This window comes from Serinus canaria, chromosome 5 (genome assembly GCF_022539315.1).
Source record: "Serinus canaria isolate serCan28SL12 chromosome 5, serCan2020, whole genome shotgun sequence".
Taxonomy (NCBI): Eukaryota; Metazoa; Chordata; class Aves; order Passeriformes; family Fringillidae; genus Serinus; species Serinus canaria.
Window position 1 is genome coordinate 52,113,448 of NC_066319.1, and position 71,338 is coordinate 52,184,785.

General features: G+C 46.0%; 2 protein-coding genes across 6 annotated transcripts in view; one reads left to right on the forward strand and one right to left on the reverse strand.

Moving 5' to 3' along the window:
* Positions 1-18,844: 18,844 nt before the first annotated feature.
* LOC103826869 (exocyst complex component 3-like protein 2) lies at positions 18,845-45,643 on the reverse strand. Of its 4 annotated transcripts, none has more exons than XM_050974968.1 (13): positions 45,142-45,643; positions 43,221-43,443; positions 41,499-41,604; positions 39,197-39,259; positions 37,881-37,955; positions 35,653-35,753; positions 34,558-34,650; positions 33,118-33,250; positions 32,063-32,173; positions 30,131-30,286; positions 27,012-27,133; positions 25,357-25,542; positions 18,845-23,455 (listed from the first exon to the last, which is right to left on the reverse strand). In XM_050974968.1, the coding sequence occupies exons 1-12, from the start codon at positions 45,425-45,427 to the stop codon at positions 25,362-25,364; spliced, it is 1,650 nt and encodes a 549-aa protein (XP_050830925.1). In that variant the 5' UTR covers positions 45,428-45,643; the 3' UTR covers positions 18,845-23,455; positions 25,357-25,361. The 4 variants fall into 4 exon arrangements, with proteins under 4 accessions (XP_050830925.1, XP_018762743.3, XP_018762744.3 ...); XM_018907198.3 differs by having other exon boundaries at positions 43,221-43,815; positions 45,142-45,638; XM_018907199.3 differs by lacking the exon at positions 39,197-39,259 and having other exon boundaries at positions 43,221-43,815; positions 45,142-45,637.
* Positions 45,644-68,637: 22,994 nt separating this feature from the next.
* EIF5 (eukaryotic translation initiation factor 5) overlaps positions 68,638-71,338 on the forward strand; it is a 7,618-nt gene continuing 4,917 nt past the window's right edge. Inside the window, exons 1-4 of one of the 2 annotated variants that reach the window (XM_009101726.4) lie at positions 68,638-68,781; positions 68,949-69,141; positions 70,454-70,649; positions 71,175-71,338. The exon at positions 71,175-71,338 is cut by the window's right edge and continues 116 nt beyond it. The gene's annotated coding sequence lies outside the window, so the exon portion shown is untranslated. The remainder of the gene's footprint in view (positions 68,782-68,948; positions 69,142-70,453; positions 70,650-71,174) is intronic. The other variant, XM_009101724.4, reaches the window with a different exon arrangement.

A 71,338-nucleotide genomic window follows, 5' to 3' on the forward strand; every position in this document is an offset into this window, starting at 1 on the left:
TGACTTCTGACTGTGCAGAGCACTCATGACAACTGTCACCTATTGGGTAACATTTTGTTTCCCAATTAGTGAAAGGTCACTTTATTGCTATAAAAATGTGTATTTTGATTTAGAGATCTGTTAAAGGCCTACAGAAATGCATCATATAAGTGATTGCACTGATCTTTAAAAAAAAAAATCCAGCTAAGTAAGTGCCCAAAGGGAAACAGTATCTATTTATATATCATAATTAGCATGGGTAGGAGAAAATGGTTTTCATACACATTTCATAAGCCATATGGAAGTGCATTGTGCAATCTCTTCATCCTGCTATAAAACCCCAGCTTTCATCTCTAATGAGCCCAGGAAACTAATTTATTTATCTTCCTGCATGACTCGACATTTAAAATGGCATTTATTTATAGGTGGCATATTACACATAACCAGGTAGTTTCAGGAGGTTGCACAAATGTCTTCTGATAACAGTGTTAGTTCAATATGATAAACTGCACTTCTAAAAACTAAGTAAATAAAATTTTCTGAGGTCAGTGTCGCTCGACTTTCTTTATCATGCAACCTCTGCTGATGCTGTTGCCTGCCCCTCCTTGGAGGCAGAGCAGATAGCCAAGATTTAAAAAATAAGATCATTTTTACAGAACAGTTAGGGAAGCTGGTTCCTGAGCACAGCTGCTGTGGCATTACTGTCATCAGTGTGCCCAGCACATCAGTGCACAACAGCCACCACACTGGGCACAGGCTGAGCTCAGACATACACTCACAACACTCCAGGCTCCCTACCCATCCATCCCACCTGGCATATCCATCATTTGACAGAAGACTTGCAATTTGAAGTGCAAAAGATGAAAGGACACAAACCACAGCATAGCAGGGGGGGGTGGTCTGAGGCATTACTCCCTCCTCTGCTCCTGCAGGAGCCACCTGTGATGTGCCAAGTCCCCAGGGACACCTGGGGAACCTCTGGGAAAGTCAAAACCTCCAGAGAGATCACAGACTAAAGTGTGAGTGTGATGGGGAGAAAACAAACAGTTTTGATAGGGCCTGATGAGAAATTTTGGGAACTGCTGACCTGGAAATAAAAGGGCTAAGAAGACAGAATGCCAGCAATTCCTTCCCTTTGAGCCTGGATTCTCTTTCTAAAATCCACTAAGAAATGACAGCACTGAACTAAAGGCCACAGGATTTACTGATGTGCTGATTTTAAGAGAGAGACACACTAGAGCAAAGTGGTTTGGTAGGTGGACTTTTCCAGGTGGACAGTGCTGGCTCCAGTGACGTCCTGGGTGACACATTCCTCACCTGCTAATTGCTGTAAAGCACAAAATGTATGTGCAATTATATCTTCACCAAGGATGTGGCAACAATTTGCCAACATCCATTTTCAAGTTCTGCCTTTAGCATAGCTAATATGAACTTTAATAGAATCAAAACTGGAAGCCCCAATCCAGTGGGAAGAGACCTGAAGCCTGGCAATGCATGGAGCATCCCAGAGGAAAGGCACAGCTGCAGTGAGGAGTGGAATGGCAGAGCTTCCTTCCCAACAAGAATTAGGGCACACGGGCTGCAAGTCCAGCATCTCCCAGGAAGGTTTCACTTGCTGCTCCATCATCTGCCTCCTGCTTGGGTCAAAAGCCAATACTGGGGACCAAACAGGCAGGAGCACCTGGAAGGATGGATGTTTTGGGAATAGGCTAGAGGTAAGTGAGCTTGAGTGTGGCTCTAGCAAAATCATCCTTTCCCATGCTGTAGATTGAAACCCACAAGAGTAATTGCTGCCTTCCTGCATGACTTACAAGAGGATGTGGCCACACCACCACGCTGATATGCTTGAAACACAAAATAGCTTTCCTGTACCCGCCATAATAAAGGGCAGCTAATGTCAGGGGATTTCAAGAATTACTCATCAATGCAGGAAACATGGATTTCCACCCTAGCAAAGAAACAAATCCTCAGTAATGGGAAGAGAGGTGAATCCCAATTCCTAGGAGGAAAGAGAGGAAATGCAATGGAGCAGACACACCCATTAGGCTGCTCAGGGGCTTGTTACAGGGGAAAAGTTAACCGTGTTTTTTTAAAGCAGTATGAAGTTTTTAAGGTTACTGTGAAGTGAATGTTCATACCTGCTGGGCACCATTTCTCCTTGCTACCAGGGGCTTCATCCTCCTGAAATCAGGTTTTAAAAACCCCTCTTGAACTGACCAGCTTGGGGGCTCCCCTACGGAGACGTTTTTCATGTCTTCTCTGGGTCTTCTCCTCAGGTATTCAGCTCCTTCTTTCACCTCTCCACAAGTCTCCTGATGTCTCCCAGCATTACCCAATGAGGCCCTGGGACCACATTCTCCCAGTTCTCTCAACCTTCCAGCAGATGGGACACACCAGGGCAAATTATGTACCAGCGCCCAGAAAAACCATCATTTGAGGTCAAGGAATTCAGTGCTATTTATCCAAGTAGTTTTTATCCAAATAGGACAGAGCACTTGAGCTGTAATAACTCTCATAATGGACTAATAAAAGAGGAAAACTTATTATTTAGCAGAAAAGCTGAGCTCTCAAAAGTACTCCCCTCAAATGGGAGGAGGTTATAACAAGTCCTTAGGTAGAACAATATTGGTCCTGGAGTCTTCAAGAGATTTTGAGCCCTATCCCAAAGGCGTGAGGCCAACCCCCAAGTCCCACTGGCAAGAGCACTGCAGCTGAGAGCTCAACCAAGTGCACGGTTTAGGATAAAGTTAACAGTGCTATGTCCTAGTTAACAGAGGGCTATTTCTGCTCTTTGGTTTCATTGCAGCCCCCTTTACTCTATACCAAGGCTGTAAGAAGTGGTGAAAACCATCTGACCTGTGGAACAGGGACTGTCAATCTTCATGCTGCCACACAGTAGATCCCTTGTCTCAGCCCAGGTCCCATCCCCAACTTCACTCATTTTGACACAGCCCCTTCACAATCTGCAAGGGACTACACAGAACCAAAAACCTTGGCAGAAGCTATCCCCTCCCCCTGCCAGAGGTATTTCCAATGCCCCAAGAGAAGCATTCAGCCCAGCAGGATCCTGGCAGCCACCTGCTTGTGACAAGCTTGTACTAGACCACAATCGTGGACCACACCAGCTCTGAGGCTAGTGGGTATGAAGGGAATGTTACCTGAAGAGGTCACACTGCATTCAAAGGTGTCATTGCTGCCTTGCCTGGACACAGGTGGTTTGCAGAAAGCAGCTCTGAGCAGCATTGTGTCCCTCCACCGGGATGCAAAAAGACCCCTCCTAAGATTTACTGGAAAAGAGTTACTGAAAAAGGGGAGAAAACTCTTGCACACGCTGCGTGAGCTAGACTTGCTGCTTGAGCAGCCTTGGCAGCTTGAGAAGATATCACAGGTGAGATCCTCAGGTTAGTCCTAGAACTGGCAAAAAAACCCAGCATGAGGAGTAATCCAGATAACCTTAGCTGTATGTCAGTAAGGGAAACACAGGAGGCTGCAGAAGCAGAGACTGAGGTGGGAGTGCAGCCTTCAAGTGTCTGCCATGCCTCTGGCCATGTTCAAAAATCTTCTGTAAGTCTTTGTTTAACTGTCCAGCTCAGCATCCCATTCAGATCCATCAAAAATATCACTAAGACTAAAGTATTACTGTGGAATGCATGAACTGCCCAAGCTCCCATTTTTGTTTGATTTGATTTCTCTATGAAGCTTCTCTCAAAGGGCTCAGATTGCGTTTACTTGGGGAACATTTTGTCAGATCAGCATGTACAGCATGAAATCAATAGCAGCTTTTGAAGAAAGACCAGATTCATGCATTTTCCAGAACAACCTCTTCAGCCAACTTTTCTTGGGTGGAAACCACACTTAAGAAAAGGACAAGTTCTACCTTCCACCTACCTCAAAACCCTTCCCTCAATGTTCCCTGTAGACCACAGGCAGAACCCCATCTCTTCATGTAACATTATCTTTGTATAAAAGCCTATTTCTGTACAAAATAACACTGTGTCTATCCAGATATGATGTTATTCTTTCCACTGTAATTTTCTACTATCTCATATTAACAACTCTATACTGCAAACTTCAGCTTATTATTCAAAATTATGAACTGCCCATTTTCATACATTTCAATATAGCTTGAATTGAAAAGCAAATTCTTGCTTTCAGTAGTACATGAGCCATGCTTCCACGTTAACGTGCAAATTATCATGAAGAGAATCAACACACAGCAGATTTCTGCTATCTGTTTACCCCTCTATACACAGAAATATCCCTGTAGGGGTGCTTTCCTGGCAGAAATGGAGGCAATACAATCTATAGATTTTTGAGAGCGGAAAACTGGAGTTGTGAAATACATAGATAATTTATTAGTCAAAGGCTCGTGCATCACACATGCAGACAGCGCCCCCACACATGCCATGCCATACAATTGTTTTTCTTACAGACACTCTATCAGCCTTTTGCCCAGTTTCAGCCGTTCAAATAACATTTTTCTGGAAATTTGACTTTTCCTCCACAGAAAGTGGGCTAATCAGGATATTTTGTTTGGCAACTCAAACTGTGAAGTCTGGGACCCAAGAGCTGGTTGTGCTGATGTGTGAAATTCCCTTTCTGTTCCCATGCTCTGCCACAGCATGGCCTTAGATATCTGAGTCCCAGCATGGGTTTTGGTAGTATTCCTTCTGCTAACTTTCTCTGCAAGGAAAATATCAGAAAATTCAGGCCATAAGAGCTCACAGTGTTATAGGAGCTTTAACATAATATGACAGAAATGCAAACAACATGCAGAAGACTTCTGTCCTGTCCAGGTCCATGAGTCATCAAGAACCTCAGTGGTCCTGATGTGCAGCTCCTGCCTAATGTAAAAAATTACTCAAAACCCAGAAAACATGCTATCATCTTACAATCTCTACTATCACTACTTCCATTATTCATGACTGTCAAATGGGCAGTCCTGAAATTCTGAATTCTCTGCATTCTGAAGCTTTTGCTGAACAAATGCATGCAGGGTATGCCCAAAAGGACAAGGTGAATGTCAGTCACTCAGAAGCTCAGGTGGCTGCTCTCTTGAGCCAGTGGTGAACTACATGGTTGGTTTTTTAGGTGTTTCACCTGTGTGCCATTGGAGCAGCCTGTGAGGTCTGGTGCAAGAGGTGTTCTTCTTTAGGACAGGCTGAGAAGTCACCAGGGCCAGGGGCAATGTCACCTCTCCTATCAGCAGAGCTGTTTGTCAGACAGCTGCTGCAGGAGGGAAGCCTCTGCCTATCTGTGTAAGATGGGAAACAACCAGCTCTGCAAACAAGTGGTTGTCCATCTCCTTGCTAAGGAGGGAACTGGAGGAGTTTCCAGGAGAAAGGTGATACATGTCTGGACATCCTGGGAGGATTTCAGAGGAGGATAGCTGTGCTGTGGAAGGAAAGAGTGACCTTGCATCAGCACCAGGAAGGGAACCCAGAGCTAGTCTCTGAGCAAAGCTCTTTAAATACTGCCTCTGTCAGAGGTTCCTGATGGGTACAAACTACAGCATAGCAGCAGGAAGAGGCAGGAAGCCTCTCTGGTGGAACATTCATGGAGGTTGTGACACAGGCAAGCCTTTTGTACCTTCATTTCCATCTCTCAGGAGTACAAGCCATGGAACTCTCAGGTGCAACAACAGATTATGAACACCTGGCTGTGCTTGTGTTGACTTTCACCTTGCTTGGGTCACTGCAGCATGAGGTGACTGGGTAGCAATGGGTTATCCCAAACAGACCATGGCATTCCATCTCCAAAGGCACAACAAAACCACACTCAGGGGCTGAAGCACTGTAACACAGTGACCCAACTCCCCCAGGTACTCCTAGCCAAGGGCATGACACATGATGTCAGCAAAGGTATCTCCTGGGGGCCTGGGTATGGGTCTTCAGGACATGAGCTGGGGAAAGTGTCTGGGAGAGCACAGGCAGAGCCACAGGAGGGACATCAGATCTATGAGTGAAAGCCAGGGAGACACAGCCTGCAAGGTCAGATGATGACCAGCCAGAACGCGTGGGTCTATATTTGGCAGCGATGCAATCAGCTGGAAGCGTTCAGTCTTTGCCTTGAACCGAAGGCAAGGCAATGGCTGCCAGAGCTCACATGAGCACCATCAGTGACAGATGACATGTTGTCAATGCTCAGACCATCTGACTCTCCTGTGTTTCTGTTCTCTTTAATGCATTTTCGTTTCTCTTGGAAAAACACAAGTGGAGAATTCTATTGAGGGTGAAGATTTAGGTAACAGTGTGTGACAAGCCAAAAATGAACTACACAGCAGGAGAATATGGAGCAAGGAGTGCCCTACCCAGCCCTCCACTGCCTCTCTGCCACAGGAACCACAGCCCTGCAGACACACCACCAATCTGTAAGAGATCAGTCCCACAAACAGCAACTTGTCCTAAACTCAGCCCTGCCTTCAGTCACAGCATTCAGAAAACAGAGGCCCTTCTTGAGCTGCTTGGCCAGAGATCTTTCCTAGCCCTGATTTTAGCTGCCATCTACCCAGATTAGAGCATTTTCTTTAAAGCGGAGGCATGTCTCTCTCAGCCTCTGCTCTCCCATCTGTCCTTCATGCAGTTGAATTAATATAATGCCACCAATGAAGGTCATCAAGCATCACTTATCACCTCCTATAGCCAGACCAAACTGTCTAAGTGCTGCACATTATGAAGATCAGTTGAAGGGGCAGCAGGAAGGAGATGACCACAGAACCAGAGAGTGTTCACATGCACTGCACAATGCTGGGGCAGAAATGTCCCTGACTTACACCAAGCCAGAAATATGCTGAGCTGTGTCTGCTGGGGTCCCAAAGAACCCCTCCCAGTGGGCATTGATCCTGCTGGCACAGGATCAGCTGATGGACTGGAGATCATGGGGATCAGCAGCCTCCATCCCCAAGGGGTCCTGATGGATGTTTCTACCTTGCTTACTTCTGACAACAACCCACCTAAGCCAAGAAGGAAAGGAAACAGAAGAATGAACTGTGTTTGTGCAGCATGGAGGGTTGACCATGGGGAGCTTGGAGAGTGCCCTGTTTTGGTCTGGGGCTCACTGCACGAGGAAGTGACCACCAAGTTGCCTCTTGAAGCCAGTGTCAGGGACACACAGTGTTGGTCCCAGAGGGGACCTGATAGCTCTGGAAAGCAGACTGAACTTTCTAATTTATCACATGGAGGAAACAGATAATTCATCAGTAGTGTGACCTTTTGAAATCTCCAATATGACTGCTCATCTGTGAAGAAGATGAAACCTCTGCAGTCAGAGTACAGGTAGCAACTGCACATTTGGCTAAAAAACTCATCCTAAGAGCTACCTGGAGATATCCTGATGGACAAACAAAGCACAGTGAACCCATGTGACCAGCAGCTGCACAGTTGCTGTCCTCAGCCTCCTTGGCATTGTGGGCACTGTGTTTACCCTGCAGAGAACCAAAACAGATGGCAATTTCATCAGCCCAGGAATGCACATGCCCTCTCAGCCCTTGGTCTCATGTTTCCTCTGCTCTCTCACTTTCCTTTCCTGCCCAACATGTTCTCTAGCCTGTATCTCTGTGGGGAAGAGTCCATTTTGGTCCCCAGCCAAGCCACCTTTCTTAGCACAGAGCTGTCCAGTGTCTCTGAGCAGTACACACATATATCATCATGTCCCGATCCAGCTGATATCACAATGTGTGTCCAATAGGTCAGCCCACCTCAAGCCAAAAATAAGGACATAAGCATTATTTTTATTGGCTTTTCTCCACACAGTTGAATTGTGTTTGCCTCACTTTGAGTTTGTTTGCTTTAACTTATGCCTCATTACAAGAAAACACTGGCAAGAGAACTTCGAGCAGTCTCAAATCTCCTTAACAATGGCTGGGAGAAACCAGATGCAAACAGCCTGTATAGTTCAGTCTAAAACTTGCAAGTTGGCTCAATATAATACAATCCATATTTTTATATCTATACTTGGTTTTAGCTACACAAGTGATTTTGAGTCTTTTTTTTCTGCACAGATTTAGCACATAGATAATCTGGACAGGACTAGCCTTAAAAATCTTTGCTACAAGATGCTCCCTTCTTTATATCTCCAGTGCAAAGCATTTGCCTGGCACCACTGAAACATGCTTCAACTGCGAATATAAATGGAATCAAGCCAAGCCAAAAAATTTTTCAAGAAGTGGACTACACTTTTTTCAGACCAGATGCACAGCAATAGCCCTGCAGAAATCACACTCTGTTCCCATCAACTCAAACCCCACTGCTGTTTCAGTGGGAGAAGAGGTTCTTGCCCTCATCCCTCCTTGGACCAACTGTCTATTTAGATGGTCCCTTGTGCTCAAGATCATAGCTCAGTGATGAGTGCTTTTTCTGTCTGTGCACTGGGAAAAGGGGCTGTTCTGCATTTCATAGAGCAGAAATGAAACACAGATGTGGCTGGTTCAAGGACCAGTCATGGTCCCGCAGCTGGTTTTTGAGCCCTGCCCAAAAGTCCCTGGGCACTCTTTGTCCACCAGACCAGCTTAGATTTTCAACCAGGCTAAGGCAACAAGTTTGGAAATGGAGCAAACTCTCCCACCACCCTCCCTTCTGATATTTACTGTGCAACACCTGGGGCATTGTGATGCAAAAGGCGCCAGCAAGGAGATGCAAGATGTGACTTGGAAAGTCCCAGCATTGCATGTTGCTGGGGCATGGACAGGGCAGAGAGCATCCCTGCAGGAATTCTGAGTCTCACATTCCTTCCCTGACCACTATGAATGGCTGGGGTTTGTTTGCCTTTTTCTTCAACCATTGCAAAACTGATGTGGCAGGGACAGCAGTGCAAATGAGGAACAGACAGCTCATGAATAGTGCCAACCACTGTAATCACACATCATGGATGGTTTCAGTTGTTCTGGACCATAGCCATTCCAGGACTCTCATCAGACAATGCTGTTACCATTCCTGTTACTCTCCTCTCCTCCAGCACCTCTATCATCGTCCCTGACCAGATGCATTATGGGATCTGTGTGAAAAATGAAGAGTCAACCTGGAAGAGCTGTTCCTGCTCCAGCATGATGAAACACACCTCACCACCCTTGCAGAAGGACCTAGAGATAATATTTGCCTTCTGCTCTTGTTGGCCCACATGCCTCTGGTGCCAGTATTCACCTTTCAAAACAGTCATATTTGGGGAATAACAGAAATTATGGACACAGGAATCAGAGAAGATATAAAGATCCTGCAATATCTTGTTGGTGCAGCAAGAGCACAGCTCTGCCACAACAGGTCACTTCCCCCATACTTTCCCTGTTGCTCAGTGGATAACTCTAATTTTTCTCTTGTTTCACGTGTTTCAGTTTCACTTTTCTATCTCAAAGTTTCCAGCCTTGAATAAAGTCAGTGAATTCTTACCACAGGATTTAACATAAGATTTTCCATTTTCCTTGACCATGTCTGTTCATGCTGCCAAGCTGAACCTGCATCTCAATCAACACAGGTTAATTGGCCAGAAAATACAGGGCAACTATTTGTGCTGGGAAAAGACCAGGATATGGAAGGCTATTAGATCTGGAAACACTGTCTTTTCCTCCAGGAAGTCAATGCTTTGCGGCAGAATTTTCTTCCTGGAACTCCCTGGTGTATTCCAGAAAGGTGTTGGTCTTGCTGAAGGCTGGATTCACAGCCCTAGAGGTTTTTACTTCATTTGTAAATTAGCTTTTGCAGACTGGAACAACCAAGTTTTAAACCACCTTACAGAAAGGAAGGGATGTAGAAAGGTCATTGTGTCCTTGGCCAAGGAGAACATTGCAGCCAAGCCAGCCTGGAGGAAATAATCCAAATTCTATCCCATGCCCCAGGGCAGCTGGCTACCTCCACTCCTGCTCAGGGCCTCAGGACCCACATAAAGAAACTCTGCAGCTTTGGAACAATTTTGTTTCTGGCAGCTCCTGGAAATCTGGCAATTGGAAACTGATTACTTTCCAATATTCAAAGTTGTCTGCTTCTCACTCTGGAAGGCCTCCCTGGAACCCATGGGCTTTGCACTGCTGTAAGCCAGCGCAGGGGCCAGCCCCACATAGGACACACCAAGAGAGGGTGACTGTCACATGAGCAGAAGCCCCAAACATGTGCACTCTCTCCCACTCACAAATGGGTCATTTCCCCACCACAACAAAAAATACTGGTTTTACCATTAAGTAAACCCAGAAAATAATCTGTTTTCCTCAGCTATCATCTGTGTGTCATTTCCAAAGACATGCTTACTCTCTGCCACATGTTCCCCTCACATATTGACCTCTAAATTTGAAAAAAAGCATCTAAAAGAGCTAAACCTGAGGACCCTCTCTGTACTCACAGCTTTAGCTTCAAAGCCTGTCTGCTTGAAACTGAGTGAACAACCTAAAGGATCATCAGAAGGAAGGAGAAATGCCATTGCCATGGATTCTGTGGGTTCTCCCCATGGGCTGTCCTCCAGACCACATCTGGGACATCCCTAGTGTAAGGCAGCAGCCTCACAGCAAGTCCCCATCTGCTGCTCCATGATTCTCATGAAACAAAATTCAAAACACTGGGCACGGCAAGGAGGGAACCATCTGCCCTGAGATGTAAAGCTCAAATGTAATATGTGGAAGGAGAAAGAGCAGGTCTGTGATATGCTCGGACAGACAGGTGTCAAAGACTTAGGAAACCTGGCAGATCTGTCTCCTTTTGGAGCAGATTCAAGTGGGAAGGACCTAAATCTGTTGGTGAGCCTTGGAGGAGCACAAAGCATCAGTATCCCCATTGCAGTGTGGCTCCAGGCCCAGCAAGTGTCCTTCACAGGAGCAGGGACCAGCAAGCTCCCTCCAGATCAGGGTCTGCAGGGTGGCAGGCACAGACCCTGCAGCAAGGGCAGCTCTTGGATGCCTTCAAATAACCTGGAAGACACCCACAGAGTCTGGGCCCCTGTGTCAGGTGTCACTAGCCTGTCTCATGGTGATTCACCAGGGAAGAACCAGCCCAGCTTGGCACCTCAGCAACCCCCAGGGGTTCTGTGGGGAGACCAAGGGAGCACAGGGGAGAGGCTGTAGCCTACTGAGGTTTCCAAAAGGCATTTGGAAAGTTCTTGCCATAGACTCAGAGAGAAACTGGGGAGCAATAGGTGAGTGAGAGGTTCTCAGAAGGACAACAGAGCAAAGATGGGAAATATGGTGCAATTTTCATATTGGAGGGTTGCTCTTCTATGCAGGGTTGTGCTGGGATGTCTGCAGAAACCTGGGAAAGGTAGACAGGCAGGTGACAGCTGTTGCAGATAATACCACATGGCTCATGGCAGTAAAGGTGACCTTAGGATGCTTAGCAAACAGGTGTTCAAGTGGCAGAGGAGATTATGTAAAGGGAAACAAATTCTTGTTTTACATACAAAACAGGGGAGCCAAATGAGACCCTGGGCATTAGGTAGCATTTCTAGCTCTGTAGAAATGTTACCTAATGGAAGGAAGAGAGAAGAAACGTCAAATTAAATGTGAGGAGTTACTTAGAGAGGGGGGAAAAGCGAACAAATATGGAGCAGAAAATTATGTCATAACAAAAACTCATGGCAGCACCAGCTCAGAAATTGTGCCATTTGGGTCCCTTTGCCTTGAAGATGTGATAGCAGAGTAGAAAGTCCAGAGACATGGCAGAGCTTCTGCATGAGCAGGACAGGACTCCTCAGGCTGGAAATGGGCCAGCTGAGGACAGGAGGCTGTGGAATAGTGGAAGACTAAATAAGATAAAAAGATGAAAACTGTCTCTTCCCACACAAAAGGTTTCAGATGAAGAGAGTAGGTGCATAATCCAAAAACAGAAAACTGAAGCCTTTTTTTTGTACAAGGTGTAATTAGGCTGCAGCACCTCCTGCTGCAGGATGCTGTGGTTACTAAAAGCTCAGATGAAAGCAGGAAACAGTCAGGGAGGGAGAAGGGACAGAAGAAACAAAACAACATCGAGGGCTCTCAAATACAGACACTGCTCTGGCTCAGGAAATGTGTAAGCTGAAAAGTGTTGGGGTATGGGAGAGTATAAGAGGGTGGATTATGCCTCTCCCACCACTCCAGCTATCTCTGGGCACCTATTCTTGACACTAGCATGAAGAGGATGCTGGGTTGCTTGGCTTGAGCCATGCTGTCATTCTGCACCCGCTCCCAGATATGCAAAATGTTTGAGATTTGCAGATTGGGTCATTTGGCTCCATACTATCTGAAATTTGTGTTCATTTTCATAATTTTGGTGCAGTGCCCAGAGATTCAAGAGAAGCAGGGAGTGACACTGTGAAAGGTCACTCTCAGACATTGCCAAACCTCATTTTCAATTCCAAAACAGTGTAAGAAGTCACATTGGTAAATCAGTCTTCCCATATTTCTTCACAAAAATTGTCTTCTGTTCTCTTTCTTCTTGTCACCCAGTAGAAAAACAAAACAGAGATGATGCTATGTTAAATACAGAAAATGTCTTTACAAGAGACGCTTTATAAATTCCATTTATTAATTCCAGTCAACTTTATCCTCATAAAAAAACTCCCAAATCTTTTGCTCTGGACTTAATGGGAGCCTGGAGCTCTGCCTCATGTCCTTGTGTGCAGCTGGGACATGTGTTTATTCTTCAGACATGTCAACAAGAACAAACATTCCAAGCAAGCACCACTTCTTGGTTCAATGACTTAGAAAGCAGGGTCTTGTGGGAAATTCCAGCCTTGCCATAGCCTCTTGGGAGGCCTTGCTTCCCAGGAAGCAATACAAAAATGCAGGTCCTTGGTGCCAGCATGCCTCAGACTGGGAAGGACCATTCAGTGACACAAGGAAATTCCTATCCTTCTATTCTGCTCTTATGTGGTCCCTGGTAGGGACTTTGTCTGTCCCACATGGTGTGGAGTGAAGAAAAAGACTCCTGTCTTTGAGGATATGCAAACCCCTCCAGTCTATTACGTTTTCCCTCTCTTTGTTTGCCCTTTCTCTTAGTACAACAGGTCAATGTTACAAAACTACAGATGTGTCCTTCACCCCAGCCCTCTGCTCCATCCACATCCCTGTTGCACCATGCTTGGGAAGAACCTTGCCAAAAAGCCCCCAGAGCCTTCACCTCCTGTTTATTTTCAGTCAGGTGAGAAGTGATGCTCCATTACACATAAATACTCACACAAGCTGTAAGTCAGTCTGGCCTAGCTGTGGGTCTCACAGGATGACACCACTGCTGGAAGGGGGCTCTGGAGGCTCCACTCCACCTTCCCATTCAAAACAGGATCACTGCCAACACTAGCTCAGGTCATCCTGTGTCTTTGCCTACAAAGACTTTGAACAACCTTAAGGCAGCAAGTCTGCCACCTCTCTGGGCAGAATCCTTTCCTAGGGAAGAAGTTTTTCCTTGATTTTTAACCTGAACTTTCTGAACTACAGCCTGTGCCCATTTTCCCTTGGTGTATCACCTGCTGATACTGAGAAAATTTTGACTGTCACCATCATAACCACCTTTCATATGGGTTGCTGTCAAATTTTCCTTTCTCTTTCTTTTTGCCAAGTTAAGTAAGCCCAGCTTCTGCAACCTCTCTTCATGGTCTAGACCCATCCTGCACCCTTTACTGACCACACATTCATGACTGGGACATGTCTCTTCTGCACACAGGCACGGAGTGGAGACTTCAGTGGAGATCCTTCTGGCCAACAACAGTGCCTTCCCCAAGCCAGTGGCTGTGAGAAGACAGGCTGCTGGCCTTGTGTCCAGGCCCCCTGACATCAGCTCCAAGCACAGCCCTGGGGGAGATGCTGGAGGTGTCAGCCCAGGCTGGGGAACAGCCTTTGCTCTTGGTATCAAAGCCTTAGCATGTCAGCGGGACAGCAGTGCTGCCCTGTCTGTGCTGGAAGAGCCTGGCAGTCCCAGGAGAACCTGGTCAGCACAGGAATTGTCCCCAGCCCTCACTTATGGCCAGGAGAGAGGCACCCATCTGCATCCTCTCTGAGGTGAAAGGGAAATTTCATCAGTGCTGAAAACATAGCAGCCCAGCTTTGTGCAAAACATTTGAGGCTAACATAAACATCTATGCTTTTATGAAAATAGAAATCAGATGGCATCTAAATGAACCCAGAGTGCTGTTCCTCCAGTGCAGTGTTCTGTCATTTGTCCACAAATGGAAGAACTGGGATCTGGATTTTCCAAGCAAATTACTCAGGCTGTGCTCTGCCTTTGTTGGTAGCTGCAGCCTTGCTTTTGACACAGTGCTTAAAGCAGGCTGAAATCTGAGCTTGTGTCATGTCTGGCAGCCTGGATAGTTTCAAAATCCTTGAGACACGTGATTTACCAGAATCGCTTCTTTTCCTGCATCCTTACAGCCCTTCAATAGAGCCCCAGCATTCTGCTGGTATTAGAGAGGGACAGCCCTAAACAAAGAGCTTAACCCCAGGGGCTGGCAGCTCAGTCTGCTGAAGACCAGGACACAAATGAGCCAGAAACCAGCTTAGGTTTGCCTGCAGGACCTTGCAGTGAGACAGGACAGACAAAACCCGGCACCTTCGCACAGCCGGGACACACCTGACAAAACACAGCAGGACATGCAGCACCAGCACTGCAGCTTTAGAATGGAAACTGAGGCACAGCATTGATGTGTGACAGCTATGCCCAGAGCCATGTGCCTTAGTGTCCCTAGGGATCCTGCTGACTTTTCATGCTGAAGCTCAGCTGCAGGAGTGGTTTATCTGGAGTTCAGCCATTCAGAATAGTTCCCATTCCCAAAACAGCCCTGTGCTGGGCCAGAGCCTGTCAGCATTGGAGGCACCCACGTGGGTGAGGAATGGCTGCCCTCAGCCTCTGTGCTATCCTCCTCCTCAGACCTCTAATATTCCCCAGTCTGATGTTTTGGAGAGACCACACTTTTCTTCCAGTGTCCCCTGCTCTGCTGTTGTCCCCCTCACTCCTTTCAGAGAAGCTCAATTTAGCTGTACATTGGGGCTGCCCTGCTTCAACTCTAAGAATGCCCCTTGTGAGCCTGAGCCTCCACAGATGCCCTGGAAGTGCTCCTCACCCCTGCACTGAGTACACAGGGCTCAGTACTGCTTTCTGATCCCCCTCTTCATGGCTGGGAGAAAGGATCCAGCTCTGGGTAGAGGAAAACAGGACTAGGTACAGGAAGACCAGAGAAATGTCAATTCTCAGGACAGAAGGAACAGGAAAAATGAAGTGAGGGCAGATTACAGACACAGATAAAACAGGGAAGACCCTGGGGCACATTGGTCTAGGAGGAAAGAGGAATTTATATGAGCAGGCAGCTCCTCAGAACATAATATTAAAGGCATGAAGAAACCTCCCAGTGCGGTAGGAGGATGTGCAGCATGTTGGGAATTCAGCTGAATCATAAATTCCTTAATCCCTTGAAGTTCAAGAAGGAATTACATGAAGAAAACAAGCTATTCAAATTCCAGGAGATGAATGTAAAACCGTGGCACAGGCATCTGGGGAGCAACTGGGAAGCTGAAGCACAGATGCTGATACTGAGGCATGAGAAACACCACGGGAACTCCATTTTAAGGGCTCAGAGGTACATCTGCTCCAGCAGCAGCCTTGGCTTAAGCAACCTCTGTCATCCCCCTCACCACCTGCCCAGCTCCCAAAAGCTGTGCATTTGCCCAGGGGAGGTCACACATGCAGAGGGGGCTGCTTATGCCAATGATGCTGCCAAAAAGTAAATTATATAAGATAATACTAACAAATTGTGTCCCCATTGCAGCCTAAATAAACCAGAGGCTTCCAGAGGTGGATTTCATCTACCCAACTTGTCCCAGCACAGTGTGTTTGGAAAAGCCCTCCTGCAGCCATCCACCTCAATGGCTAGAGGGAGGCAGCACCCCTAGGCAAGAGCAAGCAGTGCTGATCTTCAAACACATTTCTTAGAAAAATATCAGTACAATTAAAGAGTTTTCACCATGAGAATGATACCAAGACAATACACCAAGACTGTTTCAAATTAAATTTGTTCTGCCTAAATCTATTTGCTTTCCCTCCAGGGCAGGAGTTTCACTTCCCTGAAAGCAGAGCAGCTGTGGATTGTGGAATCATAGAATTCTGGAAGGCTCCATGAAGGTCATCCAGTCCAATCTGCCTGCTCAAGCAGGACCTGGACCATGGTTTTCAGGATTGGGTCCAGGCTCCTTTTGAAAATCAGTGCTTAGTCACCCTCACAGTGAGGAAGTTCTTGTTCATGGTCAGGTGGGATGGTTGGGACTGTTGACTTTAACAAGGTTTTTTACACTGTCACAAGTACCGTTCATGTAAATAAGTGAGGGCTGACTGTGGCTTGGCACAAGTCTGGGAAGCACCACACCTCTGGGCATGGAGACCTTGGGCTGGGGGTCTGCTCTTGCAAAGCTTCTGGGAAGCAGACACAAAACTGGATAGAGATCCATGATCAGAGCAAAACTGCAGGGGTATTGAGTGCGAGTCCACAGAAGCCTTGTCTGAGCCAGACTCATTAATGATTTGAATGTTGAACTGCAGAGAATGCTTATGAGAGATCCAGGAACTGCAAGCATGGTGACCAGGAATAGGAGACAGAATCTGATCTTAGAATTATCCAGGAAAATAAAAAACCCAAGAGGATGCAATTCAAACACAAGAACAGCATATGGCAATGCAAGAGAAGTAAACAACTGTACAAACACAGGGAGGATATTGCCCATTTAGTAACAACTCTGCAAAACTTCAAACACATTCTGCAATAATGACAGGTCATGAACAGGCTGTGTCAGCACACTGCTGTGAAAAAGGAAGCCTCCAACTGGGAAATGCAAAAAGGAGGGACACCAGGACAACATAGAAAGAAACTCCCCTGCTCCAGCTGTTATTGCCAGAGCTTGGCTACTGTGCAGTATCTACTCTTGCCAAAAGGCAAAAGGCTGAATGATTGACAGGCCAGAAATGTGATGTCTGAGAAAGCACTGAAGGAACCAACACAGAAAATGTAGAATCACACCAATTTAGAAAAGAAATTCATTCTAGATTACTTTGGCCTAGACTACTACTATGTTGACCCTCAAAGACCTAAAAATTGCTTCTAGAAAGAAATGGGAAGTGGGAAGGGAAGGAAAGGCAAAGCAGGGCAGGTAAAGCAGGGAAGGCAAAGCAGTCTTCAGGGAAATTCAGTTCCACAATGGCTTTGATACCAGGGCCTGTCCTGTGATTGCAGTTCTTCCCTGATCAGTCTCAGAAACCACTAACTCAACTCTTCCTCATATGTTAGGAATGCCCAAGGTTTGCTGGCAACTCCCCATTCCTCCAGGGTCCTGTTTTTTAGGTAAGCTGTAGGGAAGCTGATGCCAGAGCTCTGCTTCTTGTGCCTCAGTCTGCCTCAGAGGGCATGGGCACTTGGCAGTCACTGCCACTTCTCCTCCCTCCCTGCTACAAGCGTTGGGTATGCAGAGACATTTCCCACCGTGCCCACAGCAATCCCTGTCCATGTGGCTATTAGGCACTCTTGGGGAAAACATTTCAGGCATGACTATTTTTGATTACAATCTTGTAGCCTGAGCTCCACCAGCCTGGGCTTGTTTGGTTTAAGAAGGAGCCAAGAAAGGTCTGCTGACAGGGCAGTTACCAATGACTATGCAGGACATGAAAGAGCAGAAGGCTCATCCCCACTAGCCTGGGACAACCGCTATAAAGAAACCACCACAGCTATGACACAGTGCACCCTGTTCCTCGTGTCATTCTCCCCTTGCAGTACAAACTCCTGCCCCAGGACTCCCCGGGACACCTGTTGTGCTCCGGGCACAGGCCTGAGCCAGGACAGCCAGGACAGCTGCAGCAGCCCCGGTGTGACCAGAGCCCATGAGAGAGGGAACCTAGGCTGCAGGGTTTTCCCCACGGCAGGGACAGAGGCAAAGCAAGGATGGGCACAGCACTTTTGCCAGGGCTGATATCTCAGGGAGGAAAGACAAGTGAATTGGTGGGAATTTGTGGGAGACCTAAGTGCAAACACAACAGGAGAAGGAAGCTCCCCCAGGCTGAGGGACCAGGGAGCCACCCCAGGGCCCAGCTGGGTGTTAGGACAGAACTCACGATGGTCCGAAGAGGAGGCAAATTTCTCTCCACAAGCGAGTCCAGCTCCGCTGTCCTGAGTTTTTAAGCTGAAAGTCGGTGGGACAGGGCTAAGGAACATCAGCTACCAGTTGCCAAAGGGCACCAGTCGGCCCTGGCGCTGGGCCATGAGCGTAAGGAGAAACCCTCCCGTGCCAGCCCTGAGGGACATACCCCGCTCCGCGGCCCCACGCGTGGGCTCGGCCGTTCCCGCAGGTTTTACTCCCATCTAGCGGCGGATCCCGGCTCCACACGGCGCTCGGCAGCCCGGAGGAGGCACCCCGGGGTCCGCAGCTCTGCTCGGGCCGCGGCAGCCAGAGCCCCTCGGTGCCGAGGGGGCACAGGCAGGGCCTGGGCTGGAGCTGCCCTGAGCGGGGGCCCTCTGCCAGGGTATCCGCACGGCTAAGGGGTCATCCTTCAGCCTGCGCTCTGGAGGGTTCTCCCTCCTCTCCCACATAGCTCTCAGTGAAAAACTCATGTTTAACATCTACCCCAGGTACTGCCCGAGCTGTAACACCTCCGTTTGGGCTTATTCTCCCCCCCTCCCGGACCCTCCTCCTCCTCCAAAGTTTGGACTGTGCTGGATGAGACCCCAGCAGACATGGGCACAATGGGCATGGACCATGTGGCACCATGCAGCAGGAGCCGCAGCAAGTGTCTGGGAATGAAAATCTGAATCTTTCTCAGCACTGGGCAGCCTGGAAGGAAATAAAATTACATCATTCCTCATAGCACAAGCCCATTTTGTTAGGCACAAAAGACCAGTGTGGAGAAGTTCAGAGGGTAGAATCCAGTGAAGAAAAAAAACCTAATACTCATCTGTGAACCAAGATAGGCTTTATAATTTTTCCAAAACCCTACAAGGGTATATGATAGAACAAACAGCTCCAGACAGTCTGCTCTTGCAAGTACTTTGTGCCAGCCCTGAAGCACAGGGGTTTTCCCAGCAGCTGCTGGGAAACTCAGTCCATTTTTTTTAACTGCTGGCAGACTGGCACCGCTTTTAGAACAGCCCATTGGGGCAATAGGCAATGGTCCCACACAGGCTGTGTGAGCCAAGTTGGACAGCTCAGGCAACCACAGCCCCTGGAGCAAGGGGCAGCTCGGGGATAGCAGCTGGGACCAGGCTGAAAACCAGGATAGCAGTAGGAGACAGGAGAGTCAGAAGGTATGAAACTGGTAGCTGGAGCTCAGAGGGATGGAACCAGGGCCCCTGAAAAGCAAATAAGAAAGGCAAACCCATGCAAGATTATTTCTTTTGGCTGCTAATTTGCTGTCAGTGGACCCATATGATGAGGTGGTGAGGAGCCACCCCGGGGAGAGAGCAGAATCCCATCTTCAAGTGCCCATATGGCCTTAGGTCAGATTAAGCCAATTAAAACCTTATCCTAAAGCCCTTTACTGCAGCAGGAAGCCCAGCTGCTGTGGAGTGGGAAAAAATCAGGTCCTTGGGTCCTGGCTCTGCAGCACTGCCTCTCAACCTCTCCTCTCCACACTCACAAGCTCCAGCTCTTTCTGTAAAGCACAGGACACATCCCACTTATCCTGCTCATCACTGTCCTTCACAATCTTCCTATAAACTTCTGGTTATTTGGCAGGCAGACACATCTAAGCGCTCTGTGCCTCCTTCTTTGCAGCAGAGTTGAGTTCCCAGCGTTTTGTTGTCCTGCAAGTCTCACACTCTGGTAAGGGGCCACTCACAGCCTACACAATGTCCTATAATAATAACACAAATAAACATGAAAGAGCCACGGCCCTTTCCATGTCCCAGTGCCACTAGATGGCACCCGGAGTGTACCCTTCCCAGCCCGGGTGTTCCCAGGGCCACCGGGGGAAACGGCAGGAATCCAGCCCAGCCCTTCCTTGCTACAGAATCAGAGACCTCAGCACTGGCGTCCTCCTCGTCTTTCTTCACGGACCGTGGGGTGCTGCAGTAAAGGCAGGCATTTCAGCCTTCAGTCGTGTGCTGGGGGTACTAGCCTGTGGTGGCTTTTGCTATGCTGCCTGTCACACACACCCTCCCTTTCACCACCTGTGGACCAGGCATCACTCCCAGCTGGGTGCTGGAGAGGAAAGCCTCAAAGCTGGGTGGAAGTTATTTTGATTAATATTGGGATTAATGTATGAGTTTCCCATCATTGACAGGCTCCTCTTGGGAGGAACAGGAATAAAACACAATTTACTTTTAAATTTTTCAATCAGAAGGTTTGCCTTCTCTGAGGGCTCACAGTTTTAGGGATTGATTCTCCTCATGCACATTTGATATCCAACAGAGCTCAGCATGTCCCAGAGTACTACCTGTGTTTTTCACTATCAAGCCCTCCATTCCCTGTCACATCCTTGGCAAAGCCACTAAATAAACCAGGGAAGCACAGACAGCACCTCAGCAAATGTCAGGTCTTTCCTCAGACCTTACAGCATAATTAAGGAGCATCTGCTTTCCACTGCCCTCAGCATCAAGCCCTGAAGGTGACCCTCAGAAATGGCAGCTCAAATGAGGGGAATGCTGGCAAGGCCCTGTAGTAACACTTCAAAGCAGCAGCCAAACCCTGGCCCTGAGCAGTGTGTGGCACTCAGGTGACAAATCATTGCTCATGACACAACCCTTCTGCCCAGAGCAAAGCTGGAGAGGTGATGGAACACAGCTTTCAAAAGAGCCAGAGCAGCTTGTCACTCCTTCCTGCCCACATCCCAAGCTTGGTGTGTCTGGGTGATGGGTGAGCATGGCAGTGGCACAAACCTTGTGCCAAGGGGATCCCAGTGAAACCTTAAGTGAAAAGAGAGTGGGAGAGAGACTTTGTGCAGCCTCTGAGTGATGCTGTCCTGTTCACAGAGGTGGAGTCACTGGAAGAAAGGCCAAGTGGGAAATGCATAGCATAGCTCCATGGTGGCGCTGGCAAGCTGGTGGCAATGGCAGGGCTGTCCCTGCCCACATCCCTAGGCCACAAGATGATCCTACAGGAGGATCCTGAGTGTGACCCTGCTTCCCGGCCCTCTTCAGAGAGCAGCACAAATCCTGCACAAGCGCTTTAACCCCAGGTTAGGGTGAAAGCTAGAAAGGAGGAGGCTGGATCACTCGGGAAGTTCAGGTCACACAATCAAGTGGGTTAAAATTCCTCATCCATTCCATCAAACAAGGCAAATCCCTCATCCTCCTTCCCTGCAGCCTCTCCTTCCCTCCCTGATCACCTCGGACAATCCTAGGGAGTGACCCAGCATTGCCTTGCCACTGCATCCCCTCCAGGGAGCCTCCCCACACACCATCTGCTCTTCACAGGTGACTTGTGGGTACCCAAGGACATCCCTCCCACACCATCTTCCTCCACACCAGCCTGCCTCTCCCCATCACCCCCAGCCAATATCCCTGGGCTCTCTGGCTCTGCAAAACTTCATTAAACCTCATGAACAAACTCAGTCTTCATTTGGTCTCTCCGTGAGTGGATGTTTTCACACATGGTGCAAAAACTTGCTGCTACCAAACCTCATTGATCTGCACACAGCAATGGCAAGCCTGGTGCCCCTCAGGGCTCCCAACTGCTGATTCCAAGCTGAACACACCCTTGTCTGGCTGCAGATGTCAAACAGCACAGACACACATTGACATTGACATGTGCATGGCCAGAGCTGTCCACATGCTGAAGGATTATTTTTAGCCCAACAGTGATGGAAATGTCAGAGAGGGTTTTATTTAGTTTCTCTGGAAGGTTTGTTGCTTGAAATCCCCATTGGCAGAGGCTGACCCTGACCCTGCCATCACAATAGGGTCTGTCATCCAGGTCTGACATCCCTTCCCTGAAATTTTGTGCAATTCAGCAGGAGAGGAGGGTGATTGGCCCATAGAGCCCGGCAGAGCTGACAACCTTCAGAAGGCAGGTGGTCATCCAGCCCTGCAGCCCAACCCATGCCCACCCAGCCAGGCTGCAGCTCCCCCAGATTCCCCAGCCTTCCCACATCCCAGGGAAAGTCTCACTGAAACCACAATAGACAGCTATGAAATGTTAGGGATACCAGCACTGGCCTTTTGAGTAGCCAGGCAGTCAGGAAGGGCAGGCAGGCCATGGGATGCTCTCACTGCCCTACAGTGACAAGAGATGAAATGTAACAGAGCCAAGGTCTCCTGGTGCCCTGAAAGCACGCAGAGGACTCCCTGGAGATGGAGCAACCTGTTTCTTCCTTCTCTGACACTCACCTCATGCTCAGCACTGCACCAGGAACAAAGTTAATGACAATTTCAAACGTGCCCTGGCTCCTTTCTAGCTCACAGGACCCCATCTGCACTGAGGGCTCTGGGATGGGGCACCTGTGTCCCTGGGTGATGGCACAGCACTGCAGAATGTGGCAGCACCCAGCTGGGTCTGCACTTCTCAGGGTACCAGGGCATGACATGTCTTCTGCTACACACTTTGGCAGGTTATGCACAAATTTTCCTTCTTCTTGTTAGGGTAACAGACTCGAGGGGGAATGGCTGCTCAGAAAAGCACTGGCACATCCTGAGGTAGAGGTTTTTGCTTGGTTATGGTGTCAAAGAGGAGCAGTAATGGCCTATATTCACACAACAGCAAAGGAGGGCCTTGAAGCACATCCCGCTTGGGATGTATGTGACCAGTCCATACACAACCAGGAAGAAAAATCAGTGTTTTTCCTTCAGAACTGCCTATTTACATCTGAAAACTAACAAAGACCTTGGCCAGAGGCTGGGACAAACAGATCCTTTTACTGCCTGCTTCCCATGAGGTTTTCCCCTCTCTCCAAGAGGAAACTTCCAGTAACCGTGGTATAAAAATTAATGCAGGGCTATGTGCTTGAGCCAGCTCCAAAACTCATACAGGAAGAGCTCCCCATCTCACACCTCACCATGGCAGACTGCCCCCAAAGCAGGTCACAGCCTTCATGAGAGAGGGAAGAGGCAGCTCTTTCTGCACCCTCCTGGTGCAGGTCAGGCTTTGGGGGGTAAACTGAGGCACCCAGATCTGCAGGCATTGCCAGCACAAGCAGCCAGGCAATATTCCCTAACAGAGGTCTTGGATCTCTCGGGAGGTTGCAATGCTGGGACACCATGTTGTGCAGTAATCCCTGGTTTCATTGGAGATTTCATGGAACAAGGGGTGGAAACAGAGAGGAATTCAGTGAAAGGAAACCCTCCTCCACACTTGCCACATCCTGGGAATAACCACCAGGACTCAGCTGAATGGCAATCTCTAGGAAATCTTGAAGAAATGTCTTTCAACCGTATCCCATTCATCTTCCTCCTGGACTTTACATATAAGATTGGGATTTGAGCCTCATGGTTTTCCTGCAAAAGTGCAGAAATTTTGTCTTCCATGGCTGACAGGCTACTCCATGCTTTGACCTGCATGTGAAGCTTTCAAGGAGCTGTGGTTGCAGATGCTGGCACAGCAGAGCAAGGCCTCATGTTTCTCCCAGCAGGCCTGAGGGAAGGCAAGAAGAAAGGAAAGCTGGATAATTAAATAGCACTCGTCAGAACATGTGCAAGAGTCAATCAGCAGAAACATCCCTCCTGTGCACAATCTTGCATGAAGCTGTATCCACACTTAGCTGCTGAAATCCTCACTTCCTGGGCTAAGCAAACCATGGGCAGCACCCCCACTGCTGCCTGCCCTCCCCAGCCAAACCTTCTCACTTCTCTTCTGGAAGGACATTTCATGCTAACATGAAACAACCAAAACCAGTGTTCTTCCAAAGTCCTGCCACCTCCATATGCAGGAGGGAGAAATGTGTTTCTGGCTAGGAGGAAGCAGCTGATTCTCAGAGAGCCTACGGTCACACCCCAGAGCATGGCAGCAAAATCATAGGGCTGGGATGGAAGGAGGAAGGTGGCACTTCCCATAACTGATTTCACCTTTACTGACACCCCTGAACTCAGGTGAGGCCACCAAACTGTGCTAGGCGTGTGTGTCCACCACACTGCACGCTCAACTGGGTCTGCTGGGATTTGGGAGCCTATTTGCCCAGGGAATTTCAGCAAACAGGAGATTCAGGGACTTACGAGGCTTTAAAAACTTGTTCTTCGATATCTTTCCTAAAGCAAAGGCGACACTAAGGGTAATTTCTTCAAAGCAGGGTATAAACATGGGTGGCTGACAGCTAGTTTATTATATCAGAATCAGTTTTCATTAGGAGGGGAAGCTTTTGTGCTTATTAATTGTTTCTCTAATTGCTTTCCCTCCCTGCTACCAGGGCAGCCTGCTGTCTGCCTGTGCCTGGAGGGCAGAGTCGTGCATACCTCATCCCTGATCTGCTAACATGGGTAACTATAAATAAATAGTGACACCTGAGAGGGGAGGAGGAAAGGGACTGTGCTTCTCAACCTCAGTCTAGTCAGCTTATGCAACAGAATGTAACTGCTGACAATCTGTAGTTATTGACTGAGCAGGACTATTTCTGATCGCTGAGGGCTCTGACCTGGCCAATGTAAAACAAAATTCTCCACCTCTGAGCTGGAGCTGGATAACTTTGGATTAGCAAGTAGTTGTCAATTATTTAAAGTGAAGAAATGTTCTCCACTAGGCAGTATTTTAAATCCATGAGGAACAGCTTAAATTTGAAATCTGCTGCAACTTAGCCTGCTCGCCCCCCCATTAAAAAAAAAAAAAAAAAGCTCATTTGTGATTGTGAAGGAGTCCCTTGGGAGACTGAAAAGTGACTGCAAGTATCCCAAATGAGTCTTGGCGATTCTCACCATTGGATTTAACTCCTTGCAATGACAGTCACCCCTCTGTTTTTAACCCTCCTCCCTTCTGCCATCAGCTGCTGTTTCGGCCAGCACACAGTGGGCAAACTTGGCTCTGGTTCTCACAGCACAGCACAGTCAGCTAAATGGGGCCAAGCCTGGTTGAATTAGGCAGCTGTCATGGAGGGGGCAGTGGTGGGACGCACACATCCCTCTCCTCAGCACCAGAGAAGCAGGAGGATCACTGAGAGGATCCTCCTTGGCTTGTCCTGCTAGGAGGCAACAGCACCTGCCTGGGAGACCGTGCTCAGGCAGAGGGTAAGAGCTGGAGGGACGGGATGCTGCAGAGAGACCTTGCTGCAGGGACACAGACAGGAGTGAAAGATGGGGAGGAAGAGCCAGCCCTGTCTTCTCCTTTGTCCCTGCTGTAACCTGAATCACTCATCTAAGAATTCAGCACCCTGCACTGCCTACAACACGATCCTCCAGGTGTGGAAGTCTGCAGGCAGAGAGAGGGAAGTAGAGCCAATGTATGGAGCAATGAGGGCCTTGGGGAGGTGAGACTACAGCTCCACCTCCCTGTGAGAATTGTGCCTGGGCAGATACACCTTACACACAAGCACACTCACACACACCCACCTTTGCTAACAGCAGAGACAGCCACAGAGTCCACATTTTCTAGGTTTTACTTCTATATCTGCAAAAAGCAGGTTTGCTTCTGTTTCTGATTCCCTGCAATTATCATGAAATGCCTTCAAGAGAGCAGCTCTGTCTTCTCGGCTGAGCGAATCTTTGATGTCCAGCACTGCACTCAGATGTTCCTTCCTTTCCAAAAGGACAAGAGGACAGTAAGTGAATGAGTCAAGAAAAAAACCACAACGTTTGTTTTCTATCCCTAAGTTTTGCTGGACCAGACCAAAGATTGGAAGCTGCTTTTTGACACCCTCTGGCTATCTAAGGGGGAGGCCACATCCCAAGAGCTGTGTGGGATAGGGCTGAGCTCCTGGGTCCCAAGCCCAGAGCACACAGCATACCTGTGATGTATTGAAAATGTTCAGCTTAGGTTATTCCTAGAAAAAGACCTGTATCTATCATAATAGGTTTCAGATAACTCTACATTTGACTATTTGGAGGCATTTTTGATATCTTTTCTCCCCTCAAATGGAGCTAATTCTTGTTCATTAGAAGGTTACAGGATTTGTGTTCTACAGAGCACTGTTCCCCTCAGCAGGGAAATACTGTATTGGATATAAGGCAAATGTATCCAAGCCAAACAGTTTGAAACAGAGAAATCTGTTGTAGTCAAGAACAGTGCATCCACTCACACCAGGATGACCTCCTCTGGGATCTGGGTCTTCTGAGAATTTTCTATGCCCACTTCCTCTACTATGTATATACATATATATATCATTGCTATGCTGTATCAGATAAGCAGCTTTTTAGCTCAATAGCACCTTCAAAAGTAGTAAAGTAAAAATGAAAAAGAAACCAAATGAAGCATAACATAATCTCTTTTTCTTTTTATTTTTTTCTTTGCCTACTGCAGTTCTTCCTACAGAAGTATAGAGACTTCCCTTGCTGCAGGTTTATATGATGACTGTCATGTTGAATAGGCACTGAAGTAATTATCTGCCACAAATTGTCTGCCCCACATTTGAAGGTATTCACACTTTTGGCCTTCACAGCATCCTGTGACAGAGAGTTTTACACTGCAATCATGTTAAGTTGGAAAAACACAGGCACAGCACATCAGAACAAAAGATAGATGCAGTAAACCACAGGCTTTGGAAAAAATGCGGTTATCTAAGATCTCTCCTTCCTAGTAAAACCTGTGTTTCAATTCTGTTAAATTTTCTGTAAGAAATACAAGTATATATTCTTGCTGAATACACCCAGAAACTTCTGAAAATTGTTACAGAAGGTATGGTGAAGTGTTGAAACCAGAAGCCAAGTGTTTGAAAGTTATGAAATGCCCAAATTAAAGATGTTCTTGAAACCTACATTTGATACATATGCTCCTGTAAATTCTGCATTAAGGTAGTACTTTTCCCACAGCATTTCTGCATTGTTGACAGCAATTTCATCCATCCTCCACCTTTACAGAAGGACATCTCAACTTCAGCAGTTCATGTCTGACAAGGATATAAACCAGGCACCAGTGAGTACATTCAAAGGGTCACTGTGCCTGGCCCAACACACTGCAAAAGTATCACAGGACTAATAATGCTGTAAGTCTTCTGGTTTCAAGTGATCATGTAAGAAAGTACAGAAGCCAAAGCAATAAAAGACATTACCTGAGGTCAGGAAATTCTTTTAGAATGGGCAGAAGTGCTATTTTCATCCCCTCAGGATCAGAAGTTTGAACAAGCTCTAAAATTGCTTTCATGGGATCCTTGAGAGAATCAGCTGCAGGGCCCTGGGGAGAAAAGCAGTGGTGTGTTCAGGGCAGGAGAAACAGCACAGCACATTAAGAGCTAGACTTGTGTCAGACTGGGGATCTCTCTGTGTGGGTTAGTAGCTTTGCAGGAATATGTATAGAAGTGCATGTATAGAAATCTGATTTTCCCCCAGGATAGCAGAAAAGAACCTGGGGAGTAGCCACAGACTGCTTCCAGGGTGGCTGGGCAACCATCTTCAGCAGTGCAGAATCCCCTCCTGCTCTTCCTTGGCAAAGCTGGCAAATGTACCTCATTTTTTCCCTAAACTGCCTTTCCTTTCAGGGCCATTTCACTTCATGGAATGTGGTTTATTTCTGGAGGTAAGCACAGCCCTGTGCTTGACCTGTATGAAAACAAGTCTTGTTGGCCAAACATGCTGGCATTTCTGCCACCCCAAAGCAAGCCCAGGGACAGAAAAGCAACCTTAGAGAGAGGATGAGAGAACACAGATCCTCTAATGGACAAAAGTAGGAAACAGGGCTGGACAGTGGAGAAAACATGACATGGTTGGTAGATGTTACACACAGTGATCTCCCTCTAATCTGGAGCACACAGGAGAAAAAAGTCTCATCAAAAAAACACATGGCAGAGCTGGAGAAGCAGAATGCAGATGAACCACCAGGAAGAGAGTTTCAGGTCTTGCTCACATTTTTCATCAGTGCAGTAATGCAATTTAATTGCTTCCCTGAATTATTGATGCCACCACATCAACAGAGACTCTGTGACAAAGCAAACCTGGAGAACAGGCTTCCAAACTGGGGCAGGAGAAGCCCAGGTTCCCCTGATCTGCAGGGGGCATTAGAAACAGCTGGTCATATTCTCCATGCAGCTCCTCTGCAATGAACATAAATTAAAAATAATAATAATATTTGAAGACAGCCTTCCCCCTCTCCCCCCGCACTGCAGGCACACAGCATGTCTAGCTCTGCTCAGTGCACAAGCTGTACTCAGCTCCTGAGGCACTGGTACTGTACAGCTTCATACTTGGCAAGCTCACTATTACAAAATGCTAATTAACTTGAAGGCGTCAGATGTAGTTAAGCACTACATAGTCAGGCAAGGTCAGAGGTAAACAGCCTGCAGTCTAAAGGGGAAAAAAAGAGGTGTTTTGTCAGCAGTGTTTAAGTGTCTTTGACGCGTACTGCTCTTAGGAGAGAAGCAAGGTATTTCCTAATGTGTTTTGAGAGCAGAGGGGAAGGAAGAGCCCAGAGAGAGAGCAGAGCAGGGCAGGGAGCAGGTGCTGCCTGTGCAACAACTGCATGATAAATTCAGTCTGCAGCAGAGTTCATATTTGGCATGCATAACCGTGAGCCTCACTACTAAGGAGCAGGCTGTCCCCTGCAAATCTCTTGTGCATTTCACCTCTAAGGCTTTCAGTGCTCTCACATCAAGTAAGAAAGTGCACACACTGGGGACAGTGGGGAAAACATTCTAACCAGATGCAGCTCTTTTTCACCCAAGCTTAATGTAGGGTTTTAATAGATAATTAGATTTCCTCTCTTTCCTTTGCAGTGTTCCATACACATTACATCCAAAGCTGATGGTGAGCACAGCATTTCTGGTAAACTTCAGAGTTAAGATTAGAGAACGCTCCTGCTATTCCCCATGTCTCAGTTGCTGAAAGCATTAATTCATCTGTGATCGATCACTCCAAGAGAGGTGGGCCTTCAGCTAAAAGCACTGGCAGCTCCCAGCTTTCTGCCATGAATCTGATGCATTAATTATAATGGGTCTGAGAGGATTTACAGAAGCCTACAGACGATCATTTTTATTTCATTTTATTCATTGGACAAGGTAAGAATTGTTGACATATGGCTTGCAAGGGACTCATCTGTGAGAAAATAGATTTTCAGTCCCTAGCACTTAAATAGGCAAGTTGTGAGAATGATTCAGCATTTGTGAAATTATTAAAACCAGTGTAGCCAAGGGGGTTTATATGCTATCACATCTGAGTCCTGTTACCAGACTGACTTTGCAACCACTGCTGTGCTGCTCAGCCCAGCCCCTTATGTAGCACCATGCCTGGGCACTCTCAGCCTGCATCTGCTAATGAGCCATGCCGAGGACATTGCACAGCAGTGATTCTCCAACTGCACCAGCTGAAGGAGGGGATGCTGCTGCCAGTGCAGTCCTGGCCCTTGGGTAACCAAGGGACTCATATGACAGCCTGGTGGCACCCACAGATGATGTGTGCTGCACTGTCAATTACACCAGATTATGAGATGAGACTTTTTAAAGCTTCTGAAGTTGTTTCTGCAAATCAGAACCAGCACTTCTGCACAAGTTTTCTTCAGGGGTGTGGCTCTGCTTTTACACCCAATATTCTGCAATGTGCCTTCACCTCCTAATGGTGTGAGGTGTTTAGCCCTGCAGGAAGACTCGTTCCTCCCCACAGCTGTCAGCAGCCACAACAGCATCAGCAGGTTTTTGCCATGAGGAAATGCCACAGCACAGGGAAATGGCTCAGGCAGCCATCATCCCAGCTCTGAGGGGCTGGGAAGGGCCTGTGGGGAGGGAAGAGGCTGGATGGAGGGGGGCAATGCACACCCATGTCCAGGGAGGAGCAGCCTTACAGGGCAATCCACAGAGCAGGTGGAGGTGTGGAGCAGCCTGTTTGCTTCATCACTCCAGAGCTCCAGGGTAAGCACTGCCACCCCATGCCAGGAACCAGAGGCTTGATGGTGGAGCTGGCAGCTTTGGAGCTGTCTCACTGGCTCAGGGGAGCATGTCTCATTCTTGTGTCAGTGGCAGCAGTGCAAAACTTGCATCTTCCAGTCACACATTTCAAAACCATCAGAACTAACAGCTTCTGACAGTTCAGAAGGGCTGTCAGCACATCTGAACGTCACTTCAGTGAAGCTTGATACCCCTGTGGTAAAAACACTTAAGCTTTTTTGTAGTTTTCAGAGTCTCTTCTTCTGCTGGTATTGTTCTTGATGACAAAGAGCAAAACTGTAACCATATCAAAGACTTACTAAGCACTCTTTAAAGATGGTTTGCATCATCCTATGATCTTCCTCTATCTTGTTGACAATCCTCCTCCTCTGCATAGCAGATGTTTTCCTGGGAGTGGTCAGGAGGGCCTGCATGTATTCTGTAATAATGATGGCATTGACAGCCTTGACGAGGGCCTGTTCCAGAGCAAAGATACCCAGATTAATTTCCCTGCACCAAGCAAGGCTCAGCCACACCTGTACCAGGGCAGAGAGCAGATATTCTGCCCTTGCAGATGGCTGTCCCATTTCTTTGCTTAAGTATTAATTTAAATTGCTTGATCTAACACTTGGTAACACTTAGACTACCTCCAAGCTGCATGTGGATGACAAACCTCAATGGTAAGTGTGGAGACATCAAATCAAAAGCAATGGGACCAGTAAGCTGAGCCAGAGGTCACTCACACTCCAGAGCTGCAGCAACACTTGGCTTGGCTAACAAATACATCACCTGGGGAGAGCTTGGGCTGCAGACAAAGCCAGATGCAGCCTCCCTCCAGCATCTACACTTGACACAGGGCCCTTGGGCACACAGTTATGGTTGAGCACAGAGAGGTCACCTGGGCAACTCCTTCTTAGCTCCCACTACCAGCTGAGGAACCCCAGTGCAGAGGCCATGCAGTGCCTGACAGGGACAGTGAGTGTTTCTGCTGGGGGGTGGGCTGCTGCCCAGAAACCACATTTTGTTAGCAATTGAAATCAGAGCAGGGGTAGGCTGCAGTCCAAAGGTACAGGAAATCCCCAGCTCTGTCCAAAACAGACAAAGCAAGAGACAGAGAGCTCTGGCACAGCGTTTCACCACTGAGCTGCTGCTTGCCCCAGCACTAATGTGACATAATGTCCAGTGACAGGCTTTGAACAACAGCAGAATAGATCCTACTTTTTTCTCTTCCATTACTTTTTCCATATTGCAAAATGTTAATTAAAATCATCACTGACAAAGAGACTGCAGACCTGAGAGTCCCATGCTTAGGAGGACACATGGCACATGTAGCAGCAGCAAGTCCAGCCTGAACAAAAAAGAGGATTCCCCAGGTACAACCTCATTGCTGAAGAGATAGACTCAAGAGTGTTGTAAAATCCTAGACAAGTTGTTTAGGCTACTGTAAAGGTGAAAAAACTTGGGTACTTTGTGAGGTTGTTTGCCGATTACTCAGCATGAAATACTGTGCCCTTTAAGAATTTGGACTTTGCACCCCTCTGTGTCCACACTACATCAAAGGGATCAATAATCCTTACAAATAAGGTTGAAACACATTAGAAGCTGAGAAGATTTCCAATATAATGATATTGGGGCAATGGTAAGAGAGGAGGGAGCCCAACATTCCCTCTGTATTTGGGAGGTACATTCAGTTTCCACATTTCTTCATTTGTTGGTTTCTCTGCTGAAATTTCAGGAAGGTCCCAGCTGTCACTACCCAACCCTGGTGAATAGAGGTATTGGACTGAGACCACCAGATACTTAAAAGCCCATTTGACAACAGAGAAAACTGCAGTTAAGATTAATTTTCTAGTACTGTGCCATCCAAATGTTCAATTACTAGTTTTAGTGATTTCACAGAACAGAATGGTTTGGGTTGGAAGACACTTTAAAAATCATATAGTTCCAACCCCCCTGCCATAGGCAGGGACACCTTCCACAGAACAGGTTGCTCAGTACCCCTCCAACATGGCCTTCTACACTTCCAGAGATGGGGCATCCTCAGCTTCTCTGGGCAACTTCTGCCAGCACCTCAACACTCCCACAGCAAAGAACTTCCTCCTAAAATCGAATCTAAACCTATTCTCTTTTACTTTGGATCCATTCCCCCTTGTCCTTTTACTACATGCCCTTGGAAAAAATCCCTCTCCATCTTTCTTGTAGAATGATTTCCTAAGTAACATATTGTTCTCACTTTCTTACTTATTTCTTACCTCATATATATCTGTTTTTTTCTTCCCAAAGGTCAGAAAGTTTTGCTTTAAGGATTCAAGGATGTGGTCAAAACCACTGTCACACTTTTTGAAGTGGTTCTTCAGTGTTCCCTGAGGAAAAGAAACAGACAGAGTCAAAGGGTGCACATGTAGAGACACCAAACAAACAACAGACACAGATTATTGTGTCTTTGCTCTTTCTGCTCTTGGAAACAGACTTCTCCACCAATTGCAGCATCCTGTGTTTTTATTTCAAAGAAAATCAAAACATGAAAAAAAGAAACAATTCCAGCTCAGGAAGGATGTACTAAGTTCTTAAGCCCAAACCTGGAAGACTGAAAACCTGGGCACTGGGCCTCCTGTCCCCACCAGGGTTGCTGGTGCTCGATCAGAACCACCCCCAGTTCCCACATATTTGTGTGGGCCCATGGGACAGGCTGGCAGTGAGCTCTGGAGACCAAAACTGCACAGTGTAGCCAGAGTTTCTCTTATCATTTTCCTTTTGCTGCCTCCAGCATGCCCGAGGGAGCCTGTGCAATGAGGCTGAAGATGCTCAGGGGAGCTTCCCAGGGAAATGCACAGGATCACACACTGACAGGAGCCTGGAATTCTGTGTTTTCCAGACACAAGGGTGAACAGTGCTTGGGCTAACAGACTGATACTAGAAAGTGTGAAGGGAGGGGACTTTATCTCAAGGGAGGGACATATTTCTGGTCAGCCTTCTCTACATCCTGACTACCCAGCACAGCCCTGGGCTCTGTGAGTTATCACTATCCTGGGAAGATGCCCGGCTACCGGGAATTAATAGGTACCAGGTGAAATTCAACTTTCTGGGGTCTGGGCAGCAAAACAGCAAACACTACAAACAGTGAAACTGTGGTCCCAAAACAGGAAAATGTGAAGCTGTCCACATACAGATTCTGATTAGGCAGAGGAGAATACCAGGCTTGAAGGCCAAACTATGGCATCACCTTTTCCAAATCAGGATGTGAGAGGGAAGTGCATGCCAGCCATATGGTCTACAAAGAGTCAGAATTAAAATGGGTCTTCCATACCTTGACTTTAGCAGTGATGGTCTGCAGAAAATGCTCCATAGTATCCTCTTCTATCCTGTGTAGAAATCCATTTACCTTAACATTCTGCTGAGTGCTGACTCTGCAAATGTATGTTAGCTTATGCCAGACAGTTCTGTTTAAAAAAATAAATATGGAAAGTATTGATCAGATCAAATCAAGCTATTCTCTCAGATCAAAGCTCTTTCTACTGTAACCAACACAGCTGCCTGGGTCATTGAATGGACACATGCTCAGGTCCAAAACTAGCTCAGTGAGCTGCATTTCTGTGCTCATTAAGACACTGCCACAAGGGCACAACAGCTCAGTGCATGCAAATGCCACTTGTACCCATCACTAGTGAGACCACATCACTAAAAATTCTAGTATTTTCAAAAAGGAACAAGCATGAAGCAGCCTTGATAAACAGAGCCTGGGTGAGCATCCCATGTGCCTTTGACAATCTACAAATACAAGACAAACAATTCTTCCATCAGAACAGTCTTCCAGTCAGCAAATCCTGGTTAAAATTATCACCAGCTTGAAACCAGACATTCTACATTCTGGAAAGGCTCAGTGTACTACTTCATTCTAAGTAAAGCTGTGAAGGATTACATAAAAGAGACTGTTAAGTATTCAGTCTAGGATCCAGCATCAGCAACATGCAAATACAACAAACAAAGCAGCTACCTAGGCTCAACACAAGGCTCTGATGTCAAGTAATCACTGTGCATATGTTGGATTTTTGCATTTTGCTGACTCCAGAGATCCCTGGATATCTTTACACAGGAAGAAGAGAAGCAACCTCGTTTTCTCCGATGCTGCAAGTGCTTCTGAAATTAGCTTGTAGGTGCAAACATCCTCCTCCACCCTTCTGTGCTTTGCTGCTTCCCTCCTTCCTAGCAGCCCCAGGGAGAGCCTGGCATATTCCTTGAGGTTTCATTCAGGCACTTAAGATTGCACCTACCAAGTGCAGTAGCACACACATCTCAGCACAACATTTATGAGGCTTTCCTGCTAGAGCATGATCAGGCCAGGGAAAGGAAGGATATCACAACCCACAGTGGGGTAAGCCAGGATAGTGTCCTCACACATGACACAGCACTGCTGCCTGCCTCCTGCTCAGTGCAGGAAAGGGGAGATGGCTGCAACCCCTGCACCTGCAGGGCCTGGGAGCAGGCAAAAAGTGGCAGTACAGCCCTGTGGCCCTGGCCACAGTCACGGTCCCCATCTCAGCCTCCCTCTTGCTGGGACAGCCAGGGCAGTTCTGAAGGAGTTTTGCTGACAGCAGCTGGCTTCCTCCATATTTAAAGGCTGGTGTGCACAGGGTTGGATGATCATACCCAGCTGGAGGCAAGGTTGGGCTCATACCAGTGTCAGGAGGAGATCAGACCAGCAGAAAACTCGTTTTACTCCCTATGTCATGAGGCTCTGCTCTCTAACCTGAGAAGGCAGCAACTCTCCAGGATTCGTAAGGTGCTGTAGATCTGTGGGCAGCCATCAAGCTGGATAAAACTTCTTACTTCATCTTCATAGCTAAAATAAAACAGGAAGAAGCACCTTTAATCTGGCATGCTCCATAACATCGAACATCAATAGCATACTGAAGAAATACTGTGTGATTATTTGTCTTTTTATCTCACGGTTCCAATCCCCCAGGTGGGATCTACAGCATGACAAAGTCTCTGTCCTGCCCAGCTGATGAAGAATAAAAACACAGGAACAGCAGGGAGAGCCCTAGAGCTGCCTGGGTACCTTTGCCAGGGACCAAGAGGCGGGAGGTTGATTTGTAACACTTTCTTCTGGGAAGCAACTCAGGCTTTGCTAATAAAGCTGCAGAACAAAGTCTCAGTGTGTATGAATAACCCACAAGGTCCTGAACTGCTTTGTCAGTCTCGGTCTCCCAAAAGGTGCCTGCACAACTCCATTTTATAGGAATTTCTTCCTTCTCATCATTTGGAGGGCCAAGGATCTTAAATCAAATCTCCATCTGAAATACTACCAAAACCAGCAGTCCTGGCATTTTCTGCTGAGGGGGACACATGGGGAGAAAAATACCCAAGAACAAAAAGCAGATTAAGTGAGCCAGAGAAGTGGTTCCCTAAAGAGAGAGGGTAGGTGAGAAGGCATTCATTCTGCTATGAGAACTAGGACAGAGCAGAGCTCCCCACCCTGACACAGAACCAGAAGAAAGCACTGCGCCTGGGATGCACAGCCAGGGTAGGAAGGGCCAGGCCTGGGACCTGGACTCTAGGCTGCCCCTCTTCCCAAGTGTGTTTAAGGTCTGAGCCTCTCCAGATCTCCCGCAAAGTCTTTATCCTGTCCCAGCTACTCCAGGGCACTTTGTTCCCTCAGCTTTAGTCCAACTACAAATACTGAGCACTCAAACAGCAGTGAAGTGCTGTGTCTCCAGTAACAACTTAATGGGAAACAGCCATCAAGATCCAGGTGAACACAGCATCACCAGCTGCTTCATCGGAATTTCTTTCTTTTGAGCGTGAAGAATGTTACCTAGGAGGAAAACAGCATCCTTCCTACCTCTCCAGGAACCTCAGGCACTCCTCCAGGCACTCAGCTTCCACCTTCTCACTCAGGCTCTCACTGACTTGCCTGGCAGCCTCTGTCTTCTCTGTTAGTATCTGTGGATTTCAATGTGTGAGAGGAGAACTGGCCAAAGTAATTTGTTCCCTATGCAGTGAACAGGAAAACATCCCACTGGTCACCCTGCAGCAAATCCCTCTGCCCTAGGCACCAACTTCTCCTTCAGTTTTGAGAGTCCTCATGGAAATAAATGTATTTTTTATCAGCCTTATTGTAATGCCTAACCCTACATCTTTGCTACTGCTGTTTTTGTTGTGGTCAGCAGGCTTGTGTAAAAGCTTGTCCCTGCAGATGTTCTCTGCTGGCCACATCCAGCCTGGCAGCTCAGCTCATACACAGACCTGCCATCTGCAGGAGTATCTGTGCTTCTACCTGACTCACCCTGGCAGATAAATTTGGGTGCAGCCACTAAAAAGAAGGTTATGCAGACCTATCTGTGTGCCCTGCACCTCTGCCAGGCTCTCTACATGGGATGCCTGAAGAGGGGAGGTGTCACTTTCCCAGCCACCACCACTCACACCTGACACAGCTCTGAATATTAAACCCTACAGCACATGTCCTGCCCCACTGACCCCAGCTGGGTGGCCCAGGTGTCTGTAGGAGGTGGGCTGTGCCAGACAGCTCAAAATTCACCCAATATCGGGCAGGCTTGAGCAGGTGGCAACTTAATACTGCCCATTAGTTGCTCTGTGGAAACAAAAGCTTGCAAGGGGAGGAGAGCCAGATGGATAAAAGGAGACAGATGGACCCATATGCTGTGCCCTCACACTGCTCATCAGCCAGAGACAAAGGGTGACTCACATCATGAATGGGTTTTTCCACTGCTCATCACAGATGCAAAAGCTTACCCAAAGGGGCTGGATAAAATAAGCCACCCCAAAGTGTCAGAAAACCACAGCTGATGAGTTTCCATGACACCTTGATCATTTTCTATCTGAAGTTTAAGTGTCAGCCTGAGAAAATTGAGGAGGTGGTAATTTTATAAGGCTTTCCTATTAATCCAGGCTTTTCCATCACCCACCCCAGAGCAATCAAAACTGTCAGTTGCATACACAACAGAGTGAATCCACTCATGCTGAAGCATGGCCAGATGTTGCAGATATGAGGACTATGGGATTCAAACCATTCTTTGTCCTAGTTCCTGTTAGAAAACTTTCCACTGTGAGCCAGGAGCAGGAAAAAAAACATCTTGATAGCTAAACATCACCCTAGCACAGGTACATCACTGGGCACAGCACTGCTCCATGGCTCCAGCAAGTACAGGGCAAGGCAAGAAGGAAACAGTCCCTGATGTGAGTTCTGCTTTTGGTGCCCCGGTCTGAGATGGGCCAGAGGAGTCTTTCTTGCCAGCTAAAGCTGTATCCCCACAAGGAAAACCAGCTGCTGCTGATCTGCAATGCTTACAGTGCCTGAGGTTGTCTGCCATCCCAAAGGACCATAGGGCTACTTGCCTCTCTCATGGCCTGAAATGGGACTGCCACCAGGGTGGTGGAAGCGGAGAAGAGAGAGATACAGTCATGAGAGCCCACAGCCATGCCCCTGATCTCCAGCATCATTTAAGCCCACATGTAAACTCCAGGATTTATTTTAATCCTTCTGCAGGTCGTGATCCACACCCCCTCTGCTCACAGTACATGCTGCTCACGAGTCAGAAGGGTGTGCTCCTGCAGTGCCCTTGGAGCACTGTGCTGTGCTCTGCAGACCCCCCCGCACCACCAGGGCAGCAGTCCCAGCAGGGATGAGCAGGAGCAGCCTGCCTGCAGTTTGCTCTGCCGGCCAAGGGGCCCTGCCACGGCTCAGCAGCTCTCCCTGCTTTTATGAAAGTGCTCTGCAGAGCTCACACAGAGCAGGCTGGGTAGCACACACCACCACTTTCCAAAGGTTACATAAAGATCCAGGAGCATGTATGAAAATGCAGCTTTAGCTCGAATCAGCTCAGACTTATCCTTAGTTTAGTAAGGGGGTATTTTTTCTTTATGTATGCCCAGGGCAAAAACAGGTTTGGGAGCAAACAGCTTAAGTATGGCAGCCAGCTTGCAGGCTTTTCACACACTGAGCTTAGACTGAGACATGCAAAACTGAGTCTTGCCAAATACCCACATGCTTGTGTGCAAAAAACACGACTGCCCCAAAGATTGGGAGCTTTTCAGTTCCCCCCAGTTTACCTCAATGACTGCAGCATCTGCCCAAGGGGGTTTCCCAATATCAAAGGCTTCTTTCAGTGCTTTCCCCACTTCCTCCTAAATGATAAAAGGAAATTAAAAAGTACAGTTAAGATACAATGGCAATCATAACGACTTAGGTTTCCCAGCCTCTCGTTAGCCATTTGGAGTAGATGAATTTCAGCCTCCATTTTTTTGGCTGTCTCATTTAACCCAAAGCCTGGCTATTTTCCAGCTGACCTAATAACATTTTTCTGTTTTGTTCTACATTGTTTGTTTGAGTTTAAATGATTTGCAGCTTTCTTTCATCCCAGTGTCAGCTTGGGTTATCTACAGTCTTCCCTAGTTAGCTTAGCTCAAATGAAGGCGCCCACACAACAAAACAATGCTTAGATACATCTCCATGCTGCCAGCTACTGTAGCTGAGATTTTCCACCCTTCCTCTCTCCAACCAGCATCCAGAGAAACCAGCCAGCATTAATTAAAACCATTCCCTTGCTTGAGCCAGGGACTTGTGAGTGCAAAGAGGAGCAGGCTTAGTGTTTAGAGCTACTGTCATGGTGAGATGGGCCCCATGAGGCTGCACGATGGGAAATTTCCCAAGACTTGGCTGGCTTATGCTAGTTTGAATGGCTGTAAAAACAAAACTAGCACTGCAGAGAAAGGGCTTTTTGCTTAAAACATGATCTGACCTTTATAGAAGCTTTAAACTCAAAAATCTGGCTTGCTTATTTATTCTTTCATTTCTGAATCAAAGGAATATAAAGTCTGATCTCCCATTTTGGTCTTTGTCCTTTTCTGCCTGATGAATTAGGAAATTTGTGGCTGTCAGCTGAAGAATTTCATCAAAAGTATATTCAAAACAACTGCTCTCCCATATTCACTGAAAAGCGTTAATCAAAGACAAATAAGCAGTTGTAAACAACTCAGAAAAATTTCTTTCCTCACAAGTGCCATCACCTGACTGTGAGCAAATGTGTGAACACTATGTGCTGAGATAGCACATCCCTGCTGAGCTGCCCAAACACTTCAAGCCTGCCCCCCACAATGGGACAAAGCATGGCTTAGTGAGGAACTGCAAGGCAGTTAATAACTTGTTGAGGACAGCACTTAGTTGTTTTGGATCAGATTATGTGTCTGCATTAGAAACAGCCTGCTTGTCTGTAGCTCCTGTAGTGATACCAGCACGTCAGGCACCAAAGCTCCAATAGGGAGAGAACAAAAACTTCTGCTGTAGTAAACAGGTCCAGTTTACTTCTTATTTCTTCCTATCCGACCAAAATGTTGCAAGGCTTCAGATCCATGGATGGTCAGTATACCTGTGCTGACTGCAGAACACAAACTTCTCGGTCCTCCTTCTGTCCATTTGAAAAAATACAGGGCTGGTGGGAGAAGACACAGACCCCAGTGATCCTTTGCAGGTCATTGTAAATGAGCATGAGAATGAGCCCTGGCATCATGCTGGAAGGTCTGCCTTGCACTCTTGTCAAATTCCCCAGTACAGCAAGGGCAGAGGTGACAAACTGGCAACCCAATTGATGGCAACAGCATTTTTGTAACCTCAAAGGCACAAAGCTCCCCCACCCCAGGTGTGTCCAGATTGAGGGGAATGCTGCCTGCATGCAGAGCTGACTGAGTTCCCCACACCGGAGTTTCAAAGTGGTTTTGAACCCCACCTGGCATGTGGGGTTCAGCACCTTCAGATATGCTCACAGTTCTCAGCACTCATTTCTGGTTAAAGTGCTTTCAGTTTGCACAGATATCAGGCTGTCATACTCAAAGATAAGTCAGGTATTCATAAGCAAAGCAGACCATGGCTTATTCTGGTCAGGATCTTCTCATTCTGAAATTTTAGTAATCGTTGAAGTGGCAAAATACACACCATGTGATTTAGGCACAATAATACATGACAATTGCTAAGAGATAACAGCAGGATATTTGCTCAATAACAACTGCCTGTATATTAGCATAATGAAGGGCTGAATTACCCTAGAAGCAGAAATAGAGGGATAAAGCAGGTTTTATAAGCTGTGCCACTGAGCTGAAGAGACAGCCATAATTTTTCCATATGGAGTCAGCTTATGTCCACTTAAGCTCATTAGCTTGAATCTGGAGCTGTTCCCAAGCTGGCCAGGTTGGAAGTGAGCTGGGGCAATGCTGTGCTACACTGTCCAGCACTTCCAGCTCTGTTCTTTCAGTACAACTCAGCACCACATAGAGCAGGGATGCTTCAGGATCCAAGGTGGCATGAAAACTCAGGGCAGCATGGTACAGAAGCTCATAACCAGATTGAGGTGAGCCTGCTCAGCACATGGTGTATCAGGAAAACAGAAAGCCCACAGTTAAGCAAAGCATTCTTCAGCTATTACATTAGAGGGAGCTAAAAAAAAGTTAAATTTCCCATCACCGTTAGTCAGCATCTTTGAGGGCTTGTCAATGACTCAGGGACTTGCTCTAGGATAACCTCAGTGGCACTACCCTGAGTCAAGTCACTTCCTTCATTGAAACAAATGCTAAAAAAAGAGCTTGAGAACACATGGTTTTCCCCAGGGTAACGATTAAAAACAGCCCATAAAGATACTTAAACACTGAAACCAGTAGGCTTTAAGCATATTGTCACCACCTGGCACTTCTACTTGCATGTTTGTGACTACCTTCTTGTTCTTCAGGGAATAGTTCTTGAGGAAAATCTCTGCAATTTACAGTACTTTCCCAGGGATGATTCAGCAATTTGCAATGGAATTTCCCCTCCTCTGCTCCCCAGGGGCTGGTGGAAATGGAAAGCAAAAGAGCTGAGTGTGGTAACTCCTGCTGTTGCATTTCAGCTTTAGCTGAATAAATGAGGCCCTGCTGAGTTTTCCAAATAACGTGGTTTCCTCTGGAACTCCCCATTGCCACAACACATCTTCCCTGCTTCATTTGTATTCCACATGTCTCAACAGAATTCTTCAAAGAGGGACCTTTGCTGAGAAAAGAAGGAGATGCTGCAGCCACAGGGCTGGGGTCACCTGTGGGATCACAAGGCAGGATTCTCTGGGGAGGGCTGCTGGGTGGGCACTAGCTGCACATTTTCTTGTGCTGAGCTCTGAAAATAATCTTTGTTTTAACATCAGCAGTGTCAGTCCAACAGGCTGGAGAGGACTGTGAGGGGTCCACACACAGGCAAACTTAGCCACCTCAATATCCTGCACAGCTGAGGCAAAGGGGGTGTAAAACACCCCGGCTTTGCACACGATGGCTTCATTAACAGATGGAGAGAAGATGAATAACATTTTGAAACGGCATTCAAGAAGGAAGTGGGTTTCACCCATAGTCTCTCTTTCTTCCAGATAAATGGGCTTCTGAGAAGAGCAGATTGCAGCTCTCTGAATATGCAGCAATGGGATGAAGAGAGATTTGCAGAAGTCCCAACATTTCCTTGCTAAGGAACAAGGACAAGGCAGCCTCCCTTTGGCAGCAGACAATCACAGATCTTCACACCTGGGCTTTGCAATGAAACTCAGTCAAGATGGAGACCTTGGGACCCACACATGCCTGAGCAGGGCTGGCTGGTTAACAAGGGCACCCCTTAATTTAAACCCACGGGAATAAAACCGGCAGGTAAAACTCCTGAGTTCTTACCCGTGCCGTTGCGAGTAACTTTTCCTCAGTCTTCAAAAGAATCCACACGAGGCACTGTGCACCAAGGGAAAGGCTGTGCCCGGGTCTCTCACATGCCTGGCTGCCTCTGTGTACAGAAACAAGAGCTCAGCCGGAGGGGCAGCTTCCCGCGGGTCCACAGCAGCGCCTGCCTGGCACCAAGCAAACAGGGTGCCCTGCAAGAACCCAGCAGTGTTTGCCGAGCTTGGGCAGCCACAGCACAGCAGATGATCTTGACAATGGCCTTTTGCCAGCTTTTCTTTCGTGCTGTTTCTTTTCCTTCTTCCTACATTTGCTGCCCAAGGGTTTTGCCTGTTGTTCCCCTCTCCCCTCACTGCTGCTCAATTCCTTCTTAAGCTCAGGGACAGTCTCCCAAGCACACTTGCATGAATGCACAATTTTGCAAGTGTCACATGCTCTTTCTGAATGGAATAAGAAGCAGCTATATACCAAGACAACTGCATCTATACATGAGCCTTCACAGAGGTTGTAACTGTATTTAGACAGGAAAAATCAAATGCTGAAGTCTGGCATCTCCGCTCTTCTCATTTCTACTTTTTTCACTACCATCTGACTAATAGAGTCACTGTCTTATTTGTTTGGGGTTTTTTTTCCTTAAAGAAATGTGCATTTTTATAATACATTTTTTCCTATATTCTACTTTTCTTTACATATTTAAATTACATATTTCACCTCCACTTTTATTAAAGTTTTCAATATTTAATAAATCCATTACTCCAAAGTTTTACCATTTCAAAAGCAGCAGTAAAAGGGATGCCTCCTGACCACATCTACCATGTGCCTGATCATGGCCAGTGTGTACCCACCACACAGCTTCCCTCCTTCAGGAGCTGGCTGGGGGAAGAGACCACCTGATGAACTGCTAATGAGCTAATCAAGGATCTATAAGTGTAATTAATACAAGGAACAGAGAAGCTGTGGGCTTGGATGAAAGCAATCAAATAATCCAAAAAGGCTAAGAACTATTAGGCATAAGTAGATTGGAGCTGCCGAGCAGCAATTTAACCACGGACACAGAGAATCAAACTCCTCATCCACCATGAAAAAAGAAACTACAAGAAAGTTTCAGGCTTTGATGACACCCATAGGCTTTGAATTCACTTTGGGCCAAAGGGCCCCAGATGTGCCACTCTTCAGAGGGAAAGCCATATCTATTTCCCCAGACTTGGGCAGAAATTTAATGATCTGTGTTTTTCCTGTGATCTGAACACTAATGAAGGAAATAGAGAAACAACTGGGAAAACTACAAGCTGAATAAAGAAGTGGGAGAACCAAGGGCAGAACAAGAGAAATCCACAGAGCAGCATGCTGACATAAAGGCCAGGGAAAATTACTCTGGGGTAATTAGAGTATTAGGGACCTTGTTAAAAAAGGCTTGATGCAAGGAAAGAAATTGTTCAATAAAGCAGAAAACCGTTCATGTCCAACAGCAGTCCAGCAGAAAAATACCTGCCCACCTCTGGTAAACTCCTGAATCTGGTTTTAAGGATTTAGAAAGAGGCAGTACTGCAATGAAAAAAGGCTCTGGTTCCGAGAGCAGAAGATAGAAGATGCAGTGGGCAAAGCTAAACTCAGCAAGAGTCCTGATCATCCCTGTGTTAACAGGAAGCGGGGACTGTCCTCAGAAACAAACAAAAAAATAGAACTATAAAAAATGTAGGAAAAAAAGTCCTTCAGACATACCTTTTGTACAATTTAATGCTCCATCCATAAATTAAAAGGCTCTGGCTGAAGCTGAAACAGTTACTGTCAGTAAGTGTGGCAAAGTGAGAACACAGAGAAGCATGACAGCAGCGGGCATAGGTGACGAGCAGTCCTGCTTCCTTGAAGACATCACTTCTGTGCTCCAGGCTGGGGAGAAATGTCCTTTCCAGGTGACTCAGGTGCTGTTTTAGTGCAGTCTCATCTGTGTCAGTAGAGGAAGCAAACGGGGGAATCTGGGCTGTCATGTACTGCATTAGCTTTTCCTCCAGATCTTTTCTCCAGAAGTTTGGGCTCCAGGTGGAAACAGAATCTGTCTCTAAGCTGTTGCCAAGCCTCTCTGCTTCCTTCTGCTTCTCCCACTTCAGTGATTCCCCCACTGACTGCAATGGCTCCTGGAGCATCCTATCACTTCCACTGAGTGCTTCTCCCACTACAGTCCACATTTGTTCAGCCAGCAGCTCATAAAGTGATTCAGACTTTCCCACACCATCATTGCCAGAACGCTCCAGGTGATGAATTTGATCACAAGCTTCCAAAAATTTTCCTTGCTCAATGAATCTGCAGACGGTTTCCTCTGCAACAGAATAAGAACACAACTTGCTACAGGTCTATAGGACAATCATTTTAATATCCAAGTTATGAAGTATCTAGTTTATATCTATTCCAGAATTCCTCAGGATCTACTCAAGATCAGCCCACTAAAGGTCTAGCTCTCAGTTTCCTCAGGGCAATCACTTTTTTGTTTCTAAATTTATTTCATCCTTTTGCCTCCAGGTTAACCAAGCCTGAAGATTAATCTGCAGCTTTCTGCCATCATTCCAGAGACCTCCTCATGTGAGAAATGAAGGTTCATTAAATACAATCTTTCCATAAGAAATGTACCATCTGTCCAGAAGAAAAGCATTAAAGAAAGGACATCATCTGAACAAGCCAACAGCTGAAAGCCAAGCCTGGAAGGAATTCTCTGCCTCCTCTACAGAACCCTGGCAGGACCAAAGTGCTGCAAGCTCCCTTGGAAGGAAGATTTTCAGTGCTGCTTTTTTCCAATGTATCTTACCTAGCATATCCAGTCAACCAACAAGAGTTAAATGTACTCTCACAACAGATGCACAGAGCTGCAGTGCTTTTTCATGTGTTTGATAGATTACAAGGTTGAGCAATGAAGGGTTAAGGTTTGCCAAAGGTATCTGGAGCGAGCCCAGAGGACAAATTGAACTGGATGAGAATGCAGGGAAAGTTAAGTAAAGCCAGAAGCAGCGGGACCTAAATAATTCAGGATACAACTTTGGATGTAGAGTGAAGAATGAAAGGAGTATAAGCTTCCACTGTGTTTTGCCTATATCCTTCCTAGCTTTCCTCTATGAAAACATCTCATATGTGTAGTAAGAATTAAATCAAACAGGACTGGAGAGAGGAACATGGCATGAAATGGAGAAGGGTTGATGCAAGGATGATCAGCAAAGCAATTGGCAAGTTATTCAGGAGGGGCCTCCAAGCTGCACCCATCCTGCCTTGGTACATACAACATGGGAAATGTTTAATTGGCACAACCAGCCTGTGTGCAACCCACCTCCCCCTCCCATCTGTGGAGGAGCAGCACAGTCACATGGCTGGGGTGCCAGTCACACCTACATCATCTTTCTCACAAGACACATCAGGAGCTTTGCAGAGATAAAAATAAGAATGGTAAAGAGAAACATTGTGAAGCAAATAAAAAGTGAAATACAGAACTGCCCGGAGTAGCAAGTGTAGAGTTCAGAAGGGACAAGAATTCAGGTGAAGGATGGGGAGGAGGAGAGTGGAAAGCACCTAATCCAGAAGCTGATGAAAAACAAGAGCCTTTGGGATGGGAGGGGCAAAGAAGGTCCAGGCCTGGACCCAGAGATAACTTCAAGGTTACCTGCAGGCGTGCCTCTCTCCTCTCCTTTCCTACTGCTTGGCCTCTTCAGCAAATTCCCTGTCACATCCTCAGCACCAGCCTTCTCCACCGTTTCCTTCCCACCAACCACAGTCTTCAGCAATTTGCCTGCCAAGGTTTTCAATTTCCCTTTCCTTTTTGCCTCCTGCTTCTTTCTCTCCTCATGTGTGGCCTTGGGCAGTATTCTTGCATTTTCCCCAGTCAATTCTTCCACTTTCTTGTTGCCTCCTCCCACAAAGGCCGCCCAGGAATGCTTTCTCTTCTGCATGATCCAAGCAGATTCAGGTGCGTCTGTCCAACTGGGAATACTATCAGAAAAAAATATGAGAAACAGTTCTATGCAGAGTTATCTTAGTGTCTATCTCCCAGAGAAGTTCTCTCTTCTTCTGACTTGTTTTTTATTTTCTGTGCAGCTACAGGCTTCAGCTGCCTTTGAAAAAGTCTAACCTGGTTCCTGTCTGTGCCAAGTGAGGACACTTTTATAGGCTTCCAGCCCTCTTATGTAATCCTTCCCTCTTCTGGGTAAATAATGTCAAAAACCTCATACATAATCTAACCACAACCACTGAGGGAAAGCCAGGGGGATTTTTGGCATTTTCTAAATGATTAAAATATCCCTGCACTGCCAGTTATCTTGATGACAATCCTATCAGTTTAAGGGAGTTGATTAGTAACAACTTTTATGAAGCACACATCCTTTTCCACCCACCCTGCATGCCCAGGCTGCACCTGAGTTTTCCTTTGGCAGGGAGATCACATCTGGGTTTGGAGCCAAGTTTTCCCTTACCTCCCAGCAAGCCTATTGTGAGCCACCAGGGATGTAAAGGCCCAGAGAATGGGAGTTGGCTTCCATGTTCTAATAACACCATTCAGAGGAGATGAGAGCGATCTCAGCCTTCTGGAATGTGCAATATGCCAGCAACTATGTACACTATTATGTATTATTTTAAATTTATAAACACACACATAGATATAAACAGCATAACATTGCAGCAATCCAGCCAACGTGTGTGTGTGTGTGTGTGTGTGTGTGTGTGTGTGTGTGTGTGTCCATACAGGTATGCACACATATGGATCTGTTCACCAGCCAATATCCACAAGTGAAGAAAAAGGAGGAGATTTTCTGCTTAGCACAAGGTCCATATTGGGCTGCTAAAGGTTCTGACCATAAACCACTGAAAAAATTCCTCCACAGAAAGTATCCTTTAAATCCAGGAGCTTTCATTTAAAATAGATTTTTTAAAGTCCCTATACTGCTGTGAGAACTTGGAGAGGAGTTGAAATGCTGTCCTTACCACGCCCCTCTTGCAAGACAATTACAAACTGGGTTTAATTCTCCATTCCATTATTATAACGATCAAATCAAAATTTTGAGGATTTTCATAAGCTGAGGATAGTTTCTGTTAATCATTACAAGCTGCATTGATTCAAAACCATGCACTATGCCGCAATGATTTCAGGGATATGAATTTCGGGGGTGATTTTTCCACATGCCATCTAGACTGTTTCAAATATGTTAATTCATATTTCTGGGTTTAATGCCTGCAGTTTCTTCCAAGATTTTCTACATTTTCATGACAGTAAAATTCCACTTGTTTCCTTCTTGGAAACCATGTGAATGCTATGTTGTTCCGGCTCTTTTATCAGTCCTGAATTCCATCAGCATGTTATCACAAAGCCATTTGATTCATTAGTAACAATAGGGAGGAGGAAATAAATACATTTCATTTGGAAAGAGAAACAGAAATTCCAGCAGTGGTCACACATTTGAGCTGCTGCCAGGAAATACTGAGGTTGCAAAATACAGTGTTTTCCCAGCTTGTGAATAAAGTTGAAAATTTAGAGGTTTTATACACATTCCATTTTGACCTTAATTTTTAATTAGCTGAAGTTAAAATGTTTCATTTGGAATGTTATAGCTGCACAGTATATGAATACAAAATGGAGTAAGAGGGTCAGTACTGAGAGAAGCATTCCAGGCATGCTGAAACCCTTCAGCAATATATTCCCATGAAAATTCCAACAGAATATGTTTGTGTTTCACTTCATCAGCATTTTTCCAAGCCTGTCTCTAACAAAAACCATTTCCCTAGACTTCTCTGTGGAAGGAAACTAGATGTCAAAGCGCCAATCCTGAAGGCAAGACTCCCTGCAGTACACAGATTTTGAGCACACTTACAATTGCAGATTGTGCCCTAAGCTGTGGCAGCATGATGTGTGGGAATTGCTGTGTTTTCCCAGAAAGCCTCTTTCAAGGGAGTACAAAAGAAGCCTGTGGAAAGCAGGGAGTGACTGCAGAGATGGACTGACATCCTGAGGCTAAGACCAACTCTTATCCCATGCACCACTTGACCCACTCAATCAAGGGAATGTCAGGCACTCCCCAAGATGAGAGTGCCCCCAGGGCACAGTCCACCCGAGCACTGCAGCACCACCAACCCACATGGCTCCTGTGTCCTGCCTTCCCTCACCCACAAACCAGGGCAAGCAGAGGCAGAGCAGGCCATGGCCTCCAGCAGCAGGCAGCCAGGAGCACCCTGTGAAGGGACAGCAGGGTGGGAAGGTGCTGAGCCAGGAGCACCCTGTGAAGGGACAGCAGGGTGGGGAGGGTCAGTCTGACCAAGTGCTGAGCCCAGCAGCAGCTGGAAGTGATGCCCCAGCAATCCATTGTCACCCACTCTGCAGCCCTGCCCACAATGGCTTTGGGTTGAAGGATGCTGTCTCTGAGGGGAATGCACTCCTGCAGGAGGGGACATGGCACAAGGGAGCTGCCCAGAGGCCACCAGCAGCCTGCTTTCCTGTGTGCCTTAGCAGCACACACAGGGTGTACAGGTCTCTCCCCTCTGTCTCTAATGCTATGTTACTGCTCAGGCTGAAATCCTGCAGTTAAAACATGGGGATAATTTGAGTCTCTAGGAATCCTCTACCGCAGGGCTCCCATGGATGCTGTTATGCTGAGACAGGCAAAGCTCACAGGGAAGTTACACCTTCACATCAAAGTGTTGAGCAGAGGTTTTTCACAAAGAGTTTGCATAATGCAAAGGGGATTGGTTTGGGCAAAGGAACTGGTGCACAGCCACATTTTATCTGCTCCTTCCACGGGCTCCTGAGCTGCTCACCCAAGGGGAGCCACTCCAAGGAAAGAAGGGCAATAGGAAACCAGAAGAACAGAGGACCAAGAACAAGGACAGTTCTGCTTCTGAACAAACTCCTTTGTCAGGTGTACAAAATGACTTTCTTCTCCCTCCAAAGCCACTTCTTGAAAGCCAGCCCTCTCCTTCTTCCTGGTGTTTCAATGCCTCCATTTATCCACAGTGGGATTTTCCTAGCAGGGTCATTTTCCCTGCCATGACCCTTACTATGCTTGCTGTGAAAGAGAAGCCATTTGTCTCCTCAGAACATCCCCAGCATTCAGGAGTTTCCCTCATTTCCTGGAGCTCCTAGAAAAGTCCACAGCCTCCCCACATCACTGGGACTCTGTCTTCCTACCTTGGAAAAACTGTAACTCCTTTGTCTTTGGGATTTTCCATTAAACAAGTGAATATCTTGGAGACATTTTTATATTGTTTCTCTGTTGATTTAACTCTTTATCTTGCTCAATTCTTCTGCCTATATAGATAAAATCTCTTCAAAACAAGTGGATTGTGTGCCTGACTTGAACAGTAGGTGTTTGGTCTTCATGCTAATCAGATGAAGCCAGACTATTAGCACTACAAATCAAATGACTTTGCAAGAGTCCAATTACATTAATATTCCAATTTCAGCAATGCAGTGATGCCTCTGCTTGCTTTGCAGGGACATTACATGAGCACAGTCAGGCATAGACAATGGAGACTTTGTGTTCAGTAGCATCTGTTATATGAAATACACTTGGTCCTGAGAGACAGGATTGCAGTATCTGGAGGGGTTTTTCACCTGCCTCTTTTGTTTCCAGAACATGCTGGTACTTTCTACTGCTTTGAACCAAAGGCATGAAACATGGCAGAAAGGAATATTGATTATGATGATAAAATGTGCAGAATATGGCACAGAAAGATGTTGGCTTCCTATGATATAAATCCATGCAAAACCACTCTGTGAAGCTATATTGCAGTCAGACAAGGTGTTCCTCCACTCACACACAGCAGCTTTGATTTCATCAACAATCAAAGAAGAGCAAGTCTCTATTCCAAGCAAGGTAGGTTTTTTCTGAGAGATACAAAACAAACAAACCAACAAAGAAACAAAAGTACCTTCCCCTCACATTTGACATTGCAGCTGGAGTTGCCATCACAGGTGTGTGCAAGAGGTGACAGCCCATTGTGCACAGTAGATGTTTATCATCCGTGAAGAGCATACATTAATTCTTATTTCCTAAGGATAACTCCACTTCCTAAGGAAACAAGACAACACAGCCAGAGGTTGCATATATCTCTGTACTCATGTGATCCCCTGCCCTAATGCACAAAAGTGGATTTAAGTCAGTTTTAACCAGTTTTAAAACCAGTTTAAACCTAACTGAGAGAAGGTGGCTCACATAAAATAGTCCATCCCTACACACTTCATAAACATACACATCTGAGGAGAGAATAGACATCCAGTGCCCCTGCTAAGGAAGGGAACACAGCATGAACTCAGCCTTTATTTGGTATCAGAGGCTTCACCCAGCAGCACAGTCTGAAGGTACACAAAGCTGCTTTCCTTGCCTCTGGTGCTCACCAAATCCCCTGTACTCTCCAGATTACCTGTGTGCATGTGCAAATAAAACAGCACAAATATTTAATACAGGCAGCCTCTCCTATAGCAACAGATAAAACAGAGCTGCTTCCCTAGAGTGATTCCCTGCCCCAAGCTGCAGCCTCTCACTGCCTGAGATCTGTGCTACCCCAAACTTGCCACCAATTTTGGAGCAAAAGGGAAAGAAGAAAGCTTCTTCCTTTCTCTTCCTGAGTGTGTTTGCTTGATTAGCTTTTCTCTGCTCAGCCGCTGATTTTATACCATTTTGGAAGAGTTAATCTGAAACTTCTGTCCTTCTCTGGATTTGTCTGAAACTGGAGGAATTTGGTTTCCGAGGAGAGGACAGGCAGATGGGTTGACAGAGACACTGTATGGTCCCAGCATTTTCAGCAACCACACTAAAGTCCAAAGAATATGTTCCCCAAAGAATTGGATACTGCTCCTTCCCCTGCCCTGAACACTGAAACATTACATTCATTGGATGTGATATAAAATTTTGCACTGCCTCTGTTTTCCCCCGATTGTGAGGACCCCATTTTGTACTGACCTCAATTTTCACTTAATTAGTAACCTACTTTGCTGTTCCTTTAGAACATTTTTAGCTAATTCCTGGGGATTTTGCCTAATTCTGTTTTTTCTTTTCTGAATGAAACAAACATTGCTTTAAGGAAGATGCTTCCTCTTTTGACAAAAATGGCAATAGTAGTAATAATAAATAAAACACACAATCCCCAAAATTGTAAGGATGAACTGTAGAGAGCCAGGCAATAGAAGTGGTTGATGTGGCCATAAAAACCCTTGCATTGAGAATATCTTAATCCACATAGCAAGAGAAGACTTGCTGTAACCAAGTCTATAAAGCAATACTTTTTAGAGTAGCAGCTTAGTCCTCAGCAAGGTTTTCTGCCACATAAAACACCACAGCACAGCAGGCTTTCACTCTGGTCACATTGAAGAGCTGTCACCCAGGAACTTGGTTTCTAATCTTATGAGTTATCTGAAATTATCCAAGGAAAACTCCAAGGGCAACTTTGCCAGAGGAAATCTATAACTTAAATGCTGCTTGGTCTCCTAGGAATGGAAAGAGCTTTTTAAAACAATTAATCATGGATATTGTTTGCTAGTGTGATTACCTCAACCACTACCATGTCTCATTTCAAGATGATCCATTATTTTTTTTGGGAACATTTGTATTATGAATATTCCACCTACATTTGGACAGACAAGCCTAAAATTTTGCGTCTCTTCACTTGCCTTAGATCAACAGGATTCCTCTGTGCATTTTCACATCAATTCTTTACAGCAGTAAAAACTTTAAGTTCAACTTCAGATGAAACTTCCTTCACACATCTGTACCCACAGTCCTACACAGAGCAGCATATGCAGAGATCTGAGTCCTCTGACAGGAGCCAGGTACAATTCAATATTAACAAAATATGAAAGCTCAACTGTTTCTCCCCTCAACATTCACTGCAAGTGTGTCTGGCTGCAAACTAGGGCAGGAATGCCCCATGCACTTGCACTGACACAGGAGCTACTGTATGGGGCATATTGATATATGAATACATTTAAATAAATATATATTCTAATATTACCACATTGACATATAAATATGTAATGTAGTAGTATATCAATATATAAATACATTTATTAGCATGGGGTGGGGTATATTAACAACACTAGTCAGGGCCCTCATCCTCATGGCTGAACAGGTTATTTAGGAGAGGAGGTAGAAGAAAAGAGAACATCTTTCGTATAGACACTTAATCTTCAGAAATGTTCAGCACAAACTGTCTCCTGTTGTCACTTCTGGACAACCTGAGCAAGAACTCCATTCCCACCCCACAGTGAGCAGCAGCCTGGTTTAGCCACTAGCCCAGGTAAAGCTCAGGATATCCAAGACACCAAATCACACAGTTAAAAGGTCCATTTTGAAAGATTTTTGCAATCTTAGCACTGGAGCTTCCAGCTACAGTGAGGGACTTGCTGCAGCAAGAGGCACCCAAAAGGGTCCTAGGAGAGAGCAAATCATCCTCTGAAACTACTTCAGAAAAATACCCTGGGGAGGAACTCTTCATGAGCACAAAGGGAAGCATTAAATTTTTATTAGCATCAGTTCAGGCTGAATAAAGCAGGCTTCCCAAATACATGGTGATAAAACATTTACACTACATCACTGGGTTTTCTTCCAAAACCAGAAAAGCATTTAGAAGAGAAATGGCACTAGAAAATTCAGCACTGTTTCATGATGTGGAAGCTGCCTGAGGGTCTTCAACATTTTCAGACCCATTCCTGTCTTACAGGAATAAAAAAAAAAATACCAAGAAAACAAGAGGTGAGCAAAACCTGGGGAGGGAAGCATCAGGAACAGGCAAGGTAAAGGGAAGGGAAGAGTATTTGTAATGCATGCATCTGCTGTCAGTATCAGGATGTATCTCATTTTTCCAATGCCTCCCACGTCTCAGCAGAGTAGAGGCAGTGCTATATAAAGATCCAGAGACACTCCCCAGCTTCTGAGAGCTGCACAGCACCAACTGCCAGCACTCTGGCACTGTTCCCCTGCCGCCTCCTTCACAGCCACTCTGCCTCCTTCATCGCTCACAGAAAAATCCTCCCTGCAAAGAAAGAAGATGTGGTCCTCGAGGAACTAAAATTAGGTGACTTGGAAGGATGTTTCTAAATTATTGAGCAAATTAAAAAAGGAATGGCTATTTTTTCCTCATCATTGACAAGCACATTATCTGCACTGCTAGGACCTTAGATCTCCTGCACATGTTATTTAGTGGTTGTCAAGAGCCAAGAGCCATTCTTGAAAATGAATTTTAAAAGAGCATAAAGGCCACATTGCAACAAAGGATTTAAGTAACTGACAAATTCCTTTTGTTTCAAATTCAGCCTCTTAACTGTAAACATCTGTTTAGTGGGCAGGAAGTAGTGGTGCAGCGTGGTGTTTGTACACTCCATGACTACATGACAACAAATGCCTTGGAGTCAATAACCTCTGAAATCCACACATACTGTAAACCAAGTTTACACAGCTGATCTTGACACAGTACAGGATTTTCAGGCAGCTGCCTTGGAGTTTGTCTGTTTGAATAAATGGGTCAATAATGGTATTTTCTGCACAAGGTTTTAATGTGGAACTCCCAAGCCCAATAATGGGTGTATGCTCACTGAGGTCTCCTTGGGTGCTACCCCACCCTTCACAGTTCAGTGTACCTCACATATGTGGGGAAAACATGGAAAATGGCAGCAAAAATATAAGCTGTCATGCTCAAAACCTGTTTTACATCAGGAAAAAGATGACTGCACTGATTTTGTTGATGAGGACAAGAAGAGGAAGTGGGCCTTACCATGGGTAACAATTTAGTCTACACAAAAGCAAGCCCAAATAGCTGCTAAATATCTTCTGGATAAAAATGTCTTTGGATCACACTTCATACTATTGGGACCTGAGTCTTTCATGTCTGCAACTGTGTTTCCCCACCCTCTGCATATGTAAATAAAATGCAGAGACACATATTAACATTTTCTTTCCTCTTTCTTCCCAGTCTCAAGGCACCATTACAGCCAGATAGATCAGGAACTCCAAGATGGACTGTAACTTTCTATAAAATACATAATACAACAGATCTTCTGCAACTAATTCCAAGAAGAAGCAGATGCACCTTGTGATTATTAATTTATTCTAATATTTTTGAAAGGAAGAGATGGGGAGATATATTAATATATATGGCAGGTACTGACTAATATTTAAAACCTTTGGCATTACCATGTGTTCCTGGAAATAACTGCCAGTGCTACTAGTTGCTGTCATTGATGACAGCACGTAAATGACTGTCTAATCTGCATATACAATTAAATAATTAGATGCCATTTGTAAGAGCAGTTATTTATAGATGCAAAATCAGAGAAAAAGTTCAAACTCCATTTTATTATATATGTTCTTACCAATCAGATCCTCTTGACCATAGATACAGATCTTCATTACTGAGGGCCCTATCTTAGGTTAAAAAAATTAAAAATCACAATTAATACCTCACAGTATTAATTTTACCCTATGATGCATTGATTCAGTAAAGCTTGCATTGAGCCTGCTGGCAGGATGCCATAGCTGCTGTCCACAAAATGCCTGTCAACTTCTGGAGCTCACTGTGAACAAGCCAGGGAAAAACCCATCCAACTGAAGGTCTGTCCACTGCATTCAATGAAGGCTTGAACTATTCTTATGAGCAGCTGACCTAGATTCTCTGCTTGAATGAGAGCATTTCCCAGCATCAAGGTTGCTCAGAGTCAGAAATTCATGTATCACTTATCATGAGAGATGGGAAAAATAAGGAAGAGGATATGATCTTAAGGGACAGCGATGGCATCCGTTTGCCTTAAAAACTTTATTAATATCCCCAGAGAACACTCCCTGACACACTTCTGCTCTCATTTCAGAGTCTGGCAAGGGCTACAGGCCTCCTCGCAGCACAGATGACAGGCCAGGAAGCCAGGCTCGAGGAGAGGCTGCATGTGCCAAGGCTGTGGAGGACAGGAGCACACAGCAGCGTGGCCACCTTGCTGCTCCCGAGGCACTGCAGCTTCCTGGCTGCTCGGAGCAGCTCCTGCCAGCAACGAGGCTGGACTGGATCAGGAGCTGCTGGACCACACCAGGAGGAAATGGGCCAGAGAGGGCTGCTGAGCCTGCCCTGCCAGGGGGTGCTGGGATCCAGCTGCAGACTCAGCTGCAGACTCAGCACATCATCACCCCTGGGAGCCTCAATAAGGCAATGTCAATAAGGCTGGTGAGCCACACAGGACACTTCTCCTTCTGCCAGTTCTCCAGCACAGGGGAGGCACATCCTGTGGCACTCAATCATGTAAAGATAATGGTAGGCTTGGGGGAGCAGAATGAGGGGTCAGCCCTGGGGAAAGGACCTTTTCATCCAGCCTTTGCTGCTGATCCATTTTTTCCTCATCTCCCTGAGATCCTGTCAGGCCTCAGCACATGCCCTTCTCAGTAATCTTGCATACTAATCAATAATACTCAAAAGACCAGTGATCTCCTATGGTGATTTCCAGGAAATCCAAGGGTGTCCATCACTGTGAGGGATGCTACCTTGATGGCAGCTGTCACTGTTGTCACTGATGCTGAGCCGCCCACAGAGAGCAGTTCCAGGTCCAGGCCAGGACTTGAACAATATCCACTCAGAAGGGACAAGGAGGAGCTGCCAGACAGGGATGACTCCCTCATATGTCCCAAGGTACAGAACCTGCCCTAGGGCTGTGCTGCAGTCCTGGCCACAGGGACAAGGACAGGGGCACAGACTGAGTCTGTGGGGAGGAGGCAGGAGCTGGGCAGTCAAGGGTCGTTTCATTCAACACCAAAACGTTTTAATCTGTGCCACAGACAAAGACAGAAATCTAAACTCACATACACAAATTCAGGTCCACAGATTACAGAGATATCCTGCCCCTTCTCAGACATGAACATCCCAGACTGAGGCTGAGGAAGAGAATTTCTGCTTGTGTGGACCCTTGCTGACCATACCACACAGAAGCAACTTACACATCCAGCCCACACAGAAGGCAAGTGACTGCTGTGAGCCATGCTGCCCAATCCTCTCTCCTCTGAAACCTCCAGAGGGGCCACCAAGAATCACAGAATCATGGAATTTTGGAAGGGACCCACACTCCAAGGAGTCCAGCTTCTGGCCCTGCACAGGAAATCCTCAAGAGTCACACCATGTGCCTGAGAGTATTGCCCAAAGCAGAGACTATAAGAGCTGTTTGACAACCTCTCAATTCAGATCTGGTTCAGCAAATGCAAATACTCTGTCAGGCAATGGGCTTTCCTCACCAACTTTCTATTTTTTTTTTTTTTTGCACGTGGGCAACCTGCAAACTAGGTCAGTATTATTCCTACCAAAACACTTGCTAAGGGTGTTATTTTTAGAAAAGCATGTGATTGTCTGACTTTTATTTATGAGCACACAGAAAGATCCACTGTATATTTTCCTGTCTGTCTTGTTTGGGGTAGTTTGTTTTTTTAGTTTTTTGGGTAGGTTGCTGAGATCTTGGGCCTCTTTTTAAAAGGCAAATTCAGACTTCTGAGACACCTTGCAGGCTGCATGCCTTGGCCATCAGTGAAACACCCCAAATTTTCCAATTTTTTTTCCATCCCTCATATAATACTCACATACAGATGACTTCAGCTACCTATAACCTGCAATAGCTCGCATGTGATGTTGCACTGAATTTTCTGTAACCATATTTTGGGGGGGATCAGTTAATCCACATATACTTAATCTGTCACTGACACATGCATTCTCTATCTTATTATCTTGCCTTGGAAAAGAACTGAAAGCAGCAATTATTCACTGCACTCATTAGCAGCAAAAACAGATTTCCAGCCATTTCAGTCACACTCCTGAAATTACGCAGTTGGTGGTTGGTGCCAGAGTCCCATTTAGCTCAAGAGTCCTTTGTTACAACAACAAACAATAGCTTCTTCTTCATTTATCTGGCTTGCCTTAAGAGGAAGAACTCATGTTACAAAGGAAGGGCTACATAATCATGTTTTACTAGCTCAAGGTACACAGGACGTCCATGAGTATCTCAGAAATTTCAGTATTCACAACACCCATGAAAGTTATGAGTAGCCCAAAGGAAAACAGTCCAGTTTTGGTAGCAGAAGAAGTACAGAAGAAGTACTAATGAGTGCAGGAAAATAGTCACAAGCCAACCAAAAGGAGAAGGAAATGTGCAATGGGAGCCGGGTTATCAGCTGTGCTGTAACAGGAGAGCTGGTGCAGGCCTGCTCTGTATCCCACCAGCACTGTGCATGATGTCTCTGAAGATCACAGAGCCACCCCAGAAGCTGAAGGGGTTGCAGAGGTGAGAAATGCAACTCCTCTATTCCTGCTAAACAGAAAACTCCAGTCATCTCCTCCTCTCACCAAAGCAACGTTCCTCTCACTCTACCTTTCTTCATGGGAATGTTCATGTGTTATTCCAGTACAAAGCTGCTGGGAGAGCAAGTTCAAAATCACATCAGATTCATTCTTTAAATATCCCTTTTCCTTTTTTTTTTTTTTTTACAGGCAAAAAATGAAGATGTGTCTTCCTCAGAGAGGGTAATTATTTATTAAGAATGGCCTGCCAGCACCATGAATTTTACATGACAGAAGCTCCATCCCACAACATATTTAAACCTCTCCTTTTTAGTCATCAGAACTCTAATCCTTCAGCCAGAAGATGTGGCACATCCCACCAGGAGTCCTGGCACAGGGTCTGACTAATGTTGTTCACAGGCCTATTCCTTCTCCCTGCTGACCACCCCTGAAACACAGCCTGCCCCGAAGCATTGCCTTGGAGGAGACAGATCTGCTGCATCAGCTCCTGCCTGCAATGTGTGCCACTGAAATGCCCCCCCAAGCAGGCTGCTTAGAATACACAGATGTGAGCAGAGATTTGGCAGGTCTAGCAGAGCATCCTATCTGCTTCAAGACCTCTGGAGGTCACAGATAAGCAAACCCAGGCAAGGGCAATGCTGGGGGCATAGATATACAAGCAAAACAAGACAGGCAGCAGATCAGACATGTCTTCCTTTAATTTTTGCTTCTAGTGCAGAACTCAGTTGATGACTCTGGAGTTATACTTGGTAATCAGTGTCGAGAAAGCCCAGATTTTACAGTAAATGAAATGTATTCAATTCTCATTTAGCTATGGAAGATTAGCTGGGTTGGGGATTAACCAGACCCTCCCTCCCCATAACAACCACAGCTATAGCACCACAGCACCACACATGGAACTCAAGCCCCTGGGCTGTGCCCCACTTTCACCCCAGCAGGTTAAAGCTGTCCCCACTCAGGACAGAAACTTCCAGGTTTCCTACAATCCTTTCTCCTGTAGGTGAAAGATAAGACCTGAATAAGTTCTTATCCCCTAAGCACCATATAGCCTGTACAAGGCAGGATCTGCTTCATCTAGGTTCTATCTAGGTTACCCCATCCCACATTATCTTCACTGGCTTAAAGCTGATGGCATTTACATGAACCAGCCAACTTTAAAACAAGAATACACCACGTAGCCTGCAAAAGTTGTCCCAAGCATTAGGCAGCTGGTGTGCTGACACTGTTGCCTATGTGCTGAGTAATGATGTCTCACTATTTCTTTGTGCTCCCTTACCCATCTCTTTCCATCTGTTTTTCCTTGGCATCCATTTGGATCATATGCTGCTCAAAGCAGGGCTTTCTGTTAGCACCTAGGAGATAATCTGTGACCGGGCACTGCAAAACTCATTCTGATTGATTCATGTGAGTAATTAGTGAACTGAAGTCAACACTGTACACGGACATGTGTATGAATGGGTTAAGCATGGTGTGTCTGGATGGAAAACATGACTCATAAGTGTTACTAACATTATTCTTTCTCATGTCCATAAACCTAAGTAAGAAATGGGGGAAATGGAGTGGGTAGAAAATGACAGCAGGCTGGCGGGCAAGTATCTCTGAAATACAACTGCACTGAGTTACGGGCACATAGATCAGATGCTGAGAAGAGCAGAGCATTTGCTACTCCTACACACAGCCCCATTTCTTCTCTCACAGCTATTAACTTCTCAGGCTTCTCCGTTTTGTTTTTGCTTCATCTTTCACATACACAGCCCAAGACTTGGATCTTATCTTCGCATATCCCAGTGACTTCCTGGCAGGTCATGTGCATGTACAGCTACACCCACACATTGAGGCATCTCTTTCTTTGCCTTCTGTACATGATGATAGTGCAACTACATCAGTCACCAGGACAACAGTCACAGCCTGTCAAATTGATAAGAAGTTGGTTGGTTGGGTTCGTGCTCTGAAAGAGAGCAAGACAAGAGCAATAAACGTAATACACAGCAGTGAACTGCAAATGACATTTGGTTTTCCCCTTAGGGAGCTGAAATAGGAACGAACATGAGAGGTACAAAGAAAGAAGAGAGTCTGCTTGCTGTTAAACTTATAAAGCTCCTTAGTTAATGGGAAATGGGAGTTTTCCTGTGTAAGACACAGGAAATTCATATGTGGGGCTTATCTCAGCCTTCTCATGAAAGGGCAGAGGTTCTGAGCCCAAAATTCTGAAAAGCGACCAAAGCTACTGCCATGCCAACAGGCTCAGAGGTTGTCACTACCAGACACTAAAGTAGGGTGCAACTAAAAGAAATAAGCATTGATTTTGCTAGAATTGCCTTTCATTAACAGCAGCCAGGACTGCTATAGGACTTTGCTGTCTCACCCAACATGTCCCTTGGCTGGATCTGAACCCACTGCAGGAGCAGGAAGATATTTGTTCCTGCAAAATAGCCCCACCAAACAGTGCCAAGCTGCATACAGATATGGGATGTGCCATTCAAGAAAAATATTTAGCCAAACAGGCATTTGGTAGTTATGGAAGTCAAGGTGGACATCCAAACTTTTGAATGCTGTCAAAGCTCAGGGAAGCACAGAACTGGTATCGTTCACATTCAGTCTTACAACTTCAAGGTCCACAGTCTGACCATTTTGTCAGTGCAGAAATAGATACAAAAGACAGTCTGAAAAGAAAACCAGTCGTAACTTGAAGTGAAGTCTATTTTATCTTGTTATCTATAGCCTATGGCAGGACTAATTTATCAAAGTGGTAAAGCCTTGTCACGACAAAAAGGAACTGCACATATCCAGGTGAAGTACAAGAACTTTGGTAAGACTATCTCTCTAAAACTGATAAGAAACACTCTCCTGTCTCTTTGAGAGATACTCATGGACACAGCAGAGCTTTGACCAAAGCAAGACTTGTGTTAGCTGTGTTTAAAATAAGGTCTGAAAATCCAGGCCACACTGATCAAACTGTAATCTTGATGGGAAGAGGGAAGCAGTACAAATACTGGCAGACAACAGCTGGTGATAAAGGGGTAGGTGATGGTTAAAGGTCTCCTCCCCACCTTTGCTCCTCACTCCTTCCTAAACACAGATGAAGAACTTGAGTATCTGTATCCTGTCTCTCACCAGGTGGCCCAGCATTCAGCCACCCCCTCCATCCCCTAGACTGGGATATAAGGGAGAGGGGAACTTCAATCCAGCTGCACAAATATATCTGTTTTGCCTGGGGATGAGATAAACACATTCAAGGCCTTTCTAAGCACAACAAACCAATGCCAAGAAACAGAAGAATGTCATCAAGGCCATATAGTTTGGTTTCTTGCATTTGTTTTGCATCTCACTCAAAATGGGCAGGCTTAATGCAGGGAGACAAAGAGGCCTTTCTCAGCAAGCAACGGACAAGCACTCCTGGGTCACCCCAGGCGGCTGTCTGTCTGCTGGGTGCCCTTTACCCTGTTTAGATTGTAGCTGCATCCTTTTAGTATCAAGATGTGGATACTTAATGCATGCTCACCTTTGCCCCTAACCACACACTGTTTCTGCTTAGCTAATGCTTTTCTTGGCAGGCTCAGCCAGGCAAGTCAGAGTTCAGCTTGCACTCCGATCAGCTGAAGCACAGATGACTGGCTCTGGGAAATGCTGCAGAGACACAGCCAAAATGAACTGAAGTCGCTTACAAGGAGCTGCAAATTACCCTGTGCTGGTACTCAGCCAGTTTGATTCTGGCTCATGACTGGGCATCCAGCCACAGCCAAAGGACAAATCAAAATAAACAAACCAGAAATTTCTTCTAGGGACATATTATGAAGAGATTTTCAAAACAGGATTTAAGAAAGAATACTTTCTGTCCCTGCCTTAGCAGGATAGACAGGACAACGACAGGACCTCTAGAAAGATTTAAATGCAGCCAGTGCCAGTGGGAAATGGGCAAGATAAAAGACACAGAACACAAATTAAGACATACACAGCTTTTCTCACCTCTGGCACAGCTCTCCCATGCAAGCAATCCATGAGCTTTCAAAAGTGGTCAGAGCAAATGGCTGAAGCTTAGCTGGTTCTGAGTACAGGCTTAAGACTCTTTGATTTATCTGATATTTTTATATACTTGTTGAGAAGCAGTCATCAGTTATCAGTTATGAAAGAGGCTGCTGTGGGAGACCCATGAGTACTGCCTCTCCTTTGTTTCATGTATTCTCATTAGCAGGTCTTTGGAAGAATATACTGCACAGCCTTTTGTGCAACAGCCCTGTGCAGAGTCCATGGATATAGACTGACAGACCTCCCCAACACTCATAAAGTCTCCAAAAGATCTCTCAGGAGGTATACTGAGATAGGTTAGAACCAGTATGGAAAACACAACACTGTTTGCAGATCTGTGGCACGATAGGTAAACAAGCAAAAATCAGGTGAATCTGCCACAACCCAAAGTCAGCTACAGAGCTGCCTTTAAGACTTCTGTTAGGGTAAAAGAAGTCCTGAGTGGCTCACTCTCCAGCAGGTTTGTGCTGACTCTCAAGCAACATGGTCAGCAGGCTGAAACTTGGCAGCCCACCACTACTTTTCCTGATTCCCCGCTGCTCCAGGATGTGAGTGAGCTGTGAGCAATCTGCCTGCACACATCCCAGCATATGCCTCCTGAGCACCAGAGTTAGCACAGACCTGGACGAGGTGCAGGGGACAAGCTGTTCACCCTCCTGCCCACCCAAATCTTTTTCAGGGTGCAGAACTCATTGGCTCAGAGCTCTCTGCAAAGTAACTCAGTGGGACTCCATCACAGCTGTGCGAGAAGAAATTTCAGGCTTCATCTGTATGACTCAGCTGTTTACTGCAAATCTCTGTGGGAGCAGCAGTGGCACTGAGATTCACAATTCATTATCTATAAAATAAAAAGAAGTTTTAGCAACTCTCTACTTGTAAACATCCTTCAGAGCACACAGACCCACACAGAGACTTACCATCAAAAGCAGATAGACTAAGCGATCAAAACCCCTTGTACCCGTACTTCTGGTCTCAGTGCACCAGGAAAAAAAAACCAAACAAGCAGGGAAAGTAAAGGCTTTCTTTAGCCACATTAGGTTCTACCAATCAAAAGAACTGGATATCTGATTACAAAAAGTAACCTTTTTTAAGCATATGTCTTTGAAGACAGAAGCATTATATCCATAATCAGGGGTAAGTGCACAAAGCTGGTACCAGGAAAGATGCCTCAGAAGTAAAGACTGTGAGGAGCACATTATCCACTGATATGAAATGCTGCATCCCCACAGACTTGAATGAGCTCATTGTTTTCACACATGACCTTCGAGATCCCCCCTGCACCCACACACCCTTCCTAACTTCTTCTAGAAGAAGCTACTCATCCATCATCTGGTCATGCATTAATCTGTCAAATGTCTCTGCTGGTTTCAGCTGGGGTAGAGTTATTTTTCTTCACAAGGGCTAGTACAAGGATATGTTTTAGATGTGCAAACAATCAGAAATGAGAGGAGCTGTGTATTTATTACACATTTCTGAATAAGTCATGCCAAATATCTAGGACAAACAATACATTAAGCCCTAAAGAACGCTTTGAAAGCTTTTTGTCTGCTGGAGGCAACAATGAAAAAGTAACATGATAGAAAGGGAACAGTAAATCATTCATGAGAATGATTAAAAACTAAATGTGGGTGAGATGCAGCAAACAACACTGAAAACAGCCAGAGTATTGAGTATCTCATCTTTTAGAGGTTGGAGAGGTTCTGAGGAACTTTAGGAAGTCTTACTTTGTGACCTTTATTGCAAACAAGACATAGCAGATACAAAATCCATGGAGAACTGAGCAGCAACAAGTTGCAGCCTATTCAAATGTCTCATGTCTATATCAGGCACTGAAGCAAAAATTCTACTGGACTTGAAATTACTTTGCAAATAAGGCTTAAGAAAAATGCATCCTAAGGACACTGGTGAAATAAGTATAAATTAGACTAAGTGCCAAATAATGCTTTATACATATGATCTCACATACACACAATCATTTTGGAATCCCAAAATCAAGTTCTGAAAGAATTCTAGTGTCAAAATGTTCACAGCTACCACATAATGTAATTCAGTTGTGGGTGTTACAGTTTCCCAAATTAGTGTGGTAGCCACAAATCATGTTATCACTAGCATTTATTTTAGATCTCTTCAACTCTATGAAAAGACCTTTTCAGGAAAGCTTGTATCCTAAGACTATCCCAAGTAAAAAGCTCAAAAACAATCACTAAGATTGGTTAAGATTTTTTTCTTCAAATAACACCCTTGAGCTTCAAGGGAAAATTCGCCTTACATTACGCCTTTGAGCCTTCACTGGCCCAGTTCTGTGTCTTAAGACTTTTGAAAAACTGATTTTGGAAACAACTTAATGCAGTAAAATCCTTGTAAAAATATTTTCCCTTCAGTGTCGTCTGGGTCATTCTCAAGAACAGACGTCTACATTAGGTCAATAAAATCATGCCAAACTTCACAGTCAACACCATGTTTGACCTGAATTCATATTCAAGGATATTTTTAGCCTCATTTCTTAAACAACCAAGATTTATGCAATGTGTTTGTGTGTGAGTATGCACCTGCCTGTGTCTTCAGCACCTTACCTGTTCCTGAACCCCCTGCATAATTCCAAACACACTGACATTCACAGGCAGAGCACATTATTAGTGCTTCAAGTCAGCTTTTATTAGGTGTCAAAGAATCCCCACCAGCCAAAACCAGACTTAATTTATTACAGCACTCTTGGAAACCATGTGTGTTATTAGCTGTTCAAGTATTGCTACTAGTCTGTGTAATACCCTAAGCATACATAACACTTGGCATATGCAAACCATAGGACAAAGATTTTGCCTCTATTTTCCTATTTAAGTACCACTCCCCCTGCTTTGTTTTGTAGTTTGGCAAACAATTTATTTTAGTAATATAAATATTTGAGCTGCAAATGACCAAAGCATTCAAAGCCTTTGGCACTGCATGGCAGTCATGTATTATTTGCTTCATTACAAAAGGTAATCCTTGTGTTTTTATTAAGAAGCTGGCACCAGCTGTAATCAAGCTGCTGGTTAAACATACCAAACAAGCAGCAAATTCTCAGCCATGATGTACAAATTCAACATTATCCTCTAGGACCTGTTGTTCCCTGAAAAATACCTTCAACGTTGCAAGAGAGGCAACTCTTGGGAATTTAAAATCAGATTTAGGAGAAAAAAAATATTTTCTGTGATGTGTCTGTCTGTTTCCAAATGCACAGCACCAGCCAAGCAGCACCTTCAAAGGTTTTGTTTTGGAGAACATAAAATTTTCCTTTGTCTTCAACACTGGCTTTTCCTTTCTTTTCAGCCCAGGCATCTGAGATGCCTTATCTTCTTCCTAGAGCTGCCAGCAGAAGCACAAGCTTAATTCCTACATCGGCCTCAGTACTCCCTCCAAAGCTCAGCTCTCCCAGCAATGCCTTGTATTTTTCTACAGCAAAGAAACTCCTCCATGCCCAAATGGGCAGAAGAAATGAGCAAAACTTGCTACACTCAGCAGTGCAGACTCCTAGAAACAAGATCAGCACCCACATTTTAGCTCACGAGAGAAGGGCTGTGAGAGCACTTAAGATGTCCAGGGTGTCCCCAGACTGGGAGGAGGTTGGGAGATAGGCTCTCAATAGCAGGGGCTACCATACATTTCCCTTAGGAAAAGTAGAAAGCCAAAAGGTAACTCTAAGTACTCATGACTCTTTTTTTACTACTTAGAATTAAATCTGCTGGAAAATCTACAGTGATAATTACAGTACTGGTTGCCAGACCATCAGAAGCCAAAGAAAAAGGATGAAGGGGGATTAATCTGTGGATGTGTTGGCAAAGCACAACAGCTGCACAGGGCCTGAGCAATTCCTTTAACAAAACAGAAGTGCAGATTGCTAAAATGATACTGGAAGAGAGATTTAACTTAACACACAGGCAGATCTTGATGTCTGAAGCTTGGCTATGACAAGAAGCAGGGAAATGTAAATGCAGTGGTTACTAATGGGCATTATGAACAGGCAGGTAGCTTTGACAGTACATTCTCAGCTGGAAGCTGTATTCCCAGGGACTCCTTATCTTCCACATCCACTTCTTTCAGCAACCATATAAATGTAGCAGGCAGATTTGCCAACCACAGGCATGTAACTGCTGGATAATGGTAGTGGTTGCCAGTTAGGCCCATAGCCAAAGCTGCTACCGAGACAAACTGAGAAAGCCTGGCTTCCCTGATTCCTAAAGCCAGCATTTCCACTTACTGCTGAGACACACAGAGAAAAGATAGGTTTCCAAGGCAGGAACTTCACTGCCATCAAACACTGGTTTGTATTCTGCAGAGAAACTGTTTGCCTCTCCTTGCTGTGGTGACTCCTTTGTATAGGCAATCATACACTGGAAGAGAAAGAGGGAGGGTACAGGGAACCTTACTGGTGACAGGACCAGATCTGGGGCAGAGCTCATGCTGTCAGCTGACACTGAGCCCTTTCAGAGCACTCAGACCCAAACACTAGCTGGGAGATTTTAGCATTTCTGCATAGTAATAGAAGCAACAAAAGTAGCTACCATAAATAATGGCTATATGTGTGTCTAACATCACATACTTTCTCTCATGTTTTTCTCTGTTTACTAATTCCTGAGCTACTAATAATAGCTAACAGGAATGATGGTGCTACAGAGCATGGAAAGAAAAGCATTTCACAAAGTGAACCTCTCCAAGACTGCCAGTGAGGTGTCGGACAGAAATGACTCTGAAGCTCCTGAACAGTAAAACCAGAATTAACCTCTGCCCTTGTGACTGATCAATGTCCAGTGTCAATCCCAATGGATTTCGGACCCACCCTTCCCTAAAGGTTACCTGTTCCAGCCTGACATGTAAATAATTAAACTTTCTCTACACATTGCCAAGATAGGAGGAAGAAAGGCTATTGCTATTCCACATAACTACAGATAAGCTTGGCTCTCCTTCCATCTCCTGAAATTACAGCCAAAGCTGTGAAGATGGCACGAGGAGGAATCTCTTACTCAGGTGCTAATGTTCCTGCCTGCACTGAAGGAAATAAGAGCTCTGATCCAGCCACTGGGAAAGAACACAGCAGAGACAAAACATTCTTCAAGGCCAAGGTCACCAGGAGGGTGTTGAATTAGGGTTATGTTTGCAGCCAGCCACACCACTGAGAGAGGACAAACTCACTGAATAAACCACAAAAGGACATCAAGTTGCCAATCAGGGATTAAAAGAACACATCGCAACTGTTCAGATTACAAATCTAATTCTGAAGATGTTAAATATGTTAAGAATTTCAATAGAGTTTTGATTTTGCTGCATTGTCACAGTCATTGACTCTTGGTTATTTCTAATAAAAACCAACTAAGGCAACATGGAACAAACTGGGTTTGTTCAAGGCTCAGCAATAATAATACATCTCTGTGATAAGGAAATGCACCCTAAATTCAACTGTGGAAAATTTCCTATTCTTAGACATGAAACCAATTGCAAAACCTTACTTACTAATGTAGTTTAAAATGTCGTATCTACAAAAGTATGTATAAAACCTGCATAGTTCTGTCAATAAAATGCAAAGTACACAAGCAGTCTGTATTTTGAAGGTCACACAAGCAATGTGAACTATGAACTTCAGGATTCATGAAACTGTGACATTTTAAAGTGGGAGAAGAAAAAATATTTTTCTGTCTTATACATACCATGAAATATTAAAACGAACAAACTGTAAATATTAAGATTCAGTTAAAAAATATTTGGAATCCAACATTTAATGTTAATGAATTTTCTACTGAGGAAAAAAATCAACAACTAGGCACCATGAAGTCAATAATCCACAATTTTTGTCTGATTTGCATAATTCAGGAGAATGTCATGTGACTTCACCTGGATGAGACCTGCTTTTTGCAGAACAAACACCGTCTTAAAAGGTACCTCTTTAACTTTTGTCAATTTATATGCTATATTTTAAAACTATCTTTCTTTATGCTATTAATGGTAAGAGTTCAGAGTTATTCATAATGTCAAATACTACCAAATCCAGGGTCTCTTTCCCAGCAGCTTACTAAGTGGTGTTGGCAACAGTATACTTTAACACTTGTAATTTATTAACCCCCTAGGTGTTGTAATAGGGAGCTAAAGCCGCAGACCGGAGGCATTTAGCAAGTTATATGTGCCACATAGTTTTACAGCAGAGGACTTTCTGCTGTGCTTTTCTTGCCTCACACTTTTTTATGACTTTTTTCCTCTCTCGGTAGCTGCCAAGCCTCACATACCTTGGAGATGCTTCCTTATTTTGCCCTAACACACTCTCTCATCTCAGAAAGTGTTGCCGTGCATTTCTCAAGGAAATGTTTAACATACCCTGAAGAATTTCTACCTTTTTCAAATGCTGATAGTGAAGTCCAAGACAAAGTTACATGATGGACCCTCCATCCCTGGAAGTGTCCAAGGCCTGGTTGGATGTGGGTGATCTGGTGGAAGGTGTCCCAGCCAATGGTGAAGGGTTAGAACTAGATGATCTTTAAGGTCCCTTCCAACCCAAACTATTCCATGATGGTTTACAGGACAGTGTCCTGGCCAGAACAACCAGCTATTCCACACAGTGAAAGGAGACATGTTGCAAGGGCAGCTGCCACAATGAGGGTTTTGATGGAAGGCACCAAGATGTTCACATTTTTCTCTGGTTGCTCCAACTGAGGCAACAAGCTTGTTTATTGTCACTGTGAGCTGCTGAAGTGGCAGTAGTCCTGCTTTCCTGACTTCTAAGAAAACATCACTTATCAGCCCCCTTCCTGAGTGCAGTTCTCCTGCATATCAGACCAAAAGTATTCAACATGTACTTCAAGGTTCAACAGGAGGGATGTCGCCTTTGACCACACCAATGTGATATCAAAGTCAGGCAGGAAAACTTCACTTCAAAACTAACCTTAGGCAGGAAGAGATTTTGAGTATATAACATCATTTAATGTCACTACTAGTTTTATTGTCACTCCCTCTCTTTTCCTCTATACTCCCACAGAGCCATCAAGAAGCTTTACAACATTACTCAGTAAGATAGTGACAGGAACTGAGGAGCATTGCTCTGCTGGGGAGTGTTTATAGGGGTAACAGCTGGTTGCCCACTCAATTCACAAAGTCAGGAAAAAGTTCTTTGCCACTTGAACATTGTTGACACTCTAAAATATCCAAAGCATATAACTCCTGTGATACTGGAGAAATGTAGATGGAAGAAGATGGGAAAGAACAAGAAACAGGGAAGAAAGGATGCAAGTTTTCTGCTTTTTACATGAAAATAAGTTGAGACATGCATTTCATTCAGGGTCGCAATTCAGCTCCATAGGGCTGGCAATATTTTCCACTAAGAACAGAGTAGATGCATATGACACTTGTGTCATCCTTTGTAAGGCAGCCCAGGCACCCAGAGCCACCCAACGCTGAGCTTTTATGACACTAGAGTTAAATAACAGGCTCTTCCCCACACCCCGAAAGCCAGCTGTGCAGGAAAAACACAACTTATTCAGCAACTTAATTGCTTAAAATTCTTTGTGCTATTGCTTGTAACATAGTTGCTGAGATGTCAAGCACTGGGTCACTGCCCTCCAGGGAGTAGCTCGCCCCTCCCGGGGCAGTCTGGGCACACCGGGCAGGACCGGTGCCGGGAGAAGCTGGGAGCCCCCTCAGCCGCCGGAGCCCTCTCAGCACCGGCCCCGCCGCACCGGCCCGGTCTCAGCCCCCCCCGCCCCGCGCTCTCTCGCGAGAATCGATCGCTGTAGACGCGATGTCCTTTGGGGCACTGGCGGGGGGAGGGCACGGGGGAGGGAGGCAAAGCCTTGATTGATAGCGGCTTTCACCAATAGACTCGGGGAGCGGCGAGGTTTTAGCCAATAGCTTCGCTGCGAGGCGAGAGGTGAGCCAATGGCGATGGTGGGGGGCGGGGCGCACCGCTGGCTGATTGATCCCAGCTCTGGCGTTGTTCAGTCGGAGCGAGAACATTCTAGAGGTGAGTACGGGGCAGCCATTGCCGGGTCCCGTCCGCCGGCCCCTCCTGCCTCAGCTGCGCGCCTCTCGCCGCCTCTCCCTCCCCCCTTCCCTCTTCTCCCCCTTCCTCTTCCCTCTCCCTCACAGGTGCCGCCCCTAACGATGCTCCTGATTGTGTCTTGCCCGCAGATATCCCGGCACCGCTCTCCCTGGTGATACCGCCCGCCCCAGGACGCCGGGATCCGGAGGCTGCGGCGTCCGCCTCCGCCTCCCTCTCCGTCTGGATATAAGCGCCCCCTCGGCCCTGTTCTCCTCTCACAATCGGCTTCGTCGCAGCCCGGGGCGAGCAGCGTTGGGTTTATGTCTTTATTGGACGAAAACGGTCAGTACTAATAGGGCTAGGGCGGTGGAGGGGCGGGTGGCTGGGCGGTTTGTGCGGGGCTGGGGTCTCAGGCTGTTGGTGAACGGTGGGTATTTGCAGAGGTTTTGTGTTACGAAGCGTCCGGTACTTTGACGGGAGGGGGAAGAGAAGCGATGCGGGGCGTATGGGGGAGGGGCGGGGGAACAAACAACATTAAAATGCACAACAAAATTCAGCTCCAAAAGCAGTGGACCTTCAGCTGTGGGGCTGTTGTTTGCTTTTTGGGGGTGGCGAGGCTTTCCTTTTTTTTTTTTTTTTTTAATTATTTATTTATATTCATTTCGCCGCCGCCATGCGACGAGACAAGATGGCGGCGGCGGGGCCGCGCCTCCCGCGCTGTGGCGCGGGGTGGGGGGGGCGGTGGCGCAGTTCCCACCGGCCGCGGGGGGGGTGGGGGGCGCTCGGCCGCGATCCCGAGGGGCGGCCCGGGGGACACTCGGGGGGCGGCCCGGGCTGTGAGGGGGCGGCGGAGCTCCCCCGTCCCGCCGCGCATGCGCTGCCGGCGGTGACTCCCCCATGGCTCCCAGCGCTGACTCAGTGCTTAATTGCTGCATTTATGACTCACCGCGAGCGGGGCGGGGACGCGGCGCTGTGCGGCAGGGATTCGGTGTGCCTTCCCGCTCTTTCCTCCGTGTACAGCATATGGGGGGGTGGTGCTTGGGATGAGGTGTCGTAGGGACCAGGAGAGGGAGCTTCAGCCTGCAGCAGACAAATGCTGCGCTCTGGAAGGAGGGAAAAACGGAACGCTCATTCTTGAAACTCGGTCGCCGAGAGAGTTGCTTCCTCAGCATTTCTTCAAACACGTGGTCAGGTTACGCGGTGGCTCTTTTTAGACGTCCTGGGGAAGGAAATGTGTGTTTTAAACGGAGTCCGCGGTGTACCTTTTGCTGAAAAAGGGTAAAACTGTATCAGGGCTATTGTAGAACACAAGGCATGTAGAGATCTATGTTCTTACTGTGTAAAGAAGTTGTAAACCTGACCAGAGAGACTTGGCTTGTGTTGCACCACAGGCACGCTCTTCCACATAAATACTAAGAAGGCTTTTTTAATGTGTCAACGCTTCTGTCATTATGAAAACAACATGATGACGTGTCAGAATAGCCATGCTATGTAGTCAGGGTTGCCTGTGTAGTGAACCAATTGTGGCTAAAGTACTCTTAGATGTGATTATAGAGGCACGTGTTAATTTAAATATGTAAATACTGCTCAAGGTAACTTTAATAATAGGATTCATCCTCCTTCCCCTTCCTCCCCCTCCTCCCTTTCCCCCAAGATAAAAATCAACTGGAAAAGCTGCCGCACTGCCCTGTACCTCTGCATTGCTAGGCTTTCTACAGTGAAGCAACTTCTGTCAGACTTTATCAGGCTTATTGTTAAGTCAGAACTCAACAGAAGCTGCTATGAGAATCCATAATTGAGAGGGAGAATTACGTAATTTTCAACTCTTTTCCACTCCGATCCAAAAACTGGTAAGCCATGTAGAAACTATGTTGGGCTACAAATTGCTGCTGCTTCGTCTTAAATTTCACGACATTTTGGCGGACTTTGGTTTGTGATAGGTTCCTGCTATGATGTGGAATTTGAAATGGATTTCCAAATGTTTCTCTTGATTTCCTGTGCCCTTCAGCCTGAAACCATACCACGTGACCCTTATGGTGCAAGTCACTGGTCTGCATAATAAATTGAGGAGTGTGCCCTTCCTTAGTGATCCCAGAACCCCTGCTGCAGTTAATAGTATAAAAAGGTAGTTGTAAGCTGTTCAGTGGTTTTAGGGTGGTAAGAGAGGGTGGAAAGCTTTGTGGTCTAGTTAAAGTTCATTAGCAGTACAACCCAAGGATGGATTTCAGTTCCATAGGTTGAAGAAAGCCATAGCATAATAAATGTACTTTTCCCTTTTTCTCACCCTAGATTTCATCCCTAATATAGCTTTGTAGCAAGAGTGGATTGATGTTCATTAAGCTAAACGTAATTTTTTTGTGTGTTAACACTTGCAGAGCTGTTGCGCAGCCACTGGTACCTGTATTGGGGAAACATAGCGTACAAGCAAGAACCTTACAGCCTCAGTGGCGAAAATTTTTTCATGTCAGAGACCGAGAACTCTTGCAGTCGTTTATGTCATCCCGTCTTCTCCAGACAGAAGATACCAAAAAACTGCAAT

What these genes read in the sequence shown, in the direction of transcription:
- LOC103826869 (XM_018907198.3), bottom strand. Translation starts at nt 45,427, where the DNA reads ATGCAGAAGAGAAAGCATTCCTGGGCGGCCTTTGTGGGAGGAGGCAAC. An exon ending in GGAGAGAGGCACGCCTGCAG is followed by an intron (nt 43,816 to 45,141) that starts GTAACCTTGAAG and finishes ATTCTGTTGCAG; the next exon opens with AGGAAACCGTCTGCAGATTC. An exon ending in TGCCTGAGGTTCCTGGAGAG is followed by an intron (nt 34,651 to 35,652) that starts GTAGGAAGGATG and finishes GTTTTATTTTAG; the next exon opens with CTATGAAGATGAAGTAAGAA.